Source organism: Nerophis ophidion, linkage group LG02 (assembly GCF_033978795.1).
Source record: "Nerophis ophidion isolate RoL-2023_Sa linkage group LG02, RoL_Noph_v1.0, whole genome shotgun sequence".
In the NCBI taxonomy this organism is placed as follows: Eukaryota; Metazoa; Chordata; class Actinopteri; order Syngnathiformes; family Syngnathidae; genus Nerophis; species Nerophis ophidion.
In genome coordinates, this window is record NC_084612.1 from 41,167,867 (window position 1) to 41,239,955 (window position 72,089).

At 41.1% G+C, this 72,089-nt stretch overlaps 1 protein-coding gene across 5 annotated transcripts; it reads right to left on the bottom strand.

Annotated features, from left to right (window-relative positions):
* Nucleotides 1-8,532: 8,532 nt before the first annotated feature.
* sema6dl (sema domain, transmembrane domain (TM), and cytoplasmic domain, (semaphorin) 6D, like) lies at nucleotides 8,533-35,611 on the bottom strand. Of its 5 annotated transcripts, none has more exons than XM_061883910.1 (20): nucleotides 35,327-35,611; nucleotides 25,252-25,420; nucleotides 22,826-22,937; nucleotides 21,796-21,856; nucleotides 21,528-21,590; nucleotides 21,325-21,426; nucleotides 21,129-21,219; nucleotides 20,770-20,889; nucleotides 20,384-20,472; nucleotides 16,898-17,115; nucleotides 16,656-16,787; nucleotides 15,927-16,082; nucleotides 15,451-15,618; nucleotides 15,009-15,149; nucleotides 14,712-14,789; nucleotides 14,576-14,634; nucleotides 13,976-14,032; nucleotides 13,345-13,527; nucleotides 12,354-12,595; nucleotides 8,533-12,276 (listed from the first exon to the last, which is right to left on the bottom strand). In XM_061883910.1, the coding sequence occupies exons 2-20, from the start codon at nucleotides 25,370-25,372 to the stop codon at nucleotides 11,164-11,166; spliced, it is 3,306 nt and encodes a 1,101-aa protein (XP_061739894.1). In that variant the 5' UTR covers nucleotides 25,373-25,420; nucleotides 35,327-35,611; the 3' UTR covers nucleotides 8,533-11,163. The 5 variants fall into 5 exon arrangements, with proteins under 5 accessions (XP_061739894.1, XP_061739887.1, XP_061739904.1 ...); XM_061883903.1 differs by having other exon boundaries at nucleotides 15,451-15,624; nucleotides 35,327-35,610; XM_061883920.1 differs by lacking the exon at nucleotides 13,976-14,032 and having other exon boundaries at nucleotides 15,451-15,624; nucleotides 35,327-35,610.
* Between the last annotated feature and the right edge of the window lie 36,478 nt (nucleotides 35,612-72,089).

Consider the following 72,089-nt stretch of genomic DNA (forward strand, 5'->3'; position numbering starts at 1 on the left):
GTGTGTGTGAGTGCGTGCGTGTGTGTGTGTGCGTGCGTGTGTGTGAGTAAGAGAGGGAGCTGGGTTGCTAGGAGGTGTGTAAAAGTGGCACTGCTGAAAGCAAATGAAGGAGCACTTGTGTCAGCATTCTAGCAGCAGCAATGAGCCAAAAGCTACAACGCCACCCTTTTTTCTTTGTGCAGATTAGTGAACCCACGCCTTTTTTCTTTACCCACTTATTTGACTTTACACGTGGCTTCTTTTGCTGTAGCTTGCTGTTGTAAGAAATGTGGGGAAAGGGCCAATCAGAGGACTTTTAACAGCTTAAATGCACTGCTACACAAAAAGCTAAAGGACAATACATTGTAACTTGGATCGCGCGACATAGACAATATGTCACGGTCATACATGGCGGCTGTTGGCGTGACCCCACGATGCACGTAGAGTCAGTACGTGTACATGCACTAAATTAGTCCAAGGAACTAAAATAAATAGAAAAATATATAATTTTTATTTAATAAAGAAATCTTTGAAGACTGTCCCATACAACACGTATGGAAAATGGGAGGACTTTTTTGACTCCCCGATGCCGTGGGACGCCATATTCAAACAATCTACAAAATGACTATCGATGTGTAAAATCCATCCATCCATCCATTTTCTACCGCTTATTGCCTTTAGGGTCGTGGGGGGCGCTGGTGCCTATCTCAGCTACAATCAGGCAGAAGGCGCAGTACACCTTGGACAAGTCACCAAATCGTTATATTCAAATTAAAATTATTTATGACGGGTCTCAAACATGCGGCCCGCGAGATGTTATTATGCAGCCCGCGCTTTGATATGACAATTTAATGTTGGTGCGGCCCACGAGTTTAATATGAACGGCGCTTGATTGGTCATGCTTGCCAACGTCCCCAATTTTCCCGGCAGACCCCTGAATTTCAGGGCACCAATTCTCTCGAAACCCCTGTCAATTTTTACCAGATCAACAATATTCAGGGAGTGCCATAATGACACCGCCTTTGGCGCCCCCTATGTCCTGAACTGATAGCGTGCAAGCCCAGTTGTATGTTGCATCTGGCCATGTGAGACGCACGTGTGGGATTGCAAGATATATTTGATCAACAGCTACACACGTCACACTAAAGGTGGCCTTAAAAAAAACTTTTAACACTGTTACAAATATGTGCCAGACTGTGAACCCACACCAAACAAGGTGTGGTTATGTGGGCCCTACCGAGGACGTCGTTGGGGTTTGTACAGCCCTCTGAGGCTCTTGTGATTTAGGGCTATATAAATAAACATTGATTGATTGATTGATTGATTGATATTTCATTACGTCCAGCTTGTAATCTGCAGTACATGATTTCCTTTTCGGTGCAATTTTTGTTCAGCCCTTCTCAGTTTTTATAAGTTACCACCAACGATGAAATGATCCATTGTAATATCTACGGCAGTAACATATTGCATTTAGCAGTTAGCATTCCATGACCCACAATGCAGTTCTGCCATGACCCTCCCCCCCCCGAATTCTTATTGGTTGACGTGTATGTGACGATTGCTGACATTTTCTTCGTCTCTTCCGCGAACGAGATAAATAATATTATTTGATATTTTACGGTAATGTGTTAATAATTTCACACATAAGTCGCTCCGGAGTATATGAACTATGAAAAAAACTGCGACTTATAGTCCAAAAAATACGGTATAGTAAAGGCGAATACAAAAAAAAAAAGAGTACACAAACCTCTTCACGCTGCTTTTGTGCACTCCAAACGGATGAACAATAACTCTGTATTCTGCTCAACAGGCAAGATAGTCCAGAACAATCGCAATCCTCATCTGGAACAGTATCAGTTGCGGTCTTTTCCTTCGGATTTAAAACCCCTTTCCATCAATCGACAGAGCCTTATGAATGAACTACGAGACATTCAAAAGTTTGGTTTCCATGATTCTCTGTCCAAAAGTTCCTTCAAAAAAACTATTCCACTGGTCTTTCTATGCATCAGACCTGCATCTGCCCCAATATAATCTTGGTAGCAGCATCATGTTTGTAGCGCAATCCAGGATAATTTCTTGATGCTGTCTGCTATTTAACATCAGCATAGCATTAGAGACGGAATATTTGTAATCTGTGTCAATATTACAACGGACATCACAACAGAGTGAGGTTGTTAACTTGTTAGGAGCCACAGACGTCTAGTGTGACGTCACAGGTCAACCAGAAGAGCAATACATTTATTTGCGCTAAAAGGAAAGTGTACGGGAGACATGGCGTTTGGCCAATAGATGCATTAGTAAGAGTGCATGGACACTTGGACTTCACACGTCGGTGTGAAAATATATATTTCTATAGATATTTGAGAAATCAGACTTAATTTCGTACATGAAATTGTAGTGAGTGATGTGCAGATAAAATTCCTTTTATGATGAACAAGGCAAGTATAATAAAACATATAGCAGAAAATAACCACTAACAGCATGGATGTGCAGAGTATGTACCAGCCAGGTGAGCACCCTTAGAGAAAAAAAAGAGGAAAAGTTCTATCAGCACAACGTACTGCCACACAAACCCTGAATGAAGATTTTGAAAATCAAGACTACATTTCTTGCAATCGGGTGCATTTCTGCACCGTATTTTACATTTACAGTGGGGCAAAAAAATATTTAGTCAGCCACCGATTGTGCAAGTTCTCCCACTTAAAATGATGAGAGAGGTCTGTAATTTTCATCATAGGTACACTTCAACTGTTTGAGACAGAATGTGAAAAAAATCCAGGAATTCACATTGTAGGAATTTTAAAGAATTTATTTGTAAATTATGGCGGAAAATAAGTATTTGGTCAACCATTCAAAGCTCTCACTGATGGAAAGAGGTTTTGGCTCAAAATCTCACGATACATGGCCCCATTCATTCTTTCCTTAACACGGATCAATTGTCCTGTCCCCTTAGCAGAAATACAGCCCCAAAGCATGATGTTTCCACCCCCATGCTTCACAGTATGTCTGGTGTTCTTGGGATGCAACTCAGTATTCTTCTTCCTCCAAACACGACGAGTTGAGTTTATACCAAAATGGATACATGGATGATACAGCAGAGGATTGGGAGAATGTCATGTGGTAAGATGAAACCAAAATAGAACTTTTTGGTGGAGGACCCTCAAGTATACACAACCAAAACAATAAACAAAATGGCTAAATAAAGTTATTGTGAAAAAAATGATCACTGTTATCATTTTAACCAAGTTGTATTTATTTATTTATTTTAAATTGCCTTTCAAATGTCTATTCTTGGTGTTGGATTTTATCAAATAAATATCCCCCAAAAATGCGACTTATACTCCAGTGTGACGTATATATGTTTTTTCCTTCTTTATTATGCATTTTCGACCGGTGCGATGTATACTCCGGAGCAATTTATAAACCGAAAAATATGGTACATTTACACTCATTACAATTGGATTCATTAGACTGTTGAACGTATTTCCCATGTATATGCTCAAGGAACAATACTGTGTAAATAAAACTTAGATATAAGCAGTGTTTCTCAACCCATTGGGCCAGCAAAAAGTATCTGTTACTTAGCTGTGTTCCGCATGGTTCGCAGCGATACTCACTTGAAATACATTTTCCCAAATAAACAGAAGAAGTCCGGGCCTAAAGTCATAGAGAGCAAAGCACAAAAATTATTACAAATAATTTTGATTACCTATTTTAGCACAAAACATAATGGGATGTAAATCCACTCTTATCCAGTATTTGGTGAGTACATATTATCTAATCAGCCGGATCCAAACCTAAAGTTTATGTGGTAATGAAATATTACTCCTTTGGATTAACAAATACAATTATAGAACATGATCAATATCACGAGGAAGATAACTAATTCAGTGATATCTGAGTGGGCCCCTGGGCGCCTCTGTCGTCGAAAGTTGGGCCCTGAGGTCAAAAAAGATTAAAGGGGAACATTATCACAATTTCAGAAGGTTTAAAACCAATAAAAATCAGTTCCCAGTGGCTTATTTTATTTTGTGAAGTTTTTTTCAAAATTTTACCCGTCCTGGAATATCCCTTAAAAAAGCTTTAAATTGCCTGATTTTCGCTATCTACGAAGCCACTATCCATTTGCCTGTGACGCCACATAGCGTTGCCAATACAAACAGATGGTGGATAGCACAGCAAGATATAGCGACATTAGCTCGGATTCAGACTCGGGTTTCAGCGGCTTAAACGATTCAACAGATTACGCATGTATTTAAACGGATGGTTGGAATATGGAGGCAGATAGCGAAAATGAAATTGAAGGAGAAACTGAAGCTATTGAGCGAATAGCTATTCGGCCATGTTTTCCTTAGCATCGCCAGTAAAATGTGCGGACCAATGATCGGAAGTTTTGCATCTTGTGACACTGGATCAACTTAAATCCGTCGAAGGAAACGCTGGATGCAAATACAGCTACAAATGTACATACAGCTAGCCTAAATAGCATGTTAGCATCGATTAGCTGGCAGTCATGCCGCGACCAAATATGTCTGATTAGCACATAAGTCAATAACATCAACAAAACTCACCTTTGTGATTTCGTTGACTTTATCGTTGGGAATGCATCTGCTATGAGTGTCGCAGGATATCCACACATTCTTGCCATCTCTGTGCCATCTCTTTCGTAGCATCGTCGGTAAAAACCAAACGAGGGACTTTCGCATCTCTTGACACTGGAGCAACTTAAATTCGTCGATTGGTCGTATTTGTTTGGCATTAAATGTGGATGGAGGGATAGGCTGGATGCAAATATAGCTACAAATGAGGCATAACGATGCAATATGTATATACAGCTAGCCTAAATAGCATGTTAACATCGATTAGCATGCCGTGCTAATCGATGCACATTCTACGTAAATCAACTTGAATCCGTCCCTGATCGTGTTGTTACACTCTCCGACAACACACCGACGAGGCATGATGTCTCCAAGGTACCGGAAAACAGTCGAAGAAACGGAAAATAACAGAGCTGATTTGACTTGCTGCGTGTAATGTGGTGAAAAAAATGGCGTTGACTACCTAGGTGACGTCACGTTCTGACGTCATCGCTTCGAGAGCGATAAATAGAAAGGCGTTTAATTCGCCAAAATTCACCCATTTAGAGTTTGGAAATTGGTTAAAAAAACATATGGTCTTTTTTCTGCAACATCAAGTTATATATTGACGCTTGCATAGGTCTGGTGATAATGTTCCCCTTTAAGAACCCCTGTACAAGCTGCATAGCAGTTTATATGTATTATCCACTGAAAATGACTCAAAACACAGCTTTTATTGTTTGAATTACTGTTTAAATAGCTGGGAACACAAGTGAGTAGCAATAAAATTGTGTCTTAACTATAGTAAAGCATGGTAGTGATAGCATCATGGTCTGGGTGTGTGGTTCGGAGGCATGCGTTGTGGTGAGAAAAACAGGAATTCTAACATGTATCGTAACATTCCAAAACAAAGCAAGATCCCTTCCCTTGGGAAACTGGACAGCATGAAAGTTTTCCATCAGCAACATCATGGAAGTTGAAGAGGATTCCAATAACAAATGTGCAGCTCTAGTGGATTTCATGCCCAAGAGGTTTAGGGCAGTGCTAGATAGATAATGTGCTCAGATTTAATATTGACACAATTTGGAAACTCACTTTTGTTGCCAGCTATATAGACCATAATGGCAGTTTTGGGCCATTTTCAGTGCAAAGTAAATCAGTACTGCTTTCCAAAGCTGCACACTGGCTAGTAAAATATATTATAATTTCATTTCTATAGTACAAACCCCGTTTCCATATGAGTTGGGAAATTGTGTTAGATGTTAATATAAACGGAATAAAATGATTTGCACATCCTTTTCAACCCATATCCAATTGAATGCACTATAAAGACAAGATATTTGATGTTCAAACTTAAACTCTTAAATTTCATGGCTGCAACACGTGCCAAAGTAGTTGGGAAAGGGCATGTTCACCACTGTCTTACATCACCTTTTAACAACACTCAATAAATGTTTGGGAACTGAGGAAACTTAATTGTTGAAGCTTTGAAAGTGGAATTCTTTCCCATTCTTGTTTTATGTAGAGCTTCAGTCGTTCAACAGTCCTGGATCTCCGCTGTTGTATTTTACGCTTCATAATGCGCCACACATTTTCGATGGGAGACAGGTCTGGACTGCAGGCGGGCCAGGAAAGTACCTGCACTCTTTTTTTACAAAGCAACGCTGTTGTAACACGTGCTGAATGTGGCTTGGCATTGTCCATAAAAAAGACGACGCTTAGATGGCCGCATATGTTGTTCCAAAACCTGTATTTACCTTTTAGCATTAATGGTGCCTTCACAGATGTGTAAGTTACCCATGCCTTGGGCACTAATGCACCCCCGTACCATCACAGATGCTGGCTTTTGAAGTTTGCGTCGATAACAGTCTGGGTGGTTCGCTTCCTGACACGATGTGGAATATTTCCAAAAACAATTTGAAATGTGGACTCGTCAGACCACAGAACACTTTTCCACTTTGCATCAGTCCATCTTAGATGATCTCGGGCGCAGAGAAGCCAGCGGCGTTTCTGGATGTTGTTGATAAATGGCTTTCGCTTTGCATAGTAGAGCTTTAACTTGCACTTACAGATGTAGCGACCAACTGTGTTTAGTGACAGTGGTTTTCTGAAGTGTTCCTGAGCCCCTGTGGTGATATCCTTTAGAGATTGATGTAGGTTTTTGATAGTGCCGTCTGAGGGATCGAAGGTCATGGTCATTCAATGTTGGTTTCCGGCCATGCCGTTTACGTGGAGAGATTTATCCAGATTCTCTGAACCTTTTGATGATATTATGGATCGTAGATGTTGAAATCCCTAAATTTCTTGCAATTGCACTTTGAGAAACCTTGTTCTTAAACTGTTTGATAATTTGTTCACACACTTGTGGACAAAGGGGTGTACCTCGCCCCATCCTTTGTGAAAAACTGAGCATTTTTTGGGAAGTTGTTTTTATACCCAATCATGGCACCCACCTTTTTCCCAATTAGCCTGCACACCTGTGGGATGTTCCAAATAAGTTTTTGATTAGCATTCCTCAACTTTATCAGTATTTGCCACCTTTCCCAACTTCTTTGTCACGTGTTGCTTGCATCAAATTTTAAAGTTGATTATTTGCAAAAAAAAAACGTTTATCACTTTGAACATCAAATATGTTGTCTTTGTAGCATATTCAACTGAATATGGGCTGCAAATGATTTGCAAATCATTGTATTCCGTTTATATTTACATCTAACACAATTTCCCAACTCATATGGAAACAGGGTTTGTATTTTATAACAAAATGGATGCTGAAATGTGGGGGACGTACTCACTTCTCCCAGATACTGCACATACCATTACATGTTTAACAGCCCTTTTGTTTAATTTGCTGAGTAAACTAAGAACTGTATTGGTAGATTTGGGATTGGTGCACTTAGTCATTATACTTACCTGCAACCCCTTCATATGGATGAGAATATTAATGAAACTTGGAATTTTTTATGCATTCATGCAGAGGAAGTTTTGCAGAAGAGGTTTTGGATGGCCATTGATGCCGTTACACAATCCCAATATTATGTGTTGGTACTCGAGCTTGTACACTTTGCCATACTTTCTACCTTCTTTATACGGTGTCGGACTTTGAGGTCAGTTGGTATGTGTGTATTGTGTATTATGGCTGCAGCGTTTGGTCAACATAATCAACGTTGATTGTAAGAAAAGATTTGTCTTTGTCAAGGAGTCGCTAAATAACATTTTAAGTGATGGTCTGCCATTAGTGTTCATGTTTGCACTTTTATGTCAAGGTAAATTATTGCAACTGACACTAACAGTACTGGATAAATACTTAATGCACTAAATGTCATGTTTACAGGAAAGCCTGTTAAATTTTCACTGCGGTTATATAATGTGTAATTAGGTACAACCATTAGTTTCTCAGTAATTTATGTTTATATTGTTAAAATTTAACTTATCCTTAAAGGTTTTGTGGAGTCAACATCAAATTCATACATGTATAGCAGACCATAAGCAATAATCGTTTTGACTAGGCAACTTATCAAAAAAATAATCAGTAATTGACTAATAACAAATGTGTGAACATCAAATGTGTATGATTTAAAGCTGACAGAAAAGTAAAGGTCGTATACTAGTTTTCGAGCATCTGTTGATCATATCTTACAACCTTTTCACCATTGAAATACTTGAGTTTATCATGAAATCTTCAGTCCTTTCTCCTTTGTTGTTGACATATATCTGTTCACAGCTATACTTTGTTTCCTCCATGTGTATTTTGCATGCATCTAAATGTTAGATGCATGCATGTGCTGGTGTGTATGCATTCCTTCACAGCTCATTAGTGGCTTGGATCATTTGCTCTGAGCAGTAGTTCGTCCAGATGTTTGGTGAGCGCAGATCCATTCTATTTTGGAAAATTTCCCACATGTTTTCTGGTGTGGTCGAGCCTGTGCTTGCACCAAACTTCAAAACACCCCCATCCAAAAATAGTCTGAAGCTCGTAATCATTTTGAGGACTGTTGATTTATCGGCTGGGTCAATGCTCATTCGGGATGTAATAGGCCATGCCGTGAGCCAATAATGTAAGAAATACATGCAAGACAAGGTTATTTGTGTTTTGAAAAACGTTATTAAACCTAAAAAAACATTCATCTTTAGAAAATAACTTTTCTGTGCAGTAATTTTTTATTTCAACTATACATGCTGTGTTAAAAAATCAACAAAAAATATGAAACAAAGACCATCATTATTATTTACACTTTCACAGTACATCTTTACAACATTATCTACGCGCTCACATACTCTCGAGATCGTAATATATATATATATATATATATATACATATATATATATATATATATATATATATGAGTATATATACATATATATGTATATATATATATATACTCACACACACACACACACACACACACACACACACACACACGCACACACACACACACACACACACACACACACAGCTGGCCTTGCATCGGCGCATTGCACAGCATTTATATCAAATAAACATGACCAAAACCTGGTTTTCTGCACATCAAAAGAGCTTGAACTCAATTTTAAAGGCTTCAATTTAGATTGCAACTGAAAAGAAACACTTCATATTGCAATGTACAAGGCATTTAAGCAGTGTATGCTGAAAGTGTGGATGAATGTCACGCACTATGAACAACTCAAATACTGCTCCGATGACAGGCAAGAAGTCTTTACATACAATCATCACTTGTAAACAAAATGTGGCTTTGACTAAACAGGCAGCTGACACAAGGTAAGGTTGCATGTGTCACCCAAATGCACTGCAAAGTGATGTAATCCCTTAATTGTCCCTACTGGCCAATAAAAACAAATTCTGCCACTATAATTGTGGGGAGTTGGAAATTCTGCGTAACCGTAGGGTTCCAAAAGATGTCTTCCAAGTGAGTGCTGTGTTAATACATTGGCTGTGGGCAGGATGTGCAGCATTGAGCTGTCTGGTCCACAGTGCAAGGTCGAAACAGCTTTCATCCCACTGTCAAAAAATACATTCCCTGTATGGCACGTTTATGTGCTAAAACACCAGCAATGCCCATTTCTTAGAAAACATTTTTTTCTACTACTTTCATTCACAAGTGAAATCTGTGTCACTTGTTTTTCTCATCACTTTCAATATGATTAGGTAGTTACTTTTTAACACTTTTTGGCCGATGTAAAAATGACAATGATACCAAGAAAACCAATGACTTTGCCAATGTTATATACTGTGGTAGACAATTTTGAGAATAAGGCACACAATGCACAGATTCATGTTCATTCGCCAAAAAATATGTTTACTACTTTTTATAGTATTTAATATATACACTAACTTGTCATTCCCAGCATGACTCATTTGGACACGTTGGTAAATATTGTGTTGATTGTGTACTAAACACTCACTGGAAAAAGCTTTAACGCGGCATAGGCTCTTAAAACCAACACAGAAGGTCAAGTATTGTTTTACAGCCAGTCAAACTTCACTAATATATTGGTTGTCAGAGAAAAAAATGTTGAGTTTCATTTTAGGGGAATTGATTAAGAGTCCATTGGTGTTCAACAAATTTCTTGTTGAATGACAACTATGCATTTTTGCTACATTGAGCCACCACTATTCAAAAAAAGATAGTATAGGTTATAATTTAGGTAATTTATCGGTCTTAACAGTGTGTTTGGTTGTTGAAACTGTACCTATTAGCTACTGTTTGCATAAAAAAACAAGACATGCATACCCTTATTAGGGTCATTTCACTCTGATCCACAACTAAATGCATCCAACAGCTATGTCTAAAACCAGTAGCAGCAAATGGTTTGAAATAATTCCCAGGAAATTACAGAGTCCATGTCTCAGTATATCAACCAGTGTGACCAACTTTAAAGTAGACCAACCACTTTGAAACACTCCAAAAACAAACGGTTTAGACTTAGCTTAAAATCGGCTCTTGCAAAGACCAAACTGACATATTTCCACTAGAGACAGTGACTTGGGTCTTGGATGGATTTTAAGGTGCATCATCTCCATGGCACCACTCTTCATGTCTGCTTTGCCCCTCTTCCTCTTTCTTAACAGCAAACACACGTCATCGCTTACACACTTCTGTTTGCTTTCCATCTTTGTCATTGTATATTGACCTAATAAACATTAGATTTCCTCTCCTCTGTCAGCACCAACTTATTAAGAAAAGCATGGCCTACACCTTTCTGCTCAGTTCACATTAGTGGGAGGACAGTGCTCAAGGGCAGTGAAAAATGAGACCCATTCTTCGAGACCCATTCTTCAAGTATTCCACTGTTTCTAACATGGTATCTCACGCACAGACAATATACTGTGGTGGCTTCAGCTGGTATCCAATGTATGTACCACTGTTCATATTTATGACAAGCAGGATGGAAACCAAGAGAATAAAAAACATGAGAAATATCTTTGGCCGCACATGTGATTTTCCCTTTTCACTGAAGTGTGAGTCAATGTGCATATCGTTTAAAGGGGAACACACCTCAAGTTGATACACAAACACACGCTGGGGTCAACCCAATCTGTAGCCAAACCGTCAAGGCTCAAGGCTATACTGTCAAGGCAAAGAGCTCACGGCAAAGTGTTCATGCTCTTCTAATAGCTATACTTATTGACCACTCTCATCTGTGGAGTCTGTGGTGAAAAGCCATTAGGTTTTGGGGGCACATCTGGCTTTAGCGATGGGGTCCTTTTAAGTCCTGTGCGAGGCAGTGAGCCATGCCCACTGTAGCTGCTTTGTCGAGATAAAGACGGAGGGTTGACTGGGTGCATTCCTGCTCCCATCATTCCACCATGGGAGTCAAGTCTGGAGGGGGGTGTTGGGGGCATGTAACCCACTCTGTTCATACTGTGCTGGCGAGACATAGATACCCCCATAGTCACCCCATTAGTGGATAAGGAGTGCCTGTGAGATGCACTCCGCTGGAGTTGGTAGCCCCCTCTTGGTCTCTCCAGGGTGCCCCCCATGCTGCCCGTTGGTGTAGTGGGAGTGGTGGTCAAGGGGACGTCCACCCTCTTAGTAGGGCTGTGTCTTGGCAGGGAGGAAGAAGGGGAGTATAAGGAGGCCTCACGACTGGGCACCTTTGGAGGTAGTTCTGTCAGTTCCTCCATGGGTTCCAGTGTGAGGTGTTGCCTGGGTCGGGGCCCTGTTCCTTCATGAAAAATAGCCTTAGGGTTGGCTACAGAGTCATTGAGATGCTTTAAAAGGTCGTTTAGTGTATTCCTCGCATCCACAGACCGCTTCTGGTCTTTTCTACTTCCTTTACTATCTAAATTCTTGAGTGTCTTCTCAGACGGCTGTGGCAGAGTTTCATTTCCGCTGTCGAGATTCGGTTGGTCATGCGTGGCATTGGGCAGAACCACAGCACTGGGGATGTGTGAATGTCCTAGGGCAAGGTGAGGGTGATGAGAGTTGGATTTGGGAGGACCAGGTGAAGGAAGAAGAAGCTGAGGACTCTTGGCTGTTGAGTTGGATTCTTTGCGGGGACCGCTAATCTTCCTTTGATCCCTATCCCATTGATTCTTCATTGGCTGCAGGCCTTTCTGTTGAAGAACCGGTGTGGATTCAGGTGTTGGCAGAGCAGCCAACTCAGGAGGTGGACAATCGTCCCGCAGGATCATGGTCTTGGTATCGCCATTGGGTGTGGTCAGGTCTTTACTCAGCAGATTGGTGTACAGCTTAGGGGAGTCCACATTGGTCTGGTACTCCTGTAGGGAGCATACAAAAGTAAGAATTGTTGTGCGAGATCATTTAATGAACCCCATTAGAGTCAACCCTTCTGTACCTTAACAGGGCTGTCAAAGAGGCCGTTGAGCTTGACAAAGCTCCCAGCAGAGTCTGAGCAGGACGGTGCAGATTCTGCATCCTTGTGGACACGCCTTTGCTTTCGAAGGAATGACTCTCGATTGCAGAAGACAATCAAACCAGCTAGCAGGGCCCCCACGAGGAAAGCACCAAACACACACGTGATGAGGATGTTCATGTGGACCATCTGGTTGGTTTCACTTGCTTGGATATCCCACACACCTACAAACAGTGAGGCAGTGGTTATCCCCTTGGTGAGAAAAGTCAAGTGTTGAGTGAACCGTTGCTCCTTCCCCAATTCCCTTGCAGAAATGTGCATGTTTGTGTTGCAACACAACCATGCATGACTTTGTTCTCTAAGACCTCCCCTCAAACAATGTAGCCAGATTAGTTAAAGAGGAGTGGTTATTGGTAGAAGTGATTAGGCATTTATATATACAGCATCATTAATTTTGGAGATTGCATTACAGATTTGTTAATCCAAGACTGGAACTGTTTCCTTGATCCATGCGCATCTAAGAGTGAAAGCCATATAATTATTTTAATATAAGAAATCAAAAATCAGGAAGATGCACCAAGGATCAGTAAGAGCCATGTTTGCATTCCACATGTCGACACAGTCGTTGCTCTACAGGAGGTTTGTTAGTAACCACAGACATTGAAAAGAGTTAGTTCATCCTTCGTGCGGCCACAAGTAGGTTGTGGCAGTGCAAGGCCCAGCCAATGATCTACCAGCCGTGGTAAACTATTACTAGAGCTAGTGTTAGCTAAAGACTACACTGCAGAGAAAATCAAAGAAAATTGAAAAATATGTCAATAATATTTCTAAGAAAGGAAAAACATCTGACACAATTGTGGTGTAAAAGAAAATGAGTTAAAAGTTAGGTAACATTAATTAGTCATAAAAAATGTTTTGGTTGGCAGCTCTCAGAATCAATGCAGCATGCTAGCTGCCTCCCTGTGGGCCTTACCCTCTTGGCCCCCTGGGATAGAGTCTAAAGAATTAGAGGTGGCTGGGTCATCCTGCAGCACAAAGCCTGAGCCGTAGAGCTCTGGACCAGGTCCAGAGCTGGGGCTCTGAGTGGGAATGAGTACTGGGGGGTGTATGGGCACACTGGGCAGTACAGTGACTGGCGTTGATGAAAACTCCATGTCTGTGGTAACAAACAAATTGTTAATAAATGGTCAAGACGTTGGTAAAGCATACTGTCATCGTCCCAATTAGTAGGCATGGGATATGTGGATTTTGTAAGGAAATTATCAATCATTAGGCTTCAGCATTTTGGTAGGGACGAAATAGAGGATACAGAGGTTGAAGAGTTAATATGCAACAATACATATGCTGATATGGATGGGCATGCAAGGGGGACTGATCAGTCAGAACATGAATTAAAAAGTGAGGGAGGGAGTGGACCTGTTGTGTGGTCGAGCAGATGGGTTTGTTTGTGATGGTTAAAATGAAGCAGGTAACGTTTTACATTCACAGAGTGTTTTGGTGGGTAAGACATGATAATGAATGGGTGGCAGTCGTGGTGGAAAAGAAGGGGCTGGAGATGCTGAACTCAAGGAAAATAAACCATTTGAGTAAAAGATCAAACTAACCAGAGGTAGGGTCGCCAAATGATTTGTAATCTGGCGGTGATGTAGTGCCCAAAAATGCTAAAAGAATTCAAAAGGACAATACATTAATATGAAGGAATTCAGAAGTAAACTAAAAACAAACCTTGTGATAAAAAGAGTGCTCCCGGTTAACGATATGAGGCACTCGCTAACAGTATCATTTGTTGTAAAATAAAGTCCTCTGGTTCTGATCAATACTGAGGTTCAGCCTGGGTCATGTTCAGTTGGTACATCTGAAGAGGTATGTATTTCAAAGTAAGATTAAAGAAGTTAACGTTTTAAGTAATTTAATATCATAATATATCGTTTGCACCAGCTGAACATACCCTTGAATGTACATGTCCATGTTTGCGGCTCACGCGTGGCATTAGTTACAGGTGGCCATGGACGCACTGTATGTAATGTGTGTGTTAATACCAAACATAGGTCATGTGGGGGGGCAAGTTACTGGCGTTGGTACTGGTGTGTGCGTGCATGTGCAAAATGTTGATATTTGCGTATGTGAGAGTTTGGATTGTTTGCATACGTGTGCATATACAGTATGTCCGAGGATAGATGGAGTGGTATGAAGATGATTCTTACCCTGACAGTCTCCCAAGTGGGCAGTGTTTCCTAATTCAACATCCTGCTCATAGGTCGTCCTGAAAATGACACCACTGATGAAAAGGACAGCAACATTGGATTCATATTTGGGTTAAACGTAGGAATTTGAACTCACAAATCACCAGGCTGTATCCTGTCACAAGCTCCATGAGGTCTCCATCCACAATAAGGATCTTGTGATGCAATACAGGACCTGGTTAAAAAAAACACGACAATCGTGTGATAATACAATTTAATCACGCCAGGAAAAGCACAATAATCAATTGTCCCCTGCTAAACATTAACCACAATATGGAGGGTAAAAAAATATTTTTTTTTACATTTACTTGACAAAACTAAATTAAATCACAAACCTACAGTATTTACAACTGCATAAAGCACATATGTGAGTGTAATAATAAACATCACTTACTTGTGGCAGGAAGAATGCCTCTCACAGCGGCTCAGGGGGATGCGGATGACGCAACTTGAAAAGGCAACATAGAGGCTATGTGTGTCTTGGTCCACATGCAGTGCGAGGACTTGCTTATCATCTTCGTGGTTCGACAAGCACCTAAAAAAAGAAGGAAACGGAACTCGATCAAAGGTTTATCAGATAAGTGTCTAATTTTCCAGTTAGGAGTTAATCACTTTCTTTTTCTAATATAACAGGCTTTCAACACAAGTGTGGATGTGCAAATACAGAAATAAACAATTGCCAAAACAAACTCCATCCACTTTATACTGACAAGACACTGCCATCAGCAAGCAGAATCTCAAGTTAATAGTTGCTGACTCCTGAGCCAAAAGGCAAATGGGGAACAGAAAGCAAAACAAAAGCAAATAGTGGGGGTAAAGTGTTCATGATATCTTACTTGGCCTTGTTAAAGACGTCGATCTCCTCCAGAAGCAGACTGTCATTCAGGAACCTGGATGAGGTCTTTGCCAAAACCTTGAGGACAACTCCTGACTCAGAGCCAATGAAAACCATTGTGTAGTTCTTGTGGGGACCTGCTTCATTGTCCACAGCCAAAGCAGTCAGTCTGTACCTGAAAGAAATACATCCATCCATATACTTACTCCATTGCTAAGTTTTATCTAGTAAAGATGAAAGTATTGTACTTGTAGTTTACAGATATTAGCCGTAGTAACTGTTTATGGAAATAGAAATGCAATTACAATTACAATGTACAACATCAGGCATCCTACAATTGTCTAACATAGCAAATATGTACAGAAACTATCAGTGATAGGGTTTTTGAATGATATAGGATATATGCCAAATGATGAAAGATTGTATTACATGATTCAGAATAAAACTGACTGTAAAAAATTTTTGGGGGATATTGACCTGACACGTGTCTTGGTGTACCAAGGCTCGTCCCCAATAGAAGGCACAGCTGTGTCCATAAGAGGGTGGGACTTAATGAACTGCAGGGTCTCATCTGGGAATTCAATGGAGCTCTTAAAGGATGCAGCTGGACCATGACCTGCACAGCACCCGGGTCTGAGAAAGAGGATGCACATACACAAAGTGCAAGAAGTCAAAAAGCAGCTCATATTATCATTGCACACCAGAGGGGGGAGATCATCATGTGCGGGGAAATGGATGGAAAGTGAAATGAAAGGGTTGGAGAGCAAGTGCTTATTAGGATCACTAAAAAGGCCTCAGCTGGAAACATTAAATATGCATAATATATGTGGTTATTGTCTATTATTAATTCACCAGGGCAATAAGTTGCGTTATGTATTTTTTAAGCTTGGACATAGGGCATGTCTAGGAAAATACTGTACTATATATGCGATAAAGCAAGTTAAAAATGCATTGTGTGTAATAATGCAAAATTAATTATTTACCGTCAATCAGCAGATGGTGAATGTGTGTGCTGGGTCATAGCTAATAAGCTTTTTCTTTTTTACTAGTTGAACATATTTGATTTCACTGAAGCAAGACAAAAGGTTAAAAAAGGGGACATGAGCAGGTGGTTAGCAGCTGCTGCCATAGAATAGTCATTTATATGTCAGGGTATTTTAGGAGTTTCTTGACTATTCATTTTTTGAAGATAAGAAAGGTTAATACCGAGGTTTGGGTAGCTTCTCCTCCGGATATGGCGTCCATATGGAGTCAGCTGTTTTCTGCTCTTTAAATCGACCATGGAAGACTTTCTCAATGTCAACCATGGAGAAAGCACACACTGCTGATCCCGGAATACTGTGGGGCAGCAAAATGATTAAATGGCTTTACTTGAAACTCAACATTACATTGCTTACTGCCTTATTTGAAATTGCTCAATCCATCAGCCATAAACAGTTGTAGCCCACCTGTTCATCTGTGTGGTGAACACGCCCACCACGGACGGGACGCCGTTGATGTTGATGATGTCAGTGATGGATTGGAGCACGTCAAAGTAGAAGAAGGAGTCACCTGGCACGGAGCAGTTCAGTCTGGCCTTTACAAAAGAGGTCCAATGTTTCTCCAGGACTCGCTGTGACCCACCAACGTCGTTCTTGCAGATCCGGGCCACGCGAGAGTATACAACCTTAAAAAAGAGAGGATTTAAGAGGGGACGGAGGCTGAAAGAAGTGGAAGGCAGCTGAGTGAATGTCGCTAAAAACACTTCAGCACACTGAATAATACATCCCTCCATTCTGTAAGAGCTTGCGACTAACAGACAGAATACACACTTTTACTTTGACTTCACAACAGCTTACTTTGAGGTTGTCCATTAAAAACACAACAAATAGCTCTGACTGGCCTGATTCAACCAAATGACTATGCCTTTAAATCAGTCCAATGAAGCTGGCGGCCGCGGACCACATGCGGCCCACCAAAGCTTTTCATTTGGCTTGCTGAACATCACCCAAATAGGATTGAGGAAACCATTCAAACTAGAGTTGCTCATGAATGTAGTACTACTGCCACCCCGCAGGGTGCAACAGCGAGGCATGTCACAATAAAGCAGCAGCGAGGTGAGTGGAAGAAGACTACTCATTCAAACCAAAAACGGAACTATCGACCCTGAACAAAATATCAAAACAAATTGCAGAAATCCAACTTTTAACAGCGATTGTACAGCAAAGTATGAATGTTCTGCCCTGAGCAAATTCCTAATGTACCTTTTAAGTGACGGACACAGTGTTGCAGACAAGCAGGGACAACAATAAAAATCCACACGTTTAAGCTTAATCACGGAACTTAATTAGATATTTAGTTTTTTTCATTGAAATTGCTGACTTCGTAGGGCTGGACGATTATGGCAACATTAATATTGACAATTATTTAGATCAGGGGTCTCAAAGTCAATTTACCTGGGGGCTGCTGGAGGCAGGATCTGGGCTAGGTGGGCCGCGTCAGGTATTCCACAAGAAAAGCTTTGTTAAAAAATACCAATCTTAAAAATGTCTTTATTTTAATGTTTTAACCCAAAATAAGATGGAAAAAAATAAACAAATTAAAAGTTCATAAGAAACTAAATAAATACATGTTTGAAGCTGTGGAGTATATTTTAATTCCCAATGTGTGTTCCCAATTGAACGAGGCAGCCAGCCAGGCACGAAAGAAATTTCCATGGCAACACTGCTGTAACTTTCAGTCACTGAGACATGTTTCTCTGATTGCATCAAGCCCGGTCAATGTCCCGACCCCAAGAGCCATGTGCCCCACTGTGATTGGTAGGATTGTTTAGCACCGCACACATCACTGTATAGTGCCACTCATTAAAACTAGCTTGTCGTACTAACATTAAACTTTTATAGTAAGGAAAGGGGACACAAAATATCGTCTCTGGGGACGTAATTGGTCCACAGGCCGTGAGTTTGAGACCACTGATTTAGATTGATATTGTAATCACGATAATCACCACCAAATCTCAAGTTTAAAATATATATATATATACATATATATATATACATTTTTTTAAAAGGTTTAAATTAGTAAGAAATAAACCACAACTAGTAAAATGATAATGATAGTAACAATACATTTAAATAAAAATATAAAAAAACTATAAAATTAAGTTTTTGGGTTTTCTTTTTAATTCTGCTTTTTAATCTTTCACACTTCTTTTACCACCATAGAGTGTGTGCTTTTTGTGTAAAATAAAATAAACAAAATGTTTGTTAATTGTAATAAATGAATGAATCCTTACACTTATATGTACAATACATTTATGGACAATTTTGACCAGCATTTTAGGTCCCAGCATATTGTGAAAATGTCAGACCAGATGTGGCGCACCGCGTTATTATTGTGTGGGGGGCGGTGTGCTGTGTTGTTGTTCTCAGCTTGACGAGTAGAGACAACTTGAGCCTTTCAAGTTACGACTGCTGTTTGTACATTAATGTTCCAACAATGATGTCGTTCACAACTACACAAGCAGAGGAGATGTGTTGTGGGTGTATGAATAGTTCTTGCTAGACTTAGCTTTGTAGTTTAGCCGATGTTTTATTGTGGCCGTCTCAACATTGTTTAGTTCAGGACATATTTCAGGAATGAATGAGCGGTTCTAGACACATTATTTTCCAAAACAAATCCTTCTCCCGATAATGACAGCATTAAACTCATATTTATGTCAATTTCCCTGATATTCTGTGTTTGCCAGCATATTATGTTTTATTTACGTGACTCTGTCCGCGGTTACGTGAATGCAGCAATCACATGGTCTTAAGTGTGTTTGTTGAATTTAGTGATTATTGATTAGGTGTACTGATGCTGTGTCACATAAAAAATAGAGATCCCAAAACTTCTACTAGACGTGCTCTTTTTTTCCACTCATTCACTCCTCATCCGTTTCACCGTCACAAGCTCCGGAATTTGCATGCACATTGATCTTTTTTTTTTTCCAATTATTATATTTTCATGATTGTGAGAAGCCATAATCAAAATCAAAATTCAATTAATTGTCCAGCCCGATGACTTTGTAATGTATTTTGTATTTGTGGTCGTGTTTTTTGTTTGAGTAACTCTAGCGATTTAAGTAGTGCTAAAAATGACCAGTAGAAGGCGATAACGCTTCACCTTAGGTTTAATCGTGTTGAGCCACATTCATTGTGTTTGCTCTGGATGTTGTTCAATTTCTACATGCGTACACACCCGTAGTTTATTGTGTGAATGTAGTTGAATAGCCCTGTTTTAAATTGGCTGTAGACAAAAAAAATACTGTGGGACATTTGTCAGATGATTCTAACACAATCAGTGAGCATGGCTTGCTTTGGACTACCAGCAAGTATTTCCTAATTATCAGTTTCAAAACTCGCTGATGTCATTCCCTATACTACTGACAGCCACTAGAGAGCGTAATTAAATATTATCAGTATGTAGTTTTTACATAGTGTAACACCAGTGTAATTTAATGATTTCCCAAAGCAAATCCACACAAAGTTGAGGTGTCACCGCTAATAGGATTTTAATGTTTTATCAAGTAGTGAATGGTGGGAGAGTGGTGGCCTTCTGAAGCTTAGCCAGACCGGCTCAGGATGAGACTTGGTCAAATCTGACGCTGGCATCAAACACAGAACATCCTAATGCTCTCGCATTTGCTTGTAGAGAGAGGCAGACACTGACTGTACAATCTCTGGGAGACAAATCCTCAAACTGTGTAATGGTTTTACATCGGGCAAACATTCCCTGCAAACCTTGGCTGCTGAAAATACAGCAGTATTCTAATGCACTGTAATCGCCTGAATAGGCACTGCTACTTGAGCCATTTGTGTCAGAAATGAATGCAATTGAGGGAGTTTATGCCTTTTTAGATACAGCATCTGTTCAGAAAATGTAGTGCATTAAACGCAGCCTTTAAACTGCCCTACCTTGCCCAGATTGCTGTGCTCCACTGCAATCTCTCGGTAGAAAAAGTACACATAATTCCCATACTCAGCTGCGTGCAGGAAATGAGGTTCTGTGGGAGAGACCGAAGCAAAGAGTTGGAAGTGTATTTTTGCATCGTCACCACCAGTGAGCATGTTGAATATTTCAGGGATTTGTACAGGGCTGTTTATGACTGGGGTGACCTAGATTGCCTGAAAGGGAGCAGGCCATATCCTCTAAGGAGTTTGGCAAGACAGGAGAACTCTCTATCACAAACGCTAACTGCTCTAACACACACCATGCCGTGTTGCACCATGATTATTAACAGGTAGACAACTACCTCCAGCAAGAAGGAAACTAAAGATGTAGGGTAGAGGCACTCGTTTACCTTTGAGCCACTTGGAGTCATATTTGATGGTCCTCAAGGCAGATCCATCACCCAGACTGCGATAAATGACAGAATCGCTGGCCTGAAAGTCAGCCACTGTAGCAGAATAAAGTTTCCCCTCTACGAGACAAAAAGAAAAAACACGTTCAACAAAACCTGGGTTACAGAGCTTTTCATCTTTTCTATTTTTCTCCTTTAAAAGCTTTAATTGGCCAACTTGGTTGAGCTGCAGGCATATTTGTTCCACGGCAGAAACACAGAGGTGATAATGAGGGCATTAGTAAGAACATATTAGTTCTGCAGCAAGACCGTGTTATTTTCTGAGCGTGTGTGTAGGCGGCCGAGAGTTTGACCCTCACCGGCAAAAAGGGCGACGTTGGTTTGCTTGGAGTCAAATGGGCACCGTGCCAGTCCATTGATCTCCTCACCATCAAACTCTAGGTTATCCAGCTGAAGAAAGCGCCACAAGTACACACATTTAACAAAGGTCACTGTGTAGAATAACCTTTCTAATCAAGAGATAAATGTGTATATGGTAATGCGGTTGATACCAACCCTGTAGTATCTGCACATGGGGTTAAAGCCATTGGTGCCACAAATGAAAACCAGGTCATCATTTCTGGGAACCAGGACTTTTATGAAGTTATGGCACTCGTCCTATAAACAGATAAGATTGTGTTGATTATTAATTTTTTGTTTTACGCTATTTAATAGCAAGAAAGAAAAAGTTGCAGGGGTTGAATTATAGTTGGACTTACTCTATGCTTTCCCTTGACGGCACACATCTCTCTGTCAGCTTGGCCTGATCTCCATGTCAGCTTCTATGGAACCAAACCATGAGGCATTAACACACGTAATTTTTTCTCTCCCTGCAAGCTAAGTGTAGTGTGCTACCAGGAATCACATACACATGCTTCTCTTGTTTCAACTTTCTCATTTTACAACCAGCCTCGTTTGTGATAAATGACTCTATTTTTTGTCTGTGCTATTGTGGTTCAAGAGAGCAGCTTGTGGCGAGAATCTTACCCGGTAAGGGATGATCTCATTCCTGTAGGATTCTCTTAAACTTACAAGGTACACCTGGTCTCTGTGGATAGCAACACAAGTCTAGCGTCAGCACAACAAAATTAAGCATATATTTAAAATATGACCTCAAAGCATTTATACAATTTCAATGTGCAATGTTAAACTCTAAAATAAACATGGCCATTTGACCTTGTTTTTTTACATTATGTTTTCTGAAACACTAATGCATACTCGGCTCATCTGTATTGTTTTCCTCATTTTCTGTTTAGAGCTAAGCTTATTCCAGGAAAATCCCATCTGTTGTAAATTCAAATATCACTTGCTTGCCTCGTAAAACACAACTTTTGGTTTTGTGGTAACATGAGCTCTGCAGATTACACAACCCTTCCGTGCCAGTATGATGACCACACATTTTACTGTTATCTTTATGGAAACAATAAACACACAGGATTTAATGAATCCTTTCGTTTTTGTTCAACTGGCTACTCAGTAGAAATTGGAATATCGTCTCTCCTTCACTACTTTGCATGACATGATTTCCTTGTTTTTGATGACGTGCCAGTTATGACAAACACAGTACACCCAACTGGGAACAATAATTTTCTTCACTTTCAGCCAACATATGTGAACACCTAAAACTGGCAGTATGATTTATCGGACACCAAACCGACATATGGTTGTGATTACAGAGGCAGGAGGTTTTATACAGTAGATGTCAAGGTGATTTCTCGCTACAATACTGGCGGCTGGAGGTAAGATTAATCCCAATGCTCATAAATACTTAAAATACATGTAGAGATGCCAAGAAATCCCTGACAGAGCATTGGGCTGGGTTGATGGATGCTTTTGCTGGATCAATAGCGACCATATACATCAGATGGCAGCCTAGGAGCCACAGATCCAATAACACTAAGAGCTCCCCCCACCCCCTTCTCCTTGTGCCACTGTTTACCTGCCAAGATGTGAGTTAGTGAATCGGTGTGGGGGATTTGTGAAGGAGAAATAAGACATCTGCGCGTGTTCAGTATACCTGCCAGCGATGAAGAGCGTGTCTTGTATCTTGGTCATCAGCTGAAAGTCGAGGCGATGCTGCGACTCGTTGCCAGAGGGCCTGCCTCTGAACGCTGGGTACCGCCGTGAAACTGTAGACACACACATGCACACACAATGCTTGGTAAAGATGCAGACCCCTGTGCAAAAGTGAATCATACATACATTGCTCGCCGATTAGACATTAGGGGCGTCTACCTGTATTCATAATCTGATTTTTTTGTCATGGGTGTGCTGTGTTTAAAACACAAATGAGGTTTGTTTAAAGGTTAAATGCAAATAGAGCCGCAGCGATCAATTACTTCAGTAATTGAGTAATGTCTCAATTACAGTCCGAGTTTAATAGAGTAATCAAAGAAAACACTTAATAGTCTCAATGTGTATTGTACGTAAAATAGTTGAAATAAACAAAATTTCTGCTTGCCATAACCATCATTGTTTTATCTAACAAATGCACATCAGTAACATTGAAATTGCACTTGAAATGTGTGTGCATTATTTTTTTTAAAAACCTGCTCATCACCACACAGATCACGGTACTCACACACTTTTTGCTTTATTGCAGCAGCCACATGTAATGTCCGAGTATTTAAAGTTCAGGGCACTCCATCTAAATTTTCTTAATATTACAAGTTACACTCATTTAAAGTTTTATCGAAACAGCCTACTATAAATCAAAGCTTTTTCTATCAAATTAATTGATTAATCGTTGCAGCCCCTAAGTGTAATACTTTCAGTAAAAAAGAAGGTATAATGAACTCCCTGTCAGCTTATATTTTCATCCATGTTGCTAGTGAATAGGCCCATAATGTACAATCTATTTTCCCAAATCTTTAGAAAGGTGGCACACGGTTCTATTTTTGCTTTGATCTGAAATGGAGGTTTGTGTCCAAGGTAATGTGTTTCCAAACATTGTTACCTGATTTCAGCTTTTACACAAATGTGTATGATATAATAATCATAATGACAGACTTAAACATTTTGTGGGAGGTTTATGAAGGGAGGTCAATCCAAATTTTGATTGTTCAACCTTGACGAGGGGTTTACGCTCTAGTGCGGGGTCAGCAACCCCGGAGCATTTTTAAAAAAGGATAGAATATAGAAAAAGATGGGGGGGAAATAATTTTTCTTGTTCTAGTTTATTTTTTGTTTGAGGACAAACATGACACAAACCTTCCTAATTGTTAGAAAACCCACTGTTCAATATGTTGTGTGTATGCTTCACTGATGATAGTATTTGGTGAACATTGTTTTGTCCTCTTATTTTGGTGGTTCTTGAAGTCACCGTAGTGTGGACTGCGACACAACAGTTTACGTGTAAAATCCTCCACTCCTTTGTCTCATTTTGTTCACCAAACATTTTATGCTGTGTGTGAATGCACAAAGGAGCGCTTTGTTGATGTTATTGACTTGTGTGGAGTGCTAATTAGGCATATTTGGTTAGTGCATGACTGCAAGTTAATCAATGCTAACATGCTATTTAGGCAAGCTGTATGGGCTATATAGATAATCATTAATTGATTGATTGCATCATTATGCCTTGTTTGTAGGTATATTTGAGCTCATTTAATATCCTTTACTTTTATTTTCTTTGTACATACTTTAGTTTTGCATGTCTCATGACACATGATCTGTATGTAATATTGGCTGCATTTCAGATAGTTGTTTGTGTGCCATGTTGTTCCAGACCACAGCAAACATTACCTAGCTTGCCAAAGATTATAATAAATCTATTAAAAGAAGACAACCTTAACTTGGATTTACACATCTAAACTTTGGCCATTAAAAGCCAGTCATTTCCAGGAGTTATCTCACCTGAGTAGCCTCGGATTTGCTAATGGTTTCTAATGTTGTAAAAAAGTGTAGAATAAATATTAAATTTCAACATTTCTGTCAACAAAGATTTGATTCCGCCTGTGACACGTAGTCATTTTGATAGTAGGCTATTATAGCTAATATATGTGTTGCCTTCATTATAAGACTTATGTACGACTCCAGACAGATTTTTTATTTTTGGTCCAATATGGCTCTTTCAACGTTTTGGGTTGCCGACCCCTGCTCTAGTGAGTGCCACACCCGTTACACAATTGCATTTGCTTGACCACTGCGACTCAAATTGAATTTAATTAAGGTGTGGTAGCATATTGAGTCACTGTGATTTGTTTGTGCAGTATGTCACTAAATATATTAGCCCTAATCTTGCAATTATTCTTGTACGTCCAATTGGAAATCCACTTAATCCTGCAGGTGACTTTGTAGTGTATTGATTGATTCATATGAATAGAAACAGCATGCTGCAGTTTCTGGTAGAGGTAAATGTGAGTGTTGGGTGTTGAGCTATCAAGAAATGCAGTTACCGTTCAAAATCTGTACGGACCGCTGATGAGTTTGTGTGCGTGAACTTACAGTGTGCGTCAATGACATCCAGGGGAGCAATGTCCTCAGGGAAGCTAACTGCAAGTAGAGTATGTGAGGCTGTTAGCATCAGCAGCAGCTCACTGAGAAGAAGCACAGCTCCGTGACCCATGGCTGCTCACAGACGACACTTCCTGTTTCACACTAGTGGAGATGCTACCTGGAGACAAACCAAAAAAAATAAATACTTTGTTACTCAAACTTGCAGATATATAGTACAGTATGTGTACAGTCCTCAGAGTGCTTCTAAAATTCTGATTCCTGAGTAGCAAACCAAAACATAAAAATCAACATGAAAGCATTATGCAGTAAAGCCATACTCCAGCTTTTGTATTGGATCTAGTTTAATTGTGCATGTTTTAGCTGGTGGGCGTACAAGCAGAAAGCACACACAGTGCCCCTACTTGCGATTGGATAACTGACAGAGCAGGACATTTCCCTTCTCCCTCCTCCTGCATCTGCTAACTAACGAAGGTCAGCCAACGGTCTGGTTGGGTGTCTCAGTGTGTGTTAGATGCGACGGAAGTCCACTCCGTTAGAGGCATAGCGGCCCTGCTGCTTCTATACATCTGTGCTGACTGGTTTGTGCGAGGCCAAGCTCAACACTGATCAGCTCATTGCAACTTCATCACCATCACCAGCGCACCATCTTATCTGACCTAAGCTGACTTCTATTAGCGCGCTGTTAGTTCTTACTGCTGCAGTATCTCCTTGGGGCCAAAGTGCCTTATTGCATAGCAGTGGTTCACTCCATCTTTGTGTTATGAGGACAAGGTCAGGCTTAGTTGTTTTGACATAGTAGGAATAATATTTTTTGCTTTTTCACAGCATTAAAGTGTAGATCAGTGGTTCTCAAATGAAGGTATGCATACCCCTGGGGGTACTTGAAGTTATGCTAAGGGGTACGTGAGATTTTTTTTAAATATTCTAAAATATCAACAATTCAAAAATCCTTTATAAATATATTTATTGAATAAAAGTTCAACAACTTATGAATGTAAGTTCATAATCTGTGGAAAAAAAATACAACAATGCAATAGTCAGTGTTCACAGCTAAAAAAATTTGTGGACATGTTCCATAAATATTGATGTTAAAGATTTCTTTTTTGTGAAGAAATGTTTAGAATTAAGTTCATGAATCCAAATGGATCTGTATTACAATGCCCAAAGAGGGCACTTGATGATTACTTCTATGTGTAGAAATCTTTATTTATAATTGAATCACTTGTTTATTTATTTTCAACAAGTTTTTAGTTATTTTTATATCTTTTTCTTCCAAATAGTTGAAGAAAGATCACTACAAATGAGCAATATTTTGCAATTTAATAAATCAGAAACCGATGACATAGTGCTGTATTTTACTTCTTTATCTCTTTTTTTCAACCAAAAATGCTTTGCTCTGATTAGGGGGTACTTGAATTAAAAAAAATGTTCACAGGGAAAAGGTTGAGAACTACTGGTGTAGATCAGTGGTCCCAACGGGCCGCAGAAGAATTTTTTATTATTTTTTTTATTAAATCAACTTAAAAAACTCAAGATACACTTACAATTAGTGCACCAACCCAAAAACCACCCTTTTTCATGACAAAAACCTCCCTTTTTCATTACAAAAAACAGACATATCCCCCCCGTGCCGGGCCGCGGGACTAATTATCAAGCGTTGACCGGTCCGCAGCTACAAAAAGGTTGGGGACCACTGGTGTAGATGATACCAGAAAGTGCAGGATTTTATTTAGTGTGGGAGTGGCAGGAGTTTAGGTAGTATGTAATGTGTATGTAGTGTGTAGAGGAGGGCTTTAGAGGGAAGGCTGTGCTTCTAAATGATTGGTGTACATTTCAAATATTTATAAGGCAAACAAATTATTCATGTGGGCAAGGTCTGAACGGATATAAACAATTTACTGGGAGACGTCACACAGATAACAGCATGGATTAGCTGGGAGCATGCTGGGATTCACACACTTATTGGGAGCAAATACATCATCATGCTTCCACATTATGTATTGCCAAGGCCGATACATGAGCACCCACACAAAAAGTAATGATTCATTTTTCAATTAGCCCCAAAGCACACCTGCTCCAGTGTGTCAGTGAGCCCCGTCTGCCAAGCCATTAGTGATTTGATTGATCCACACAGGAAGCAGGGCAGACCACATCACCGCTTCACAGCCGACATGTGGAAAATGCTCAAAATCGGGTGACTTTTTGCTTTAGTTAATAATTTATAATGGCATAGCCCAAATCACTAGAAATGCACAATGACACCAGCAAAACATCTGCGTGGTTGCGTCATCTGAACACTGACCAAAACTATCTCAAATACAACTATACATTTTCCAGGCACTAATGATCTATTTTCAGTCTAAAAGGTAACATTATGTTGTGTACTTGGGACGGATTGAAATGATGCTGAAATGGAAACACTGTGTAAGAGTTATAGTAGGGCTGGGACAATTAATCGATTAAAATCAATTAAAAAAAGCCTTGATTTATATTCTGTTGCTTCGATTATTTGGTTACTAACCAATACAATTTTATCAAATGCAGACTACATTCAGTGTCCAGAACTTTAAAAACACGGACATAGTTTATGCACGGCTACAATAGAGCAAATAGGAGAGCAGTAGTGTGCCATATGATCTGCGTGGCGGCGAACAGCATAGAGTTGTTCTATTTTATCTTTATTTAAACCTCTAAAGGCTTAGTGGCCACATGTGTGGACAGCGCCTTTTAGCCCCTATTTCCAAAATTGTGTACACTACTGAATTGGGGTTTTATGCCCACATATGGATAGGGCTGGGTATTGCCAAGGACCTCACGATACGATACGCATCACGATACTTGTGTCACGATACGATACGATATTGCGATATTAAAAGTTTTGCGATACATGCGATATTTGCAATATTCTACATAGTTAACTGAAAAATGTAAAATGCATTATGCATCTTAAAATCTGAGTTGTATGTACATCAGATGATAGTGATAATTCACGGAAGAAACTGAGGCAAATGTAATTCAAGTTACCCATGCCATTTTATTTTAACTATACAAGCACAAGTTACAACATATTTGCATGAACAACACACTGTCTGAAACACATTGAAAAGTGCAGTGTGCATTATTATTAGTCTCCCTGAGCACAATGACACAAAGTGCAGTGTGGGTCATTGTCCACAAACTGAACTGAAACCTCAGTGCATCATGTTTCTTCTGAACTTAGATTAAATACTCCAAATAAAATGCAGTGTCACACACACTGAAATTGAAAATACAAAATAAAGTGCAGCTTCTTCCCTTTGACCTTAAATGACAAAATTAAGTTCACACACTTGTCTCCCTGGACAACTGTGTGTGACTGTTTGAACACTTCACTGAATGTATGTAGAAAAGTAAAATATGTCTATGCATACATATTGCAGAAGCACTTTAATGTTACTTAACACACAGAGCTGAAATGTATGAGAAAAATAAAAAAAGTGTGCATAATATTTGCATTTAAACAAAACAAAATTTGTAACCAAGATACTCATACATGAATGGGTCTACTTGTACTTGACTTCTTTTGTTTTCAGATTTTTGTAAGAAAGATAATCTGATCCACATGTTCTGGGCTGGGGCGCAAATCTTTATAAATAAAATGCACCATGGCCTCCGTGATCCCCCGGGCTCTAACTGAAGTGGACGGGAGGACTTTGACAAGGTCCAATGTGGTCTGCTTCAGGTCGGCAGGTTTCGGCAGCTGCGGCCCTACAAATATGCCGGGGTGGTGTCTTACTAAATGTGTTCGCAAGTTTGTCGTGTTGCCTGATTATCTAATGGGAGCGAAACAGCGTTTGCAAAGCGCATAGTCTTTGTCCAGCTCACTTGTGTGCTCTCTTTTCCTTTGGAATCCAAAATACTTCCAAACATCTGCCTTAAAGTTCGAGGGCGTCTCTAGTTTAAGTTTACCTTCCATGCTTGCTTGTTTTGTTTTGGGGTTTTTTCAGCTCCACTGCCTCACTGCAAAAGCCGGGGAAAAACGAGAAGAAGAGTGCAAAAGCCTTGCAGTGAGGTAGCGGCACAGCGACACCTGGCGGAGCGGAGGTCGCACTGCATTTACAGTCCGTCTAAAAAACATGATTTTTTATTTTTATTTGTATCGATATTCAAACTTTGAGTATCGATATTGAATCGGAAGAGAACGTATCGCGATGTATTGCTATATCGATATTTCTGCCCACCCCTACATATGGACACTTATACTGCTATCTGGTGGTGTCAGAAAAGTATAACATACAACAGAATTTGGGGAAAAAAAAGGAGAAAAATTAAAAGTAGCATGTCACTACACATTAAGTACACATAACAAAAGATGATTTTCAGTTTTCAATCTGATTATGGTCCTATAATCCCAAATAGCAAAGACAAATAAAAAAAACATGTAAACAAACAGCTTGGGCCTTAAGAGGTTAATGCACACATGTTAAAAGTGCAACTTCAGTGTTGATAAGGTGCATGTATCAGAACAGTGGTCCCCAACCACCGGGCCGCAGAATATTTTTTTATAATTTTTTTTTCTATTAAATCAACATAAAAAACACAAGATACACTTACAATTGGTGTACCAACCCAAAAAACCTCCCTTTTTCATGACAAAAAAATTAATAGAAAATTATCAAGCGTTGACCGGTCCGCAGCTACAAAAAGGTTGGGGACCACTGTATTAGAACAAAGAATGGCGGGTATGCAAGTGAAAAATATAGTTAATTTTTACCATTTCCTTAAAATACACATTGAGGCTAAAAAAGTACTTTTATTCAATTACAAAAATCTAATAAAGTACTCGATAGATTACTCGATTGAACTAATCGATACTCCATTACTAAAATAATCGTTAGCTGCAGCCTTAAAAACAGTGTTTGTCATTACGTGCGCATAGACTTTCATTGGTTTGCGTGCAAGTGGAATGAAGAGTTACATCTCACGACAAACAATAGAGACCGTGTCAGGTCAAATAGGGTACCTTTTACCTCCAACTAATAAAACTAATCAGGTTGCAAAAAAATAATTAGACACAATCACGTTTGCATGCACATTGGCGCTTGGATCTACAAACGAGGGGACTTAATCTAAATAATAAATGATGATGCATTAAATGAGAAGCATTGGTGCAACTTGAAAGCCTCTCGGGTATTTTGACTACTTAGCACCAACAAATGTGTTGCTTTACACCATGGGACAGGAATAAACAGGACTACAGTATGGACATACAATACACTGAGATACCGAGGACATCACTTCTTTAGGGCTGTCATACAGGCCAGGCTGTAGAGCTTTGCTTGGGTTTATTCACAGCTCAACTTTTGTTTGGTAGACTTTAAGACCCTGAGAAGTACAAAACAAACTTCCACGTGTCTTACAAAGCAATTAAAGACAAAAACAACTAAATGTAGTAGTTCAACACCTTTACATAGTGCATGTTAATAGTGTTACTGCAGAGGTGGATGCATTTCTCAAAAATTAATGTAAAACAGAAGACACCCAGAGGTCAGCGATCTAAAATTGCTTCAAAATCTTTCGTGAGCACGCAATGTTTTCTATTGACTATTTCCTTGCACTCCCTGATTCTTGCCTTGCAGTTAGTGTGTATGTGTGTGTGTGCGTGCATGTACATATAGGCCTCAAACAAGCCCAGAGATGCTGGGCTTGTCACGCCACTCACAGCCATTCAGCCTTGCCTCACTCTTTACCTACGTTATTACAGGCTTTTCAATGTCCCGCAACCACGCAGTTCCACACTGATGTTGTTGGCTCAAACCCACGGTGTTTAACACTGGGGTTTGGGGGGGGGGGAATGGTGGATTTGGTGTGGGGGTCTATAGCCCAATTCTGGTAGTTAAAGCTGAGGATTTAGTGCTGCGACCCTAAAATGACAGATTAACACATATTCTCTCTCTGAGCTGCACTTTCACTGGCATATGTCAGCCACCAGCTCTCATCGAACGCGCACCGTTGGATGTCCTTTTGCAGGGAAGTCCGATTTGGTGCTTATAAAAGGATGGCAAACAACAGCGGTGTGCAAGGTTCCTTCCGTGCGTCGTGTCTGAATGTGATGGTTAGATGTAATCTCAGCATGAACATATTGTTGGCCACTTTGGGAAATCAGACACCAACTGGTTCAATTTGAGCCATTTCAAACATTGTGCTTTTCGTTAATTTAAGCCTGGGCCTTCAAAATACTAACACAAAATAATCACAGTAGCAACAACAAGGCACAACTGATGTCTGCATATGATGTAATGAACTTTTAACTACTTGAACAAATTTGCAGATGTTTTACTTTATCTGTAAATTTCCTATTTTTTCTCACAAATGTTAAGCAGATGCAGGAATCAAACTACAGCACAGATATAAATCAGTCAATAGGATGTAGACTAATGCACTGTACATCTGTAGCTGCAGCCGAGGGTGGTTTCCCATTGGCCAAGCGTTCTACCACAACCACTCAAGTCCCAAACAGTCTTTACTTGCGGGGGAAAAGAAACTCAGCAGCACTTTGATGAGGTTTATGTTTACTTCAAAGACCAACAACTGGAACTCAGGGCACTTCCTGCAAGGCGGTTATAGCAGCAGATACATGGAGAGATTTGGTTGTAAACGCGCAAAATAAGCACCTCCCATGATTTCTTTAGGAAGGAGTGGCTGCCGATACAGCATAAATTATCTTTGGGTAGGATAGGAGTCGGCAACCTAAAATGTTGAAAGAACCATATTGGACCAAAAATTAAAAAAACAATCCATCTGGAGCCGCAAAAAATTAAAAGCCCTATTACATACAGATAGTGTGTCATGAGATACAAATTGAATTATGAGGACTTAAAGGAAACTAAATGAACTCAAATATACCTACAAATGAGGCATAATGATGTAATATGTACATACCGCTAGCCTAAATAGCATGTTAGCATCGATTAGCTTGCAGTCATGCAGTGACCAAATATGTCTGATTAGCACTCCACACAAGTCAATAACATCAACAAAACTCACCTTTGTGCATTCACGCACAACGTTAAAGGTTCGGTGGACAAAATAAGACAGTAAAAGAAGTGGCATAAAACACGTCTTAGAAAGTCGGAGAAAGTTATACATGTAAACAAACTACGGTGAGTTCAAGGTCCGCCAAAATTAGTAGAACAAAACGGCACTCGCCAAATACTCGAATCAGTGACGCATGTTTAATATAAACAGTGTGGTTTATTACAATTAGGGAGGTTTGTGTCTTGTTTTTCCTCCTACAGAAACCATATTAATACAAAAAATATGTTTTTTTCCACTCATCTTTTTCCTTTTTTCATATATTTTTGAAAAAGCTCCAGAGAGCCACTAGGGTTGCCGACCCCCGAGGTAGGAAGTTGAGATACTTCACAAGCAAGCTACTGCTGATGATTACTTAATGCCCCAGAGCTTGTTATTATTATGTATATATTAGCTACAGTCACTGCTATCTTTAAGCGACTACCTGGTCACTTTTTAGGGGCTTAGCTAGACAAGTTTGAACAACCTATAACCTGAAACTGTTTTCCTCCTTTTTGGGCACCTTGACAAGAGTGAAAAGGGAGAAAGGTTGCACTCAGCAGTAGTCCTGCTGTGTTGCAGCACAAATGGGCCAAGCTTGCAGGTGTGACCAGGAAACAAAAGGGGGGGGTGGGCTTTGGCCACATCAACACAATAGAGCCCCACCCCCGGTCACTGCTCAGAAGAGCACAGTTTGGGGGCTTCTAAAAGGGGTTTCTGAAGGAACAAAGCAGCCCATATAAACATGTTGATTGTGGTGCAACTATTATCACTGTCATTTAATTATAGTTTCTAAGCAGCAGCAAAGCGTTCATGGTTTTGTTAATACACATGGTTTAATGACTGGTGTTCCGGGTTATAGCTGGCTGTAGTAGAGGTTAACTGTGGTCGTTCTGGTCGTTGAATACTGACCTGGTGGCTAGCGGGGTGAGGTGAGGCAAAGACAACAAGCTGAGCTGTCAGGGAGTGCACAGCTGGTTGTGATGTTCCAGAGCCAAACCAATTTTATACTGGAAAACACTGCTACTGTAATAATTAAAAAACGGATACATTGTTTATCAGATGCAAGTATAAGCAGTCTAAATGCCATTTACCCTAATCTTCTGTATATTTAAAATCAAAATCCAAAAAGAAGTCAGCCATCCGAAAACTTAAAGGACTATATTGTTCAACACATCCTCCTGTACTGTTCTACATGTTTTTTCACCATGCTTTCTGTAACCAACCGGACCGAACTCACACGCATTACAAACATAGCAGTTAAAATCATCGGCCTACCCACACCCAACATTTCAGATTTAAACCACAGGTCCATCACTCGACTGGCAAACACAATAGTCCAGGATATCAGTCACCCACTACACCAATACATAATCCCACTACCATAACGGCGCAGGTACAGAACCATCAAATTCCAGAGGGCCCGCCTCAGGAAAAGCCTTATCCCTGCAGCTATAGCCGCCCTTAACAGCAGGCCCGGCGGACCCGTCTGATGAAGCCTGTAAATGTGTTGGTCATGTATGATGTCTTTTTGTTATTTTTGTTTTATGATGTGTAATGTCTATGTTTTAATGTACGGCAGTGAAAATGAATTTCCCCAACGGGGACCAATAAACCTAAATCTAATCTAAATCTAACATCAATTTTGGCCAATACTATGAATGGTATATTATTTAATTACGTTTAGTACAAACAGTCATACATTATTTAATTGCATTCAGTACATACAGTCTTAGTTTTTTTCCCAGCTACTTTCATGCACACATATCCAAGAATCCGCATGGCCACACATGCTTGCATTGTCCGGTCTGGGGCGCAAAGGCATTGAAAGTTCCATCCGTGGTAAATCTTTTCACAAGCCTTTAGTGTCCACATGTGGGACTGATACAAAAGACAACAAAGAGGAGGAGACACAAGAGCAGCAACAACAGCAATGGGGCTTTTCTATTATCCAGCAGAGATAGAAAAGTGCAATACGGTAAATTAATTGTAAGGCACCATAAAACCCCGTTCAGCCCATGTTTTAAAGCGAGAACCGAAGGTTACATCCTGAATGGTAATGATTGAACACAGGTGACTACAAATAACAAACCGTGGCAATTGTTCCAGTCCATATTAATGACATAATGATGCATGTGTGCTCCTTTAGAGACAAAATAGCAGGGTAAGATGAAGCCAATTTACTGCTACTAAATCAGAGGTCTTTCGCAAAAACACATTGCGAGGACAAATAAATACCAAGCTAGAAAAACGTGTTTTAAAAAAAATCACAGTACATCAAACACCATCCTTGATCTCACGAACTGATCAATCCGACTGAATTGTCATATTAATTTCAAATTATGCCAAATTTTAAAAAAGCATGGATTTTCCTCTTATTTTAAGCACCATTACCGCTTTACATTTAAGCATCTTTTCTGGGACTCTTGGTTCTGGGGGCCCCCTTTTGGACTTGAAGACCGATAGCCAGAGCAGGTCCACACTACACTTACATGTATACTACTCTATTACTCACACATATATATATATACTATTCTATTACTCACGCATATGTATACTACTCTATTACTCACACACGTACATACATACATACATACACATACTCTTACATGTATACTACTGTATTACTCACACATATATACATACATACACATACTCTTACATGTATACTACTCTATTACTCACACATACAGATGACCTATTCGGACACATTTAAACTGACTAAACTAACAATAAAGGAACATTAAAGCTTGGACTCACCGGTGGAGCAGGAAGACGGAGCTACCATTCTTTATGACTCACATTACATAAAACACGTTAGTAACGGCATTTACATAGCCCAAAAGATCAAAGACATCGAACGACTATCAGTTTAAAGTTAAAACAATCTGCAACTCTTTTTTTTCCCCACATACAGAATTTCGTCCACAAAATCTTTTCCCCCTATTTCGAATGTCCCTTGCTGATAAAGTGTTCCAAACAAATATGCAGATTTCTGCAAACAACTCACCTCATCTGACTGCTTTATTGTTGCGCATCCATAGGTAGTAATCCCAAAAAAAAGGGGGGGTGTAAATATAGCGTGCGTCGCTCCAACTTCTCTTAGCTGGGAGAAAAACAAACTAAAGCAGACACGGCAAATGGTGTAATTCGACCCCAGCTCGGTCAATCCACGCAGGAACAGATCCACGGTCCGCCAATAAGGAGCGCTCTTGCTGCAGTCCCTCCCCCACAATCCAACTCTCCTCGCTCGCCCGCTTTTGGACCGCTCTGCCTCGCTCCTGGCTTCCTTCCTTTCTTTCCAAGAGCCACAAGAGAGACAGAGAGGGAGAGAGAGAGAGAGAGAGAGAGGGAGCGAGGGAGGAATCAAAACACCCTCCCCCTCCTCTCTCTTGTGTGACCCCATATTGCACCCCCCACCATCCCCCAAACTTCAAGTCAGCGACTGCTCCCAGTTAAAACTCAAGCCACCGCTGCTGCTAAATTAAACACATCGTTTAGCAATGTTTGGATTTGGGGAGATAGGGTTTAAGCCCTTACAGTATTTAGCAAAGCACCATGAAAGTGGGGAAAGTTTATTTTATAAGCGGACAGCGGAAAGTTTTTGACACCCATCGCTGTGCGCAGAGATGAAACACTAAATATTGCAATAGGTGGCATTTTGTGTAATATTCCATGTGTGGTTCGCCGATAACAGTGACGTTATTATTGAATGCTAGTAGTACCTTGGTTTTCGTACACCCCACTTATTGTAGGATTCAAAAGTGTGCAAGACGGGTATCAACATCATACTTCCCAACCTTGACACCTCCGAATTCAAGAGATGGGGGGAGGGTCCGTAGTGGGGGTAGGTGTTGAGGTAGGGGGCGGGGTTAGGTGGTAGCAGGGGGGTATATTGTAGCGTCCCGGAAGAGTTAGTGCTGCAAGGGCTTCTGGGTATTTGTTCTGTTGTGTTTATGTTGCGTTACAGTGCGGATTTTCTCCCGAAATGTTGTCAAAGTGTGGCGCATATTTGTAGCGGTGTTAAAGTTGATTATACGGCCACACTCAGTGTGACCTGTATGGCTTTTGATCAAGTATGCCTTGCGTTCACTTGTGTGTGTGTAAAAGCCGCAAATATGTGCAGACACGCTGTTAGTATGGTGGAACAGCAGACGTAACGAGAGGTTGTAGAGCAGGGGTAGGGAACCTATGGCTCTAGAGCCAGATGTGGCTCTTTTGATGACTGCATCTGGCTCTCAGATAAATCTTATCTGACATTGCTTAACACGATGAGTAATGAAAAACTCCACTGGTAATCACAGTGTTAAAAATAACGTTCAAAATATAAAACATTGTCATGCATTTTAAACCATCCATCCAATTTCTACCGCACCTGTTCATTGATTGATTGATTGATTGATACTTTTATTAGTAGATTGCACAGTACAGTACATATTCCGTATAATTGACCACTATATGGTAACACCCGAATAAGTTTTTCAACTTGTTTAAGTCGGGGTCCACGTTAATAAATTCATGGTACAAATATATACTATCAACATAATACAGTCATCACACAAGTTAATCATCATAGTATGTACATTGAATTATTTACATTATTTACAATCCGGGGGGTGAGTGGGGAGCTTTGGTTGATATCAGAACTTCAGTCATCAACAATTGCATCAACAGAGAAATGTGGACATTGAAACAGTGTAGGTCTTATTTAGTAGGATATGTACAGCCAGCAGAGAACATAGTGAGTTTAGATAGCATAAGAACAAGTATATACATTAGAAGTACATTTGAGTTGTTTATAATCCGGGGAGATGGGATGTGAATGGAGGAGGGTATTAGTAAAGTGTTGAAGTTGCCTGGAGGTGTTGTTTTAGAGCGGTTTTGAAGGAATATAGAGATGCACTTACTTTTATACCTGTTGGGAGTGCATTCCACATTGATGTGGCATAGAAAGAGAATGAGTTAAGACCTTTGTTAGATCGAAATCTGGGTTTAACGTGGTTTGTGGAGCTCCCCCTGGTGTTGTGGTTATGGCGGTCATTTACGTTAAGGAAATAGTTTGACATGTACTTCGGTATCAAGTAGGTGTAGCGGATTTTATAGACTAGGCTCAGTGCAAGTTGTTTTACTCTGTCCTCCATCCTGAGCCAGCCCACTTTGGAGAAGTGGGTTGGATTGAGGTGTGATCTGGGGTGGATGTCTAAAAGTAACCGGATTATCTTATTCTGGGATGTTTGGAGTCTAGATTTGAGGGTTTTGGAGGTGCTGGGGTACCAGGAAGTGCAAGCGTAATCAAAGAAGGGTTGAATGAGAGTTCCCGCTAGAATCCTCAAGGTGTTTTTGTTGACCAGAGAGGAGATTCTGTAGAGAAGTCGCATTAATGGTAAGAAGTATTTTATTTATTGTTGCTTAGCTTCAGAATAAGAATGTTATTAAAATGAATAAGAGATTTATCCTCTAAAAATGTTGGTCTTACTTAAAAATGCACGCATTTAGTTGTATTCAGTGTTAAAAAAAAATAAAATGAAAAAAAAAAAATTATATATACATATATATATATATATATATATATATATATATATATATATATATATATATATATATATATATATATGGCTCTCACGGAAATACTTTTTAAAAATATTTGGCTTGTATGGCTCTCTCAGCCAAAAAGGTTCCCGACCCCTGTTGTAGAGGATGCAGTGCCTTTAAAGGCCTACTGAAACCCACTACTACCCACCACGCAGTCAGATAGTTTATATATCAATGATGAAATATTAGCATTGCAACACATGCCGATACGGCCTTTTCATTTTACTAAATTGCAATTTTAAATTTCCCGGGAGTTTCTTGTTAAAAATATTGTGTAATGAGAACGTGTACGCAAGACATCACGGGCGGTTAGGAATATGAGCGCTGCACACACACACACACACAGCTAAAAGTCATCTGCTTTAATGGCATAATTATACAGTATTTTGGACATCTGTGTTGCTGAATCTTTTGCAATTTGTTCAATTAATATTGGCGTAGTCTTAGTAAAAAGATGGAGTTGGGAAGCTTTAGCCTTTAGCCACACAAACACACAGTGATTCCTTGTTTAAAATTCCCGGAGGTGAAACTTTCCTATGGATCAGAGCACGGTCAAGCCATCATGGATCCCTACCAATTTCGGTGAGAAAATTGTGGTTAAAAACTCAGTTCTTACCGGAGAAAAGCTGAGCTTGTGCCGTCCATAGCTGCCGTCGACTCCCCTGAGACACTGCACGTCAAGACACCCGTGGAGACACCCTTTGACTATCAGGTAATATTCAACTCACTAAAACACTAGCAACACAATAGAAAGATAAGGGATTTCCCGGAATTAAACTAGTAAATGTGTCTAAAAACATCAGAATCCGTCCCAATACTATTGCGTTATTTTTTATTTTCCTATCTCAGCTACAATCGGGCGGAAGGCGGGGTACACCCTGGACAAGTCACCACCTCATCGCAGATTTTTTTTTTTCCTTTTTTTTTAATTGCTTTTTTTATAGTATGTCGCTATAAATATCCTCAAACACAAATCTTTCATCCTTGCTCAAATTAATGGGGAAATTGTCGTTTTCTCGGTCCAAATAGCACTTTTTGTTAGAGGCTCCCATTAAAATCAATGTGAATATGTGAGGAGCCCCCACACGTGTGACGTCATCGTCTGCGACTTCTGGTTGAGGCAGGGCTTTTCTCTTAGCACCGAAAGTTGTGAACTTTATTGTGGATGTTCTCTACTAAATCCTTTCAGCAAAAATATGGCAATATCGCGAAATGATCAAGTATGACACATAGAATGGACCTGCTATCCCTGTTTGAATAAGAAAATCTCATTTTAGTAGGCCTTTAAGGCAAGCCCACAATATTGTTGCCCGAGTGAAAATCGGGAGAATGGTTGCCCTGGGAGATTTTGGGAGGGGCACTTAAATTTGGGAGTCTCCTGGAAAAATCGGGAGGGTTGGCAAATATGATCAACATAAATGATAAATACTTGTATAGTGCTTTTCTACCTTCAAGGTACTCAAAGCGCTTTGACACTACTTCCACATTTACCCATTCACTCACACATTCACACACCGATGGGGGGAGCTGCCATGCAAGGCGCTAACCAGCACCCATCAGGAACAAGGGTGAAATGTCTTGCTCAGGACACAACGGACGTGATGAGGTTGGTACTAGGTGGGATTTGAACCAGGGACCCTCGGGTTGCGCACGGCCACTCTTCCACTGCGCCACGCCGTCCCAACATAGTGTTTTTGTTTTATTTTTCTATATACAGTGCAATACCCTGGAACTTCGATTTACGCACATAATGGTTCTTGAACATGGTTCGTAAACCGGAAAGTTCATATAATGAAGCACAATTCCCCATGAAACCTAATGTAACCATGAATAATTGGTTCTAACCTCAACTAAAGTCCCTATTTGTGTAATTAAAAACAACAACAACCACATTATTTTTGTGTGATACTGTAGAGTGATTGGAGAACATTCATGAAGTTTGGCTCTTTTATGAATTTATTAGATTAGATTAGATTAGATTAGATAGTACTTTATTTATTCCTTCAGGAGAGTTCCTTCAGGAAACTTAAAATTTTCAGCACAATCCCATTCAAGATCAGACAAACATTACAGGGAGACAGAACAGGATCGCTGACGGGTTTGCCGGCTTCCAGCGCCCCTTACAAAAAAGATGAGATACAGGTAAACAAGGGGGGAATGGGAGAAAAAAAAATAGAAAATTAAAATATAATGAAAAAAAAAAAAATCGGTCCAAGCCTGGACCCTGGAGAGGGGGTCCAGACTGAGGCCAAGGGAAAAAAACAACAACAACTCATAGCCATAGTACACATCCCTCTCACATGTGTGTAAGAGGGAAACATCAAATATCAAAGAACACAAAGGACATTAAAGACATTAAAGTAGCGGAGCTGATGAAACCAGCCACTTCTACATACAGCTAGGAATGAAAAGTAAAAGAAACATATACACTGTGGTGGCCTCTGTATAGAATTCGGGGGATTACTTTTCATAAGTAAGATTTAACATTAACGTACTATTGGTTGTATTTTGTGAAAATAATATCACCACAGAGTTGAGAAGGAGCAAAGATCTTCAATATTTGTATGTGAAAATCACAAAGAAATCTTCTGGGGGAGGATGACCTCGCCCCTACTGGTATTTGGTTAACAAACTTTCAGCCCCACCTAAAACAAAATTCACCAGCCATCACTGATTATGATGCATTCTCATTTTAGGCAAAATATAAGACAATACTCTCTTAACAGTCTAATTGTAACCAGGAATAAGTCTTCAAGTAACAATATTCAAATACTAACTTTGTTGGGTAAGACAGACTTTGGTTTTATTCTGAATCCAGTCAAACAGATTGGTGGTTTTAGTTCATATAAAGACTTTCAGGTGTTTATATATGTTTAAGTATTTGGCAGACACTTTTGTCCAAAGCAACATACATAAAAAATACATATAAAACAATCACTGTAAACATTATTATTTAAGGTAAGAATGTAATAGAAAATATCAATACAACGTGTCAAGACAATAAACTCTCTGTTGCTGCAAAAATGGAGATACAGTCTATAGGTCCCTAAGATATATAGATATATGATGTATTCATACATTGTTTATGTAGGTGTGGAAGTCTGCTGCTTCCGGGTTCTCTGGACCACCAAGGACTGACATGACAAGCTTCCAAATTCAACAATATTTATTTTCTTCTATAATAGTTTCTGCTTTACAGCAATTGTCTCACTTCCAATGTCACTCTCTGCCTTTCGGCATTATCGTCTGTCCAACTCTCTCTCACGCCGCCTCCCGCTTGCGGCCTTTTAACAGAACGACAGGTGATTAGATGAACACTTTCAGCTGTGTCATCCACTCACCTGTCGCCAACCTCGAATCCGGCCCTGCCACACCCCGCTTCCCCGCAGGCGCACAGGCCACGCCCACCACATACCTCCACCGCCAGACTCAGGCCAGACTCCCCCCCACCCCCTCCTGGAAGAGAGCGGGACAGGAAGTCGGCCACGGCCATCTGTGCACCCGGTCTGTGGATCACTCTGAAGTTGTAGGGTTGCAACGCCAGATACCAACAGGTGATCTGCGCGTTAGCATCCTTCATGCGGTGGAGCCACTGGAGGGGTTTGTGGTCCGAGCAGAGGCTGAATGAGCGCCCCAGGAGGTAGTATCGGAGGGTCCCGACCGCCCATTGAATGGCGAGGCACTCCCTCTCCACTGTGCTGTACCTCACCTCCCTTTCAGATAGCTTTCGGCTGATGTAAAGGATGGATCGGTCGACGCCCTCCACCTGCTGGGACAAAACAGCTCCCAGTCCTCTGCCCGACGCGTCCGCCTGCAGACAAAACGGGATAGAAAAATCAGGCATGTGCAGGACTGGCTCCTCGCAGAGGGCCTTCTTAACCCTCTCAAACGCCTGCTGGCACTGCTCCGTCCACTGGACCAGATCTGGGGCACCCTTTCGGGTGAGGTCAGTTATTGGGCTGGTCAGGTCCGCAAACCGGGGGATGAACCTCCGGTAGTACCCCGCCAGACCCAAAAACTGCCTCACCTCTTTTTTCGTCTTGGGGGTTGGGCAGGCTGCAATTGCCGCTGTTTTATCTACCTGCGGCCGCACCTGCCCTCCTCCCAAGTGGTACCCCAAATACTGTACTTCCCTCCGGCCAACTGCACACTTTGCCGGGTTGGCGGTGAGCCCCGCCTGCCTCAGGGACTCAAGCACTGCCCCCACCCGCTGCATGTGTTGTTCCCAGCCGCTACTCTGGATGATGACATCATCCAGGTAGGCGGCCGCGTATGCAGCGTGGGGTGGCAGTGCTTGAGGCGCTGGAACGTGGCAGGCGCACCGAACAAGCCAAACGGGAGTGTGGCAAATTGGTACAAACCTTCCGGAGTGGAAAAGGCCGTTTTTTCTTTGGACTCTGGTGACAAGGGAATCTGCCAGTAGCCCTTGTCCAAATCCAGTGTCATGAAAAAACGAGCAGTGCCCAGCCGATCTAGGAGCTCGTCGACCCGGGGCATTGGGTACGCATCAAATCGTGACACTTCATTCACCTTGCGGTAATCCACACAGAACCGTACAGACCCATCTTTCTTCCCTACAAGAACAATGGGGCTACACCACGCACTGTGGGATTCTTCTATTACTCCTAATTCCAGCATGGATTTTAATTCCTCCCGAACTATTTTACGTTTGTGTTCGGGGAGCCTGTATGGCCGAGAGCGCACCGTAATCCCCGGGCTGGTCTCGATATGATGCTGGATGAGATTCGTGCGGCCGGGCCGAGGGGAGAACACGTCAGGGAAGCGCTGCTGCAGTTTAGCAACATCCGCCTTCTGCGCTAACGTGAGCTGGTTATCACAGGGGAGAGGAGAGGAAGGGACAGAGCGCGGGATATCTGGTCCCAACTTCTCCTCCTCTCTCACTACCGTTACCATGGAGACAGGCTGCGCCTCCCTCCATGCTTTCAACAGGTTAAGATGGTAGATTTGCATGTCTCCACCCCGGTCCGAGCGTCGAACCTCGTAATCCACATCACCCACTTGCCGCGTGACCTGGAAGGGTCCTTGCCACTTTGCAAGTAATTTTGAGCTGGATGTTGGGAGTAATACAAGGACTTTTTCTCCCGGTGAAAATTTTCTTAGCTTGGTTCCCTTGTTGTACGTGGGCTGTTGTCGTTCCTGGGCACGGAGCAAATTCTCACGTGATAATTGCGCCACCGTGTGGAGTTTTGCTCGCATGTCTAGAACGTACTGCACTTCATTTTTGCTGGAGCTTGGACTTTCCTCCCAACTTTCTTTAATTACGTCCAACACCCCGCGTGGTTTTCTGCCGTATAACAACTCAAAAGGCGTAAAGCCAGTGGAGGATTGGGGTACCTCCCGCATCGCCAACATGAGGGGATCAAGCTATTTATCCCAATTTGGTTTGTCCTCGTGCGTAAACTTACGGATCATGGTTTTTAGCGTTTTGTTTAGTCGCTCCACCAGCCCATCCGTTTGTGGATGGTACACGCTGGTGCGGATCGCTTTAATTCCCAATAATCCGTACAGTTCTTTTATTGCACGTGACATAAAGGACGTGCCCTGGTCAGTCAAAATCTCTTTCGGGATTCCAACTCGGGAAATAACCTGAAATAGCGCTTGCGCCACACTCTTTGCAGAGATGGAGCGCAGCGGCACTGCTTCGGGGTAGCGCGTTGCGTAATCCACCAAAACTAACACAAAGCGATAACCCCGTGAGCTCGGGTGAAATGGTCTGATGAGGTCCATCCCAATTCTGTCGAATGGGACCTTGATGAGCGGCAATGGGCGCAAAGGGGCCTTCGGGGTGGCCGCTGGGTTCACCAGCTGGCAGGCCGGACAGGCGGCGCACGTCTGCCCGGATGCCTGGCCAATAGAATCGGACCATGACCCGATTCAGTGTTTTATCATACCCCCAATGTCCGGCCATAAGATTAATATGCGCCGCCTGGAAAACCATTTACCGGCGGCGTTTCGGCACCAACAACTGGGTGATTTCCTCTCCTGCTTGAGTGTCACAGCTCACTCGGTACAATCTATCTCTCATAATGGAGAAGTGAGGGAATACCCGCGCTGTTCCCGGGCGCATCGACTGACCGTCTATATAATCTACTTGGTCCCAGGTCGCGCGCAAAGTTTCGTCTCGAGACTGCTCGAGGGGAAAATCCTCCGTAGGATGCCAATAGGGGGCCGGGGAGGCTTCCCGCGAAGCCTCCGCCGGTTCCCGCTTGGCAGTGTCGGATGGCCCCGCCTCGCCACTGAGAACTGCGCGGACATTCCCTTTTCCTACCATCCGTGAACGCACCCCTACGTATTGTGTCAGTAAGTGCCTAAACCCCGGCCAATTTGTGCCCAAAATTACGGGGTGCGAGAGGTGCGTACTTACAGCAATCTCAACCCTATGCTTTTGTCCCTCATACCAAATTTCTATTGGAACCATTGGGTACTCGTGCACATCCCCATGCACACACCTAATTTTTAGCCGTGTTGCATGCCTCAAAGCCCCGGGTTGAACCAGGTTCTGGTGGATCATAGTCTGCCCGCAGCCTGAATCCACCATCGCCCGGTATGTACTCACTCCCTTGTATCAATACCTTGATACCGTACGTCTCACCCGGGTCGGGGGAGGGCACTGAAGGGCCGGCCACCACGGACACGCGCCCCACCTCCACCTGCTGAGGTCCCTGACGCGCGCGACCGGGCCGCCCACGCCTCCAGCACGCCTGCCCAGGCGTTTGAGGGGCCGTCTGCGCGGGAGATGTTCTGGGGATAGCAGTCGGGACCTGCGGGGAAAGAACAGACGGGGAGTCATGCGGATTGGAGAGGGGAATGTGCAGCGCTCTCTCCTCATCTCGTGCGCTCCGTCCGTGCACCATTGGTGCGGGTTGCGCCTCGCGGTGGACAGCCAGGTGATCCTCAGCGAGGGTCACTGCAGCTGCCAGGTCACGTGGCCGGTGGTACCGGACCCAGTCGGCCGTCTTCTTCGGGATCGCCTCCAAAAACTGCTCCCGGATGACCTGGTCCACCTCCTCTCCTGGCTGCAGCCAGCGCGTCGCTGCCTCTTGTAGCCGCTGGCCAAAGGTGAATGGCCAGTCCTCCTTTCCCAGACGCATGGACCGGAACCGGCGTCGGTATTCTTCGGCGATGCCTCCCGTCCCTGGATGTCGCTGGCAGGCTGAGCGCTGCCCGCTGCGCTTCCCCCGTCAGGAGCGGCAAGAACACGCCCCACTCTTCCTCCGGCCAAGCACACGCTTTTGCAGTGGCGGAAAAAAATTCCAAAAATGAATGGGGATCTTCTCTTTCCCCCATGCGGTGCATGACGACGGCCGCTGGCTCCGGCCTTGCGCCGCCCATCCGTTACATTGGTGAATGCATCACACACAGTAACGCAACGTTAGACGGCGGTCAGCAGCACCGCGTATTTTAACCACCTACAAAAAGACAGACATAGTCAAATAAAGGTCAGTTAAAATGTATACTATATTAAGAATATGTGTACATATTGCATAGGGCTCTGACATCTAAAAAGAACGACTCTGTTCATTGTTATGTTCATGTATTTGTTATGTTTTTCATGTGTACGCACACATAAACACACATGTACAGTATGAGATGAGATCAATGAGATAAGGTAAGAACAGGATAGAAACTGCTGTGGAACTAGTTACAATGCAATATGCCATGGAAATACAATGTTAACACTTTTGTGCGAATAAGTACAGTTGCACTTGTTTTTTTTAAATGTGTTTATTCTGTAAAGGAATGAGTTAAATGTTTAAAATGACTGGTTAATAGTGCTGTTATGAAGTGCAATGCCAGCACTATTGTTTTCCTGCAGTTTCAAATGCACTTGTTTTAATAAATGCATACAGCGTTTTAGAAGCATACACAATCTGTGTAAATATATTAGTCAGGGGTTAAAAGGACTTGAAATGACTCGAAACTCAAAATGCAGGACTTGGGACTCGACTTGAGACTTTCCAGTCTTGACTTTGGACTTGACTCGGGACTTGCCTGTCTTGACTCGAGACTTGAGGGCAAAGACTTGAGACTTACTTGTGACTTGCAAAACAATGACTTGGTCACACCTCTGCTGTCAACATTACAATGTTGATTATTCTCTTGTCTTCTGAGGCCCCGTTCACACCAAAGTTAATAAGGTTATCCAGGCTAAATCCCACCTAACTTTATCTGCGTCCACATACAACAATGCCACCTTATAAGACCCCCGCCTATCTCTGTCCGTCGGAGCAACGCGACCTCGTACACATCCGCGGGGGAAAAAAGAAAAAATCCACCCGAGCGTCCATCTGCTCTATTTATCTCCAAATGACTCTACTTCACTGTGAAGTTTTTTAAAAGAGATATATTGTAAATTGTTTGCCGTGCATTTTAAATTTGTTTTACAAATGTATCTCCTTTGAACAATATCCAGTATTGTTGTATTTGAATATACTAGAATCCAGTGTGATGTGGGGCCCTATTGTAGTGAATCACCCCTGAGACATCATACATAAATCTTTATTCGACACAAGAAAGTAGACAATACGATAACAACAATTTTACAAAAATTACAACAATTAATGTAGGGATCTAAATATCTGGTCAGGACACTCCTCACTCTTTTACCTTCACTTTCACTTTTCATTTTTGTTATCCAGCCTGTGCTCGGAGACTGAAAATGGCGGTCGTACTCCACGGTGTAAAACACGAACTGCTCGTTAAGTGGCTCCTTCATGGCTTCACAGTACGTAGTTAGGGAGTACAAAACAAGCATACACAACGAATGGTAAGATGCGGGCATCATGCACGCTGCCTGGCCATTTCACAGTCACATCCATAAAGCAGTATTTGGAGCCACACTCTGCCTGTACCACATCCACGGGAGGAAGGGACAACGTTTTTCGGTAAATATAATCACAGCTGACTCGTCTGAGAAGTGTTGTATCCGAAGTAGCTGCAATCGCCCGTTTCCTTCACTGAAAGGCTTACTGCAATGAGATTTTCTTATTCAAACAGGGATGGCAGGTCCATTCTATGTGTCATACTTGATCATTTCGCGATATTGCCATATTTTTGCTGAAAGGATTTAGTAGAGAACATCGACGATAAAGTTTGCAACTTTTGGTGCTGATAAAAAAGCCTCGCCTTTATCGGAAGTCGAAGACGATGACGTCACAAGGGTAAGGGCTCCTCACGTCCTCATATTGTTTATAATGGGAGCCTCCAGCAGCAAGAGCTATTCGGACCGAGAAAACGACAATTTCCCCATTAATTTGACCAGGGATGAAAGATTCATGGATGATGATATTGATAGCGAAGGACTATAAAAAAAATAAAAAATAAAGTTAAAAAAAAAAAAGCGATTGCATTGGGACGGATTCAGATGTTTTTAGACACATTTACTCGGATAATTCTGGGAAATCCCTTATCTTTCTATTGTGTTGCTAGTGTTTTAGTGAGATTAAATAGTACCTGATAGTCGGAGGGGTGTGTCCACTGCGCAAACTCCAAAGATCTCCAGTAAGAGGCGACTTTTTAACACAATTTTCTTACTGAAACCTGCTGGTTGACAAGTGGTCGGGATCCATGTTCGCTTGACCGCTCTGATCCATAGTAAAGCTTCACCTCTGGGAATTTTAAACAAGGAATCACCGTGTGTTTGTGTGGCTAAAGGCTAAAGCTTCCCACCTCCATCTTTCTACTTTGACTTCTCCATTATTAATTGAACAAATTGCCAAAGATTCAGCAACACAGATGTCCAGAATACTGTTTAATTGCGCAATGAAAAGAGACGACTTTTAGCCGCAAATAGTGCTGTGCTAATATTTCCTGACAGTCCGTGACGTCACGCACACGCGTCATCATTCCGCAACGTTTTCAACAAGAAACTCCGCGGGAAATTTGAAATTGCAATTTAGTAAACTAAACCGGCTGTATTGGCATGTGTTGTAATGTTAATATTTCATCATTGATATATAAACTATCCGACTGCGTGGTCTGTAGTAGTGGGTTTCAGTAGGCTTTTAAGGTATTCATGTGTTATTTCCACATGCGTCTGTACATTTAGAAGAAGGAGAAACAAAGGCATGTGTGGATGACGAGCCTCCATCTTTTTAGCTTCGGTTATTATGAAGCTGGCTGTGGCGCATACTTTCTGACGTCACTTCTTGTGTGGGTGCGGTCTTTCGGGCGTCACTTCCTCTTCGAAGTCCGTTTGTAAACGATCAATGAGTCCATACAAAGCTCAGTGCCAGAGATTCAAGAAACACACGGCGAACTTACCCGTGTTAAAATTTGTCCGAGGAGGGGGGACCTTAAACGCTGGTTTAACGTGGCTGAATAGGCTAAATAATTATTAATTTAAGTGGTTAGACGACTTTGTGTAGACATAGCCTAAATTTACATAGTCATAAGGCCTTGTCACATGTAAACAAGAAGGAATAGGGTGCTGTAGTGTGCATGGAGGTGTCAGGTCACTTTAGGCAGGTCTGCATAGTTGCACAATGGAGGCCCATTTACACCTCATTAGAGATGCAGGTTAGCAGATGTGTGAGAATTTCTGTAACATTCGAGACCATCCTCACCCACTCGCCAGTGCACACACACTCCCACACTCCGGACAGCCTCCTTTGTGAGTTGTGAAAGTTGCATCTGCATCTCAATGCTTGCAGAGGAAACACTTGTTTGCACTGCTGATCCCCCGATTCTAGTTTGACACTTTTTGTATGTCTTTGTCCCCCACTCGCTCCACCCTCTTCCTCTTTGTATGAATGAGGGTTTAGTGTTTTCAACATCCATCTACTAACTTTACCTGTTATGTATTAATTTGTTTTTATCGTGTGTGCCTTTTAATCCTTTTTTGTCATTTTCCCTTTCCACCCTGGGTTGTTTCTGTGTCGTCCTGTTACCCTTGCTGAGGACTGAATCAGCATGAGTGGGAGAGGGGGGTGCGAGATCAATCAATGTGTCCAATGTTTGCTCAGATGCAGGTACTGAGAGAGGGGATGGGTGAATAGATTTATGGATTGATGGGTGTCCGGTGATTGATAGTGGTTATTGATTGGCCCTTTTTTGCGGTGAATTGGCAGTTTTGCTTGGGGCGTAATCGGAACGAGATACAATATCATTAGGGTTTAAAAGGAGAGCTGTACTTTTTTGTTTGTTTGAATTTTTGCCTAACTTTCACAAGCCTTATGTAAGACAAGAACTCATGTTTTATTTTTTTATGCACTCGAACTAATAAATAAATGCAATCAAAAGTCTGCTTACAATGGAGCCTTTGAGATTTCCTTTATCCTACCCTAAAAAAACATCTGGAAACCTTTATCAATGTTTTAAGCACACACTTTCAGAATATATGTAATGTAGTAACAAGCACATTTACAATAACATGTTATATTTACGCATTTTGCTCATTTTAGGCATACAAGGCGCATTTATTTCATTTTCTCTCCAACATCATCACTAATTTCCCCTCACTGTAGACTTCATCCATGAGAGCCAACAGACATGATAAAACATAAATTACTGTACAATGTCTGCTGTCATTAGTAAGCCGACTGATTGAATCCTGTTGTATTCCTGTTTTGAATAAGAATGACTCATAATCCTCACAAAGAAAAGGGGGTTTGACCCAAGCGTATTTTTGTGTCTTTCTCGTAATTTCCAGGTCTATATTTACTGTCAAAGTGAACCAACTTGTGGGATTACGTCCTCATTTTTTCCAAGATGGCGCTGCTGTAGTGGCTGCTGTTGGCAGGAGCTCTGTGCTCGTGTGTCATCCTTTTGTGTTTCCCTCTTGTTTTCATGTGTTATTATACTTTTTTGCCTTTTGATCCAGGACCCTTTGGGACTGTGTGACAAGGGGTGGCACTTTCGTAAACCTCTATGGTCCTTTTTTGTGGACTTGTGGATCCGCCTCCCGGGAGTCTTTTGGCCATAGAGACCAGCTGCTGGGTGTCTGCCACACCGGAGTCGGTTTGGAGGGACTGGAGGAGATGCGGATGAGGGGACAGGGCTGTGGAGCTAGTACTGAGCGCCGGGACGGAGAGGCTTTGCGGTGTCTTGGCTGGGTGAGCAGGCGTCGGACACCTCAGTCACCTTGGACATACCCTAGCTCATCCATTCGGACTGGACACTGGCCGAGAGTGGAGTCGGCTGTCTTGGTTGCTTTGTTGGGTCTGCTCCTGTCTCTGGCCATCTCCGCCCCAGCGGACGATGGCGTGGAACACCGCAGAGGCCACCACAGTGGATATGTTTCTTTTATTTTTTATTCATAGCTGTATGTAGAAGTGTCTGGTTGTATCTGCTGCTTTAATGTCTTTAATGTCCTCTGTATTCTTTGATGTTTCCCTCTTACACACATGTAAGAGGGATGTGTACTATGGCTACGAGTTGTTTTTTTTCCCCTTGGCCTCAGTCTGCACCCCCTCTCCAGGGCACAGGCTAAGACCGATTTTTTTTAAAATTTTATTTTAATCTTGTATTTTTTTCTCCCATTCCCCCCCTTGTTTACCTGTATCTCATCTTTTTTGTAAGGGGCGCTGGAAGCCGGCAGACCTGTCAGCGATCCTGTTCTGTCTCCCTGTAATGTTTGTCTGATCTTGAATGGGATTGTGCGGAAAATATTAATTTTCCTGACGGAATAAATAAAGTACTATCTAATCTAATCTAATCTAATCATCCTTCTACTATACAGGTGAGATGAATTATTTATGATCAATACTAAACTTCCACGAGCTCCGACACGAGAAAGCAACTCCCTAGCAGATTTTGTCAACATAGCCACACAAGCTAGTGATCACAGCGCTGCTATAAATCTGCGTTAGCGCTTATGATAACAATGTCACTAACACTTAATATTCAAGTCACAAAATGTAAATGGAGTATTGTTGGCGCTTTTTGGATGATAAAATATTATAATGTTATACCATTTTCTTTTATGTATACATCAGTTTAAAAAGTGTAGTCATTCATCCGGGTCATCGTCATCTTAGGGCATTCAATCGATCGCAACTGGAATGCTTGGTTTGACTAAATCTGACCAATCTAAGTGTAAGAGCAAGAACTGAAGGAGCCTACTTGAATGAGAAGAGAACATCTTATTATTTTACTTTTTTTTTAATCTCTGTTTCACTCTAATATAGCTAAAAATCCATCCAGTTTTGTCCACCAGCGACAATGAGGTCATTACTCATGCGTTCGTTACGTCTCGTCTCGATTACAATAGCTTATTATTTTCGGGTCTCCCTATGTCTAGCATTAAACATTTTCAGTTGGTACAAATTGCGGCTGCTAGACAAAAGAAAGTTTTATCATATTACGCCTAGACTGGCTCACCTGCACTAGCTTCCTGTACACTACTTATGTATAAAATATTAAACGGTTGAGCTCCATCCTATCTTGCTGATTGTATTGTACCATATGTCCCGGCAAGTAATCTGTGTTTTAATAACTCTGGCTTATTAGTGATTCAGAGAGCCCCCAAAAAGTCTGCATGCTATAGTGCGTTTTCTATTCGGGCTCCAGTACTCTGGAATGCCCTACCAACAGTTAGAGATGCTACCTCAGTAGAAGCATTTACGTCCCATCTTAAAACTCATTTGTACACACGAGCCTTTAAATCTGGGGTGTCAAACATATGGGATCAGGGCCAGCCCGCGAACAGGTTTTATCTGGCACGCCGGATGAGTTTGCTAAATATAAGAATAAGCCGAAATTTTTGAATGAAAGAAACTGCTGTTCTAAATCTGGCCAGTAGATGTCGCAATAGGAATTCTTTGTATCTTTGTAGATTATGCTACATACTGTATATAAAAAAATTAACCGCATGATGTTAGTGCACTAGTCGAGGAAAAAGAGCAAACTACTTGAATTCGATGTAATTTGATTTTGATATATAATTGTAAAAATTAACGAGTTGTCTGATGAACATTATCACATAATTTATTCAGAAAGTATAAATAACGACAAATAAATAAACAAATAATAAATTATTATTTGTACATTTTAAGAATGTGCTTGTTCTATTTTTAAGCAAAGAAAACAATCTGAAATTTGTTTATTGTGCCATGATTTTACCAGTCCAGCCCACTTGGGAGTAGATTATTCTCCATGAGGCCCCGATCTAAAATGAGTTTGACACCTCTGCTCTAAATAGACCGCTTTTTTAGACCAGTTGGTCTGCCACCTCTCTTTTCTGCTCTACCCTCCTCTCTTGCGTGGATAGGTTATCCGGTTATCCGGATCAGTTTCCTCGGAGGATTCGCTAGCTGTTCCAAGTCGGGACCCGGGGTGGACCACTCCTATATGCATGTCACTGTGCTGCCAACTTGTCTAAATGCAAGAGGATCCCCCTTCTGACTTCACTATGGACTATCCACTCGGCATTTATTGCACCAGATATCCGGGGGGGTCACCACATCTGCAGATCCTCCCAAGGTTTCCCGTTGTTCCCATTGTGTTGAGTTTTTTCTTGCCCGGAGGTGCGATCAATTCGGAGGATGTCGTTGGGGTTTGTGAAACCCTTTTGGGCTTTTGTGATAAAGGACCATATAGATCAACTTAGATTGAATGATTGATTGACTAGTCCTACCATAAAAGTGCTTTACGGTTCATATATTTGTAAGGACATAAACTTACAAAATCATCAAGATATACTAGAAGCCTCATTTTAAAAACAAAAAATTATATAACAGTGTGCAATGTCCTTTCCATCCATGCCTTTGTAGTTTATAGGCATTCACACGTGACAGATGGGTGACCCGTTTGACACCAACTGGGATGGCAGATGAATTTATTCATGTTAGACATGCTGGAAAGGCTGAGAGATGGATGTTGAGAGAGTAAAGTGATGTGCATTCAGTAGTGGTGTAACAGTACACCATAATCACATTTCCGTATGTACACTGGTTTTAAAGGCCTACTGAAACCCACTACTACCCACCACGCAGTCTGATAGTTTATATATCAATGATGAAATATTAACATTGCAACACATGCCAATACGGCCTTTTTAGTTTACTAAATTGCAATTTTAAATTTCCCAGGAGTTTTGTCTTGAAAACGTCGTGTGATGATGATGTGTACGCAAGACGTCACAGGTTTTTAGGAAGTATGAGCGCTTCGCACACACACAGCTAAATGTCGTCTGCTTTAACGGCATAATTACACAGTTTTTTGGAGAACTGTGTTGCTGAATCTTTTGCAATTTGTTCAATTAATATTGGAGAAGTCAAAGTAGCAAGATGGAGTTGGGAAGCTTTAGCCTTTAGCCACACAAACACACGGTGATTCCTTGTTTAAAATTCACGGAGTTGAAACTTTACTATGGATCAGAGCAGACACGGATCCCTACCACTTGTCAACCAGCAGGTTTCGGTGAGAAAATTGCGGTTAAAAAGTCGCCTCCTACCGGATATCAGCTGAGCGTGTGCCTCCCGTACAGCTGCCGTCAACTTCCCCGAGACACCGCGCGTCAACACCCGGCCGTGGACGTACACTTCCGACTATCAGGCACTGTTAAACTCACTAAAACACTAGTAACACAATAGAAAGATAAGGGATTTCCCAGAATTAACCTAGTAAATGTCTCTAAAAACATATGAATCCGTCTCAATGCAACGCCATGGCAATCGCGTTTTGTTTTTTTTATAGTCTGTCGCTATCAATATCCTCAAACACGAAACTTTCAACCTCGCTCAATTTAATGGGGAAATTGTCGTTTTCTCGGTCCGAATAGCATTTTTTGTTGGAAGCTCTCATTAAAAACAATGTGAATATGTGAGGAGCCCTCAACATGTGACGTCATCGTTTGTGACTTCCGGTAGAGGCAGGGCTTTTCTCCAGTTGCGAACTTTATCGTGGATGTTCTCTACTATATCCTTTCAGCAAAAATATCGCAATATCGCGTAATGATCAAGTATGACACATAGAATGAACCTGCTATCCCCATTTAAATAAGAAAATCTCATTTCAGTAGGCCTTTAAAGTCACATTTTCGTTCATGGCTAGTACAAAATGCAAAATATAAAATGTCTCTCAGCTTTTGTGTAAACGGCGTTAATGATTTTTAAAGTGAAACATAAATAAACACTGCCAGGTAACTATCTCACCATTCTGAAAAAATAAATAAATATAAAAGTAACATTCAGGACTGTGTAACAACATTGTTTTTAGAAAAGTACACGGATGCTGAACAGAATGAATTATTAGTTTATTTTAAGTAAATTACAGTTCCTTTTTGGGTCAAGTACAGCATTATTAGTTACAGCTTGTATAAATGTTCCCGCTCTGTACTGAACACTGTTTTTTTACAGCCACTTATTTTTTTCCATTTACTTATTTTAGCGAGAAGGCCAATTGTTCCCTAATAGGAGACTTTTACAGCGGATGCAGCCCTCGAGGTTCTATCGTCCCCTTGGCACTGTTGCTAGCATGACTCCCCCTAACTCAGGCCTATTCAACAGGTCTCCCACGGGCAACATCCGGCCTGCAAAAGCTTGATGAAACCCTTCAAACTAGGGTGGCTCATGTATGCAGTACTCCCGCTACCCCGGAGGGGGCAACAGCAAGGCATACGTGTCACAGTGAAGTGGGGTGAGTAGAAGAAGACTACTCTTTCAACCCTGAACACAATCTAAATAAATTGCAAAAATTGGATATTTAACAACAACTGGACAACAAGATATAAATGTTCTGCCCCGAGCAAGTGCTTGAGTTTTTTCCCGTCTGACCTTTTAAGCGACGGACAAGCAGCAACAAAAGCAGAAATCCACACATGTAAGCTTCATCACAAAACTTAGTCAAATCTTTGTGAGTAGATATTGCGCACAAAGATAATTAGTTTGTTTTGTGTCTGCCTTGCTGCACATGCTGGAATTGAGCAGTGAGGGCAGAATAATGAATTTATTGACAGTGCAGTGTGAACGCCGATGTGTTTACTTTGCAATTAAGTAAACACAGTCTCAAAGGAAAATAACCTGCGTAGGCACTTTCTGATGTAACATCCACATTTCGATGTCAGGCCCCTGTGCCTTTGGGCTCTTGAAACTGTGGCCCTTTTCATGATGTAGTTGAATAGCCTTGCCTTAGCCCCTGCTTGTTTAACACATTCATGCCTGACATAAGACAGTTACACTTGCTGTCACTCAGCCAATGTGTATAGTGTGTGAAATTGGTACGCCTCAATACTGTACCAAAAAGTCTATTTAAAACTGCATGCACAGTAGAACCTTGATTTACAAATTAAACATATTTTCCGGACACTGCGGCATCTGCAACGGTGCAGCTAAATTATGGATTTTTCTTTGCTAACGACCATAGTTTTTTGCATTCAACAAATAGTTTTCATATTACGCCGACAGAGGCACTAAAAGGTGTGTTATTTTTTGCGCTAGGGCGCCATCTTTTAGACGTGTTTGCTCACTGCAGGGGCTGCGGGCTTACAATGTACTTTTTGTTTTGTGCCAGAAGCATATCCGTCTATAGTGTTTCTGCTCAAAAGGACTCTTCCTTAATCACTCCAAACAACACTTATAAGTTTTACAATATATCTAAAACGATTCATATTTACTTAACCCATGTGTGATGTCTATAGTAGTGTTTTCATGCATATCTATCTTTGCTATCATAATGTCATCAATCTAGCGTCATTAGCATTAGCGAATATGCTAAACCGTTTATAAGTGTCTTTGTTGTTATTAACTTACAATTCGCTGGGCGCATTTTGAATACGGGTGCGCTCTACAGTCTAGAAATTACGGTAATTGTTGAACAGGTTTTTTAAATATAAAAGTTTGCTATACAGTACTGTATAGCAAACAATCATAAGTGGGTGATAGATCCACTTTCTATATAATAAAGTCAAAACAACAACAAGTTAAGCTGTCCTCCTTGTATGTAGCCGCCCTGCCGACACGCACCCAGTAGCCCTGTGGTGCACTCAGTTTGAAATGACAAAACTACTTAATTTTAACAGCCAGGTTGCTACAATGAGTAGAAAAAAAATAAAATCCACTTTACCTTATTGGTTAATCTTATTAGCGGGCAGCAGAAGAAAGGGGGAGAGGGTGTTGTCAACAATGCTGTGGAGTCTGATTCTGATACTTTCTGAATGTTTCAAACTACAAATTGCTTGTCCATTGCTTTTGGATGCATATTGACCTAGTAAAACTAGACAAATGCTGTAAAAATGCTAATAAACACCAGAAAAGCACACAAGCGCAGTAACTAACCACAGCACTGCTGTGCTGACTGAATGAGCGCTGGATATTACAATTAAAATTTACTACAATTTAAATAAGCACAACCATTTCAGATATTTACAGTTGGACTTTTGTAAGAAAGAAATAAAACCTTGGAACTAAAAATACATATAAAAATTAAAACTGTAATGAGAGTCTACAATTTGAGTTCAACTTAAATAATGTCAACTTTGTATTATAATTTAATAGAAAGAAAGGGGATAAAAAAGCTGTGTGATAATAACTACCATGAATTGATTAACGTGGACCCCGACTTAAACAAGTTGAAAAACTTATTCTGGTGTTACCACTTAGTGGTCAATTGTACGGAATTTGTACTGAACTGTGCAATCTACTAATAAAAGTTTCAATCAATCAATCAACGCTAAAAAAACACAACATTATCATGTCTTTGAAGAGAATACTGTTGGAAGAACATAAGTATGTTTTTGATCACACTTAGAATTAAGAAAATATATATTTTAGGTAGCACAGGCAGTGCAGTGCATTCATTCACTTTCAATGTTCTGTCTTTGCGCAAAAGTGATCTGTTTTGGGGAGAGAGAAAGCAAGTGTGTGAAGATCTTGGGCAACAATGTATTTTTTCATGCATGGGATTGTATCTATAATTTATCAGGAGATTATACGTGAAGAGAAGATTAGCAACCTTGTAAAATCCTGCTGTCAGCGTTTAAAAAAGCCCATTACAAATAAATGGCTAAATCCAGGGTTTCAGACAACAGGGGACTAGTTCAATAATATAAACACGATATATGACATAGCTCGGTTGGTAGAGTGGCCGCGCCAGCAACTTGAGGGTTGCAGGTTCGATTCCCACTTGTGCCATCCTAGTCACTGCCGTTGTGTCCTTGGGCAAGACACTTTACCCACCTGCTCCCAGTGCCACCCACACTGGTTTAAATGTAACTTGGATATTGGGTGTCACTATGTAAAGCGCTTTGAGTCACTTGAGAAAAGCGCTATATAAATGTAATTCACTTCACTTCACAACTCTTAGATTGGTAAATGAAAAGGAATTATGTCAAGAAAAATGGGTACATTTTTTGTGTGCTTTTTAAAAGTGCAGAAATAAATACATTTTGAAAAATATATTAAAGTACCAATACACCCCTACCATGCAGCAGAAGAGGTGATGGTGTGGATTAAAAAAAAACAGAATGGCTGTGCAACCTCCACAGTCTCATGTTCCCCTTGGGACCCTGCAGTGTGTCGTGGTCCCCTAGGGGGTGTGCAATGGTGGCCTCTATTCAAAGAGTAGAATGCAGAGGGCTTGGCCTGAGGTCGGGTTGGCCCGTTAGTACAACGCTCTCGTATTTACTGCCTGAAATGCCAGTGCAGATGGCTATGCGTCAAGGATGGGGGGTTACAAACTTGAGCCCAGCAAACCACCAGGTTAGAGGTTTTATGGCAACCATTTTTAAGTTAAAGTACCAATGATTGTCACACACACACTAGGTGTGGTGAAATTTGTCCTCTGCATTTGACCCATCGCCTTGTTCACCCCCCGGGACAGACCATCAGAGGCAGACATGTTAAGGAGATTTGGGTCAATTAAAATACTTTGAGGTTAGAATTGAGTTTTTAGTGCGTTTACACAATAATGACAAAAAAAAAAACATCTGGAAAGTTTTGTAACCTCGCAAAACGAGCCTCCATTACCATAGACCTGCAAAGTGTTGTAATATAAACACGCCAGACCAGTAGTTGGTTCTTTGAAAGGACCTGTATCAGTGGTTCTTGAACTGTTTTCACCAAATGCCACCTCAGAAAAAACTTGGCCCTTCAAGTACCACCATAATGACAGACATTAAAATACAGTAGCGTAGTAGGCCAAATATTTCACAATTCATTCACTTTACTTTAATCAAGTGATTCTTCGTCCTATCCGAACTTATATTTTAATTGCAGTTTTGTATTAGTAACTGTACACTTTGCTAGAGGAACATTCTCAAACATGTTGTCAAGAACAACATAAACCGCACCATTGTTGTTTTAGGTGTGAAATACTCTTTCGCCGACACTGAACATCCTTTTCACAGCCCAGCGTTTTTAATAATAATATAATAATGATGGATGAGATTAATGTACTGCGATGAGGTGGCGACTTGTCCAGGGTGTACACTGCCTTCCGCCAGAATGCAGCTGAGATAGGTTCCAGCACCACCCGCGACCCCAAAAGGGACAAGCGGTAGAAAATGGATGAATGGAGAGATTAATATAGCACTTTTTTAAATACTCAAAGTACTTTACAGCATACTCACCAACCCTACCGATTTTCCCAAGACTCCAGAATTTCAGTGCCCCTACCGAAATTTTCCTGGGGCAACTATTCTCCCGAATTTCTCCCAATTTCCATCCGGACATCAGGAGCATGCCTTAAAAGGCATTGCCTTTAGCGTCCTCTACAACCTGTCGTCACGTCCGCTTTTCCTCCGTACAAACAGCGTGCCGGCCCAATCACATAATACATGCAGCTTTAAAGGCCTACTGAAACCCATTACTACCCATTACGGAGTCTGATAGTTTATATATCAATGATGAAATATTAACATTGCAACACATGCCAATATGGTCTTTTTAGTTTACTAAATTGCAATTTTACATTTCCAGGGACTTTTTTCTGAAAACGTTGCGTAATGATGACGTGTACGCAAGACGTCACGGGCTGTTAGGAATATGAGCACTGCGTACACACACAGTTAAAAGTCATTTGCTTTAACGGCATAATTAAGTATTTTGGACATCTTTGTTGCTGAATCTTTTGAAATTTGTTCAATTAATATTGGACAAGTCAAAGTAGAAAGGTGGAGTTGGGAAGCTTTACCCTTTAGCCACACAAACACACTGATACTTTGAACATCAAATATCTTGTATTTGTAGTGCATTCAACTGAATATAGCTTGAAAAGGAATTGCCAATCATTGTATTCCATTTATATTTACATCTAACACAATTTCCCAACTCATATGGAAACAGAGTTTGTAGAGTAAACTGCCGTTTGTGGGTTTTTTTTGTCAGATGCAAAAATATTGTTTAATTTTTTGGAATGAAATTAAATTAAATGAATGTGTCTGCCAATATGGAGGATTATATACTCTATCCAAGATGAAACACTTGTCTAAACTGGACTTTAAGACAAAATGAATGTGGTCATACAAAGTATGTTTTCATGGAGGATAGCTATTGCTTCTTCAGATACAAATGCAGAAAGGTAATATACACTCACAATACTCGATAAATGGTTCCAAAAAGTATCTAATAATAATGTTTTTATGAAAGCGAATAACACATTTTTTTTCCTGTTACTCTAATGTGCAACCTAAATCAACAATGACTAGAGCTGCATATATGAATTTAAGTTAAAAAAAGAAGAAAAAAAAAGTATGCATGCCTCACCTGGTGTTTAGTTCACCGCACGTCACTGGTGTAATGTAAACATTTTGACTTATTGACCAATCTTTTATCTTATTACTGCCGCTCATTGTTTCCTTGATGATAACAAATTATTTAAAAAAATAAATCAATGTTGGAACCAACCAGTGTTTTGAACGTTTCTTTTAAAGGATCAGCTCCTCAAAATCTGTCTCCCTTCAAGGTAGCATAAATCTCATCTCTATGTGACCAGGTGACTCTTTATACTGTTTATGAAGATTGTTTTTGACTGTGTGTGGACAATAATAGTGGTGACATTCGTTTTCAAGATATATATCAAACGGTGTACATTTTCAGAAGATAAATGATGACACTTTTGGAGAGAGTGGGGTGTGGTTTCATTTGCACTCTGAGAATGCCTCCAGAAACAAACATCTTGCAGACAGACTCAATAAACGGGTTGGAAATGGGACTCCAGAGCAAAATTTATACAAAATGGTCACCAATGCATACTGTATCCATTACATAGTATCTAGACTACATGGATGTGTTTTAAGTGTAGATTTAAACTATAATAGTTTCACTTTGACTATAATGGCTTTTTAAAAACCTTGCAATTGGAGATGGGTTTTTAGTTTCTATGTTTTAGTTAAAGATATTCACTTTAAGGTTTACATTTTTTGCATTCCAATTGTGAACTGTTCTATTAGTAGAAATAGTACACACAGTGAGTGAAAATAGGAACACAAAAACAAAACTCAGCCAAAATGTTTTTTTATTGCAGTTATTATCCACTTAATGAACTAAATGGTGATATAAACGCTGTCCTTCCAGCATGATGTCACTCTATTTTCGTGACTGAAGCAGCTGTTGCATTCCTCCACAAGCCATGTGAGGGTTTATCGGTCCGAATCTGACTGCGACAAACCTTACCGAATTGTACTGCTTGATGGTTAATGTCAGTTGCAGGTGCAGTGGTATACTAACAAGCAGAGAAGGTGGTGCACCATGACTTTGAGTCTTCTATCAGATGGCTACCTCCCAGGGTGGAGCAGTCTGGACTGAGACTCTGGAATGACCTCTGATTGATTAAGAGGCCATTTCTGGCACTTGGCTGGCCCCAGGCACCATTTGTCACCTGACTCTGCTGTCCTGTTGAGACTTCTAGCCATCTAGTCTACATACAGACCTTTTTTCTAAATCCCCAACTTAGTCAGATCCACCAGGGCCACCCATGACAAAAATCTGGCCACTCACTCTAAGGCTCAGCCTTTAGGATTACTGTAAACCCCAAATGGAATGTTAGAATAGCACTTAATGCAACACCAGTAGATACTTTCTCTGCAGAGTAGTCAACAAATACAGACAAGAATCCATGTTTGTGAAACTCAGAGTGCGTGCAAGCCTCATCATTAAGCAGCTTGTAATTTCTTCCAGCCAATCAGTGAAGAAAAATAATGATAATGACCATTCATAAAGGAACATAATGAGGTTTAATTATATGATGATGATGATATCATATATAGGAGTGAGCGATGGAATTAAATTGGAAACTACAGTCTGTACACAAATGTCCATCTTTATTAATGTCTATCTTCCATCTGGGTCATTTCTGCTGAGCAGTGTTGCCGGATGGGAAATGATAAATTATTATACCACAAGCTTAAAATAATTAACAAAATATTATCATACGTACCCACTTTTACGATGCTTAGGACCATCTGCTACAGTAAAACATGAATTGAGACTGTGTATATAGCAATGTGTCTAATGTGGCCAAACACGGCCCGTTGGCAATTACAATTTGGCCCACGAGACAATGGCACAAGTTCAATTTCAATAAGCAACCTGGCCATGTGGGGTGTTTTCATATTTATTTTAAATACCCAAAGGTTTAGGAGGTGGTAATTTGTCACTATCCTGAAAAGAATGTTACAAACTCAGGTTAGTGACCGCGATGTGTGCACAGCACCGGTTTATATGACCCAATCCAAACGACTTTTCCTAGTCATGGTGCAGAAAAAAAAAAATTCGACAAGCACAAAAAATTAACACACATGGTCACACATAACACAATCTGCTCACTGAATCGATCCATCCATCAATCCATCCATCCATCGATCCATCCATTTTCTACCGCTTGTCCCTTTGGAGTTACGGGGGGTCGCTGGAGCCTATCTCAGCTGCGTTTGGGCGATACACCCTTGACAAGTCGCCGGGCCTGCTCGCTGAACTTTGTGAATATTATTAAAAAAAAAAAAAAACTTCTCATCACAAGCCATTGCAAGGCTGATGGGAAAAATGCAAAACACTCTCTCCACACTTATCCATGTTTGACTTTTAACTGCTTGATATTTCTGACTGCTTACAAATCTTTAAAGAGGTCGTCACAGAAGTAATCAAGATAGGAGTTGAACTTTCACTTACTCCTAATATTCAACTATAATAATTATTACTTACATATATATATATATATATATATATATATATATATATATATATATATATATATATATATATATATATATATATGTATATATATAGTACAGGCCAAAAGTTTGGACACAGCTTCTCATTCAAAGCGTTTTCTTTATTTTCAAGCTCAACATCTTTATAGCCATGTTTTTAAAGGTTTAAATTATCGTTTTTTTTAATAGGATTTTTTAAATTACTGATTGTACTGAGGGTGAAATTATCTTTCAAATACAATGTTTATCATACGTCATGTACGGCTGCTACTGAGTCAGACAAAATAAAACAGCGCTTTTATGGCGCTTTTATGTGACGATTTTAACCGACAACGGAAACAGTTCTTTGAGGTTTAGTTAAAGGGGAACACTATCGCCAGACCTACGTAAGTGTCAATATATACCTTGAATGTTGCAGAAAAAAGACCATATGTTTTTTTAACCGATTTCCGAACTCTAAAAGGGTGAATTTGGTGATTTAAACGCCTTTCAATTATTCGCTGTCGGAGCGATGACCTTTCACCCGTGACGTTACAATGGGAAGCAATCCACCATTTTCTCAAACACATTACACGCACAACTCAAATCAGCTCTGTTATTTTACGTTTTTTGGACTGTTTTCGGTACCTTGGAGACATCATACCTCGTCGGTGTGTTGTCGGAGGGTGTAACAACACGATCAGGGACGGATTAAAGTTGACTTACGTGGAGTGTGCATCGATTAGCATGGCATGCTAATGAATGCTAACATGGCAGAAATGGCAAGAATGTGTGGATATCCTGCAACACTCAAAGCAGATGCATTTCCAACGATAAAGTCAACGAAATCAAAAAGGTGAGTTTTGTTGATGTTATTGACTTATGTGCTAATCAGACATATTTGGTCACGGCATGACTGCCAGCTAATCGATGCTAACATGCTATTTAGGCTAGCTGTTACGTACATTTGTAGCTATATTTGCATCCAGCCTTTCCCTCCACCCACATTTAATGCCAAACAAACACTTACCAATCGACGGATTTAAGTTGCTCCAGTGGTCAAAAGATGCAATCGTTGGTTAGAAGGCGATCGCCGAATATCTTCAATAGCTATTCGCTCAATAGCTTCAGTTTCTTTTTCAATTTCGTTTTCGCTAACTGCCTCCACACTCCAACCATCCGTTTCAATACATGCGTAATCTGTTGAATCGCTTAAGCCGCTGAAATCCGAGTCTGAATCCGAGCTAATGTTGTTATATATTGCTGTTCTATCCGCCATGTTTGTTTCTATTGGCATCACTATGTGACGTCACAGGAAAATGGACGGGTGGATTTACAGATAGCGAAAATCAGGCACTTTAAAGCCTTTTTTCGGGATATTCCATGGTGGGTAAAATTTGGAAAAAAAATTAGAAAAATAAAATAAGCCATTGGGAACTGATTTTTATTGGTTTTAACCCTTCTGAAATTGTGATAATGTTCCCCTTTAATACGTATTGGATATGCTTTGGTGTAAATTTTAGGAAAAATGTTCTCCACAATCACATTTCTAACGTACTTTGAGCGTATGTTTTTAAGATGAGGCGTTCGTAGATTGCAAATGAAACCACTACCCACCCTCTCCGAAAGTATAAGTAATTTATCTTTTTAAAATGTACACTGTTAAGTGTTTATGTTGAAGACGTCACTGCTATATTATCTCCAAACACGGTCCAAAATCAACTTAATAAATATTATATAGATTCACCAGGTTACAGCATTAGGTACACAGCCCGCTGTTGGATCAAAAAAAATGCTGCTGTTTTGCGGCATTAACGGCATAACACGCCGGTGTTATTTTGACGTCACAACATAAGCAGGCAGCAAAACATTGCGGGCAGAGGCATCCAAATCATGTGCAAGCCCAACCACAAATGCATGAATCTTATCATTTTTGGTCATTGTTTAAAAAAAAAAACAACAACCCAGCATTGTAGCAACATTTATAAATCGGGAAATAGGAAAAGCCACATAGGCCCCTTTAAATAATAATAATAAATGGATTAGATTTTGTGAAGGGTCTCCAGCCATCCCCGTGTGGGTTGCAGTGCCGATCGATACAGGACGCATCGTAACATGTTTGACTTTTGTTTATTCTTTCAATAAACCTTTTGTCTGGCCAGTCGGTCGCGCCAATTTCTGGCTCGCTGGCTCTTCCTGCTCGTCGCGGCGCACCTTTCGGTGCCCGGTGGCTGCGTCTGCTGCGGGGGCTCATCTTTATCTGGGTCTCGCTCGTCGTGCTCGTGGTTGTCGTTTGCCGTGCTTTCCTCGCCTACTTCTGCCCCGAGTGTTCCTCCTTCTCCCCTTTTATACTGCAGCAGAAGATGTAAAGATTGAGCGCAGGTGTGTCGCTAACGCACCTGACTTGGCTGGCTGCAGCGTCGCTCAGAGTGCGCTCCGCCTCTCCTCTCCCCTGCATGCCCCGCTTCCTGGCCGCCATCTCGGGTAGGACCGCCGTCTGTCCTAACCCACTGTCGGCTCGTCGGCTTCGTCTCTCCACAGATTTATATCGTGCTTTTCTATATTTAGATACTCAAAGCGCTCACAGAGAAGTGGGAACCCATCATTCATTCACACTTGGTGGTGGTAAGCTACAACTGTAGCCACAGCTGCGATGGGTTGGACTGACGGAAGCATGGCTGGCAGTTTGCGCCTACGGCCCCTCCAACCACCACCTATAATTCATTCATCTGTCATTCACCAGTGCTCCCGTCCAAAGGCAAAACCTAGTAACTCACTTCTAGCTGATTTTGAGAAAACAAAGGAAAACCAATCTATCTTGATGCTGTCTTACAAAGATCTACAAAATCATCAAACGTATAGATGTTTTCTTGAGCTTTCATTTTCTTGCCGATAGAGCCATGGATTGAATCTGCTCTCATGAACGTGTGCCCTTTCTCCAGATATTTTATCACAATCTCGGGTGGGCCCCATTCTGCGTTTGCACATTGGGCAAGAGCCGTGTACAGCGTCCAGTTTTATTTAGACCTTCACAGTTATCTGCCCAAAAGAGTATGCAAGGGGAAGAATCAAGAACAATACTTTTAATGAAGGTGCTTGCAACGTCCTGGGCCAATCTTCCAAATATCCCCTCGTGCCATAATATCACATAATCAGGTTGACCGTGGGCCCCCATTCGTGCAAATGTCTCATTAAAGACAATAAGGCGACTGACAAAGAACCTCCGATTGGTCTCTTGAGATACTAGGTTTTTCTGTTGTATTCATGCGGATATGTGGTAGTTGCTAGGTCCTGCCATGCGCGTAACAGCTTACTTACGGAACAAATTACAATATCGCATACACTAATGTAAAGCATATCACCTAGGAACTCCAAAATTATTATCAGCTCAGTTTTGACCAAAATTTAGTTACTGGGTTTTGCCTTTGGACGGGAGAGTGTGAGCAGCACCGGGGGCAAGCGCGAAGTGTCCTGCCCAAGGACACAACGGCAGTGATTTGGGTGTCAATAGGCGGGTTGCGAACCTGCAACCCTCAGGCTTCTGGCACGGCCGCCCTACCCACTACGCCATGCCGCCCACAATCTTAGTACAAAAGAGAAACTGTACAGAATGACTGTTTGAAAAGTCACTTCAGCATTTTTCTTGTCGATTACACATTTGACTGTGCATCAACATGATGAAAATATATTCTTCAGCAGACGTCATAGTAGGTGACCCATTTCATTGTCACCAACCTAATAAACACACCATAAAACTAAAATAGAACAATTTTTGGCGGTGAAATGACCTGAGTTCTGCCTGCTCATATTGCTGCTCCAGCCTACCCTTTCTATGAGGCCATTTGGCTGATAAAGGAGGGCCCGATGCAAATCTACTCTGCCACATGTTTTCTCCCCTAAATGTAAGGAAATGGTCAAATCTACATGACTTTGTTGCAATCTTGCTGACTGTCACATTCACTCAAGTCGACGCATAGAAACCTATGAAATACATTTTCTAATGCAATAGTATTTATTACAGTTTTCCTGGGTAAAATGAAATGAGAATGCTAATCATATTCATAGCCAGCGCCGTGAGTAATTTGTGAACGGCGATAAGCGGCCACATCAACGTGAACCTCCAATGATAGAATGACACACGTGACATTTTCAACTCATTATTTATTGATCCCTTTTCGTCTCCCGTCTAAATGTTTTAATCTGCCTGGCTATCAGCGTGTGCACGTAGGAGACATATAAGAAAATGGACCCGGATTTGAACTTACGCGGACAAAGTTTCTCCCTTTTCTATTCATGAAATGGATAATGATGTGCCAATAACGTAGTGCCATCTTGACACCATTATAACAATGTTTCCACCAATTAAGAACACCACTCCTGGTCTTGGTTTAACTCTGGCTTTCACTTAGCGCATCTTATTGTCAGATGGAACTTTGAATGATTACAGAGTTTCTCCTGTTTACCAAGTCCTTAATACAGCATTGATCCCCCAGTAAATCTGCGAAAGTGCAGCTTCACTAATGGAGCATTTTTCAATCTTTTCTAAGCCAAGGCACATTTTTTTCATTGAAAAAATGCAGAGACACACCACCAGTAGAAAACATAAGAAAATGTACATATTCATATTGACAGTAAAAAGAAATTCTCGTAATTGTTGGATACGAATTCAAACCATAACAAAGCATGCATCAATATAGCTCTTGTCTCAAAGTAGGTGTACTGTCACAACCTTTCATATCACGCCGTAACTTATTTTGAGTTTTTTGGTGTTTTCCTGTGTGTCATGTTTTAGTTCTTGTCTTACACTCCTATTTTGTTGTTGATTGTAATTTGTGGACACTTTCTGCTCCACCCTCTCTAAGTCTTTGCTGTCGTCCAGCATTATGTTTTTGTTTACTTTGCAGCCAGTTCAGTTTTAGCTTTGTTTTGCATAGCCATTCCTAGGCTTCAAAGCCTTTTCTTTGCTGCACTTGCCTTTTGTTTATTTTTGGTTTAAGCATTAGATACCTTTTTACTTGCAATTTGCCTCCCGCATATTTTGATTACGACAAACCATGTTCCCGACATCTACAAAGCAATTAGCTACCTGCTGCCACCCACTGATATGCCGAGTTCTAGACAGTACAGACACTCAAAAACGGCATATTTGCGGAGTATAATTACTGGTTTGCAAAAAAAATATTTTTAACCCAATTAGTTGAAATTACGGCAGCACGGTGGTACAGGGGTTAGTGCATGTGCCTCACAAAACAAAAGTCCTGAGAAGTCCTGAGAAGGGGCGGTATAGCTCAGGAGGTAGAGTGGCCGTGCCAGCAACTTGAGGGTTGTAGGTCCGATCCCCGCTTCAGCCATCTTAGTCACTGCTGTTGTGACCTTGGGCAAGACACTTTACCCACCTGCTCCCAGTGCCACCCACACTGGTTTAAATGTACAAATTAGATATTGGGTTTTACTATGTAAAGCGCTTTGAGTCACTAGAGAAAAAGCGCTATATAAATATAATTGACTTCACTTCACTTCCTGATATCAAGCTAGGACATGGATGGTGTGTGCTCCTTCGACGCCGCGGGATTACAGGACGAGCCAGGCGTGAATTCAGGTACATGATTTATTAAATAAACAAACAAACTACAAAAAGGCAAACCAAGGACGCGCTCTGTGGCGGATAAAAATCTATACTATACTTAAAACAAAACAGCACAGTGGCATGACTATATACAAACAAAACAAAACTAGCACAATGGCATAAATACAAAAACTTACACGGCATGGAACTGTGGACGAGGACGTGAAGGTTGGAACAGCATGGGTAGGGTGCGTGCGAGTTTGAGAAGATCCCAGGACGAAGACAAGAAAAAGAGTCACTTAAATAGCTATGATCATTAGTGAAAACAGGTGTGAGGCTGAGAACAGGGATGTGACAGGTGAAAACTAAAGAGTTGACATGGAAACAAACAAAACCAGGAAGTGCAAAACGTGACTGAATGTCCAAAAACTAAACATAGCATGACCAAAACCAAAACATAACTTACAGGCGTGACACCTGAGTTCTAACCCGGGCTCGGGATCTTTCTGTGTGGAGTTTGCATGTTCTCCCCGTGACTGCGTGGGTTCCCTCCAGATACTCCGGCTTCCTCCCACCTCCAAAAACATGCACCTGGGGATCGGTTGACTGGCAACACTAAATTGGCCCTAGTGTGTGAATGTTGTCTGTCTATCTGTGTTGGCCCTGTGATGAGGTGGCGACTTGTCCTAGGCGTACCCCGCCTTCCGCCCGAATGCATCTAAGATAGGATGGATGGATAGTTGAAATTACATAATCTCCCACGGCACACCAGACAATTTCTCACAGTACACTGTTTTGCTGCGGCACAGTGGTTGAAAAACATGGCACTAATGAGTGCATTCGACTTGAGCAGATGATACAAGTCCCAGACATAACTTTAATTGGCTGACGGAGAAGTGGAAATGTTCAGGAAGGGAGGATATGACTTGTTTGAGGGTGGGGAAGGAAATGTAGCAGGTCAATGCAAGACCAGGAAAGGAAGTGGCGTAAAGGTTGCTCAGTTCACACGCTCCCACATTTGGTCTATTCTGGTGAGTAATGACGCTGGCACACGTGCACACGTAGGCCCCTCCACACACACACAAACAGGTGCAGCGCGTGGCAATGACGGTATGGCGAGCAGCTGTGTGTAGGAGCTTGTTGCACAGGGTGGTGGCTGTTGCATTCTGCCAGCTTACCACCAGACCTTGTAATTGAAAGACACACACATGCAAAAGTCTGTGGGCAGCTGCAAGGGTGCCATTGAAGGGTCCGCCAAAAAGACAATTGCACATACACTCACAGACTCTACTGTATTTCATCTTTACAGGAATCCCAGGGAATTTGTAACTGCCTAGCCTCTCATGTTGACCCCAAATGGTCTCATAGGCAGCCAACGGGAGCACACATATACCTCAACTGCTGACCCAAATATTTACCAAGCCCCCTCCCCAAGCTCCAGTCCAAAAGCTCAGGCATCAAAAATCCTAACCCACCTCCCATGCAGGCCCTCAGTCGCCAGTTAAGTCTTCATTGGCACGTGGAGGCTATCTGGGATTTAAGGGAAAAGCCCTTTATCCAGGGACTTCTGTACAAGCTGAGGCCAGCAAATGTCTCATGTCAGCAAAATGCACTAAATGCTACAAATTGCATCCATTCAGCTTCACAAGGGTGTCCAAAAATGTTTGAAAAAAAAAGAAAAAGATTGCAGTTCATTCGTTTATTAATTTTTGATACTGCTTATCCTGCAGTCTATTGCAGCTAACTTCGAGTGAGAGGTAAGGTACAACGTAGACTAGGTGTAGGGAACCTGTGGCTCTTTTGATGACTGCATCTGGCTCTCAGATTAATCTTAGCTGACATTGCTTAACACGATAAGTAATGAATAATTCCGCTGGTAATCACAGTGTTAAAAACAACGTTGAATATATAAAACATTTTAATCCATCCATTTGTTTTCTGCCGCACCTATTCACGAAGTCGCATTAATGGTAAGAAATATTTTATTCATTATTGGTTAGCTTCAGAATAACAATGTTATTAAAATGAATAAGGGACTTATTATACTGTAAAAATGTTGTTCTTACTTAAAAATGCACGCATTTAGTTGTATTCAGTGTTAAAAAATATTATATGGCTCTCACGGGAAATACATTTTAAAATATTTGGCTTTCATAGTTCTCTCATCCAAAAAGGTTCCTAACCCCTGCCTTAGACTGATCACCAGCCAATCACAACATACATATATATATATATATATATGTATATATATATATATATGTATATGTATATGTGTATATATATATATATATATATTTACATATATATAAATATATATATATGTATGTATATATATATATATAGACAGTATATATATTTTCAGCATATATATGTGAATATATATATATATATTTCATCATATATATACAAATACACACTTGGGTTGCACGCTATACCGGTACTAGTAAAGTACCGCGATACTAATGAATCATAAACGGTACTATACCGCATCTAAAAAGGACCGATTCCTCCCCCCCTCCCATTTTTTTAACAGGCATGACGGCACGTCATAGTCACGGCGTGACATTGCTGGTTTTACAATCAGAGGAGCACGTTTGGCAGCGCACAATCACGGAGTACTTACTAGCAGACACAGTGTGTAGACAGAAAAGGGAGAAGTGACACGTTGGCTTACAAACTAACAATAAAGGTGAAGCTATAACACTGAAACGCGGCTCTACAAGCGGTTCTTTAAAACATGGCTAGCTGGCTAGCGGCTAATGTCTATCCGCAGTCGGCAGTGTTTTAGCTACTTATAAATCACTAATCCTCGGCTCCAAATAAAGTAGGTTTCTTACAAGTATTATCCCTGCAGGATGAGGAATAACTTAACGTGCTTCACTACACACTGTAGGAGGATACAATAGCTCACCGGTTTCACTGCTAACAAGCTGGTGCTTCACAATGTAAATCAACATCATCTACACCTGACATCCACTGTAATGATACCAAGTACAAGAGGGTATCTAGTCGACACTACAATGATTATATCAATATTTTTTGTGATCAAAAAACATTTCTAAATTTTTTGTACATTTACATTATGTTCATAAACTCAGGAAATACGTCTCTGGACACATTACGACTTTAATTATGACCAATGTATGATCCTGTAACTACTTGGAATCAGCTCGATACCCAAATTTTTGGTATCATCCAAAACGAATGTAAAGCATCCAAACAACATAATTTTTTTTACATTTTAACAGAAGTGTAGACAGAAAATGTTATAACAGAAAATAAGCAGATATTAACAGTAAATGAACAAGTAGAGGGCAGCACGGTGATAGAGGGGTTAGTGCCTCTGCCTCACAATACGAAGGTCCTGAGTAATCCTGAGTTAAATCCTGGGCTTGAGATCTTTCTATGTGGAGTTTGCATGTTCTCTCCCTGACTGCGCGGGTCCTCCCACCTCCAAAGACATGCACCTGGGGATAGGTTGATTGGAAACACTAAATGGGCCCTAGTGTGTGAATGTGAGTGTGAATGTTGTCTGTCTATCTGTGTTGGCCCTGCGATGAGGTGGCGACTTGTCCAGGGTGTACCCCGCCTACCGCCCCTATGCAGCTGAGATAGGCTCCAGCGACCCCAAAAGGGACAAGCGGTAGGAAATGGATGGATGGATGAACATCTGGATTAATAATTCATTTTCTCCAGCCTGTCCCTATTAATTTCGCCAAAATACAAGCATGATAAATGACACAATATGTTACTGCATATGTCAGCAGATAAATTAGGAACCTTTGTTTGCTTACTTAGTAAGAAAAAAAATGTTGTCTAGTATGTTCACTATTTTATTTAAGGACAAAATTGTCCTGGGATTGCAATAAGAAACATATGTTTAAAGGGGAACATTATCACCAGACCTATGTAAGGGTCAATATATACCTTGATGTTGCAGAAAAAAGACCATATGTTTTTTTAACATATTTCAAAACTCTAAAAGGGTGAATTTGGCAATCTAAACGCCTTTCAATTGTCCGCTGTCGGAGCGATGACCTTTCACCCGTGACATTACAATGGGAAGCAATCAGCCATTTTCTCAAACACATTACACACACGAGTCAAATCAGTTCTGTTATTTTCCGTTTTTTGGACTGTTTACCGTAGCTTGGAGACATCATACCTCGTCGGTGTGTTGTCGGAGGGTGTAACAACACGATCAGGGACGGATTCAAGTTGATTCACGTGGAGTGTGCATCGATTAGCACGGCATGCTAATCGATGCTAACATGCTATTTAGGCTAGCTGTATGTAAATATTGAATCGTTATGCCTCATTTGTAGCTGTAATTTGCATCCAGCCTTTCCCTCCAGCCACATTTAATGCCAAACAAACACATACCAATCGATGGATTTAAGTTGCACCAGTGTCAAAAGATGCGAAATTCCCTCGTTTGGTCTGCACATTTTACCGGCGATGCTACGACAGACATGCCACAGAGATGTGTGGATATCCTGCGACACTCAAAGCAGATGCATTTCCAACGAT

What these genes read in the sequence shown, in the direction of transcription:
- sema6dl (XM_061883903.1), bottom strand. Translation starts at nt 25,372, where the DNA reads ATGGGTCACGGAGCTGTGCTTCTTCTCAGTGAGCTGCTGCTGATGCTA. An exon ending in ATTTGGCGACCCTACCTCTG is followed by an intron (nt 13,528 to 13,975) that starts GTTAGTTTGATC and finishes TTGTTACCACAG; the next exon opens with ACATGGAGTTTTCATCAACG. An exon ending in TATCCCAGGGGGCCAAGAGG is followed by an intron (nt 12,596 to 13,344) that starts GTAAGGCCCACA and finishes CACTGTTTGTAG; the next exon opens with GTGTGTGGGATATCCAAGCA.